Raw genomic sequence first — 72,089 nt, 5'->3', positions numbered from 1 at the left:
TAACTTTTATATCAAAGATGAATGGAAAATTTGTCTTATGCTTGGAAATTGTAGAAAGAGCAGTTACCTGACAGGAGAACATAAAAAGAACCGGAACAGTATAAGCATGTGTGTGATTCATATTGAAGTGCTGGTATTTGCTAGTTTTACTTAGAATATATCTTAATGCTCATGTTTTAACGAATAAAATTTAATCATTTTTTTCTAACCGTAAGTGAATTAATGTTTTTTGTACCAACGCTGATTTATTTCACCTCTATCAGGTAGTTCATAACATAAACAAGCAGTGCACCTTGGGCTCTCAAGGTCAATGGAATCTATAACAATTTTCTTTGGATCAAAGAACACAGTTTAGTGCTTGTATACTCATGTGCCCCTGGGTTTTTCTCTCCACACTCTGCCTCATGACATTTATGAGGTGATAATCAGAATACCTTAGCTGTACAGTTCCAGACTCTGACTTCTAAAACCTGCTTGCCTTTTATGAATATACACCATAGTGTTGTATTTATGGCCTATTCGTACCCAAATGCAACCCATGGCTTCTTGATTTACAAGATGTGAAAATAGAAACATAGTTAAAACATGGTAAAATTAGGAAAGAAAATTTCAGTAATTAAGGATGAAACTTTTATGAGCTTGGACTCAGTGAAATAATTTACATGAAAGATACAATGAGGACTTTGGGGCGGGGGAGAGGGAAGGAGAGATTTTCATATATTCACTCTGAAAGCTTTTATCTTTTTTCTTTTTTTAAATTTACATTTCTGACCATTTGTTGGAACAGGGTGGAACTCTGTCCAAACATTGTTTTGCATATCGGTACTGATGCTGTCAGTACCTGTATTAGGAGATTACTTGTTACATATGAAAGCCATCTTGAGAGTTCTGTCATGGGCGTTTTGATGTCAGGCAAATCAGACAAAACTATAGGTCCATCTTCAGTGAGGATCACACTGCAGTATTTTAGCGGCACCCAGATCAGTGTGGTATTAGGCCCTCTCGTTTATCTCCACACGTTCAGCAAACTTGTCACAAATCATTCTTCGTACCTCGTGTCTGTTACTGGACTAGTTTCTACCCCCAAGAATCTCTTGTGAGGTGAGCAGTTACCCCAACTCTTCAAGCGCTTTACCTTTACCTCTTCCACCTGCTATCATGTTTTTGCATTTAAAAATTTTTTAATTCTCTTGTTGTTATATACCTTTTTTATTTATTTTCTTGTATTCGATTTTTTTATTCCCTTTCCCCAATCACTCATGTTTTGCAACCATCAATTTGTTCTTTATATCTTTGGGTCTTTTTATGTTTTTTAAAATTTATTTTTTCTACTCTCGTTAACCCTTCCCTATAAAAGAAAAACCATTTTCTGTCTGATCCGTGAGACCCTTGTAAATCTTGCATTCAGAACATTCCCTCTAGAATAATAATCTTTCCTATATAGTCTCTTTATTTAAGTTCTGATTTGTAAAAAATTAACAGTGGTAAATATTATGTGTTCCATGTGTGCTTAAAAATGTACGGTTGTTGTTTTTGTGACTCAGATTAATTCACCAGGTCAGACTAGTTCCTCTGTTTTCAAATTTTTGAAGTCTTCAATAATTCTGACTTCTTTAATAATCTAATAATCTAATAATTTTCATCTGTAGTATAATGATATTACAGTGAGACACATTAAAAATTTCCAGCAATTGAGGAAATTCTCTTTTTCCTTGTAATTATGTTCGTTTTACTGCTTTGTGAATTTTACAAGAAACAAAACTCTACAAACAAAATAAATTTTTATATATATATATTGACGTATAATTGGATTTTCCCAAACTATTCTGAGTTTGATAAAAGGGTCCACAGGCCATGAATTTATTTGTTTGTGAACATGGGAGTCCACATTAAAATCTCTATCATGACAATTTGGCAGATTGGCAATGTTACATAATACCATATGATCTACATAAAACTATTATCCAAAGATTCCCAAATCTACATTTGATTCATTGTTTTTTTAAAGAAGTATATGGAGATAAATCTTAGTCTGTTGAACTTCTGCTTTTTTGTAAATGTCAAATTTTGAAATAAGTTTTGCTGACATCTCCTAACAAGGTCTTATTCTTTTATAAATATAAGGTAGTCTCAATTTTTTTGAAAAATATTGACCCTAGAAGTCATCACATTTAAAAATATTCCAAATTGATTTCTCTTTTAATAAATTGTTTTTATTTTAGATTATAATTTCTGCATTTTTTTCTACTCTTTATCATATGTTGAAACATCTATTTGCACTTAATAATGTTAAGCTGTTTCGGTGTGCACTTGGATGATCATAATGTCACCTGCGTTTGGGCTCCTCTATTCCCCAACATAGAAATAGAAGTGGAAGGAAACGTCAGAAAAAATTTCCAGAGAAATTTTATTAAGCTTATGCTCTAGTACAAGGAAGGCAGCACAGCGTTTCAAAAGGAAGGTCCTCGGAACTGACTCAGGGGCCGGCTCTACCTGGCTGCTTTTATAAGCTGGGGACACAGTGGGCTTGCATGAAACGGGCCCATTTTGAAAGTGGCGGGCCTGGTAATCGTATTCGCGCCTGCGCTGTGAGGTAAGGTGGCCCACGGCTCTTTATTGCCAGCCCAGAGAGGTCGTAAAGCGGGCAAACTGTGGAACTGGGCAGGTGGAATAATGGTTTCGACACCTGTATGGAAGTAAAAGGTTAGAAGGGAGATAATCAGCTACTTCTGCATTTCTGTGTAAGGAGTGGTGGTGTTCTTGTGGTCAGTTTCTCCGGAGTTTCTCCTGGCCATCCAGCATTCCCTTGGCCCCAGACTCAAGTCTCTGCGCCGTCACATTGTCAGAACATAGCTTCCTGAGTTAGGAAGCTGGGAGTTAGTGAGCTGGGAGCTACAAAGGAGCTGTTGCACTCAAGTCCCTCTTGTCTATGCTAAGAAAATGTTGAAGGAAGGAATGGATCAACCTGAAACTTGGTTCCTACACTGCCCATCCATTTATGGTGAAGTAATTTGGTCAGCATATTTCCACAGCTCACAGTTTTTCAAGGTTTTCAGCACCAAAATCTCTGTTCATTATTTTATATTTTGAAAATAATTCTCTTTGATTTCCTGGAAAAGAGGCAGGAAATCCACCCAGGGATCCTGGACTTCTAGTAGTTCCCACCCCACCCCTCACATCACCAGAGGTCTCAGGTGTGCCAATTTTGATACCTGTAGCCCAGTGCTACTGGAAAAGAGGTCTGGGGAGCAAGGTCAGCACCACCTGGGAGCACTTAAAAGATGCCATTTCATGAGCACCTTATAGATCTGCAGAGCCATAAAGTCTTAGAGTGGCCCCGGATCTCCCAGGAATCTGGTGCTCATTCAAGCTAAATGGTTCCCATCTGAGTTGCTACTAGATCATGTGAGGAGTTTTAAGACATAACATGCCTGCACCCAGCACCCCACAGATTGGACAACTGGTCTGGGTGGCACATCACTGTTTTAATGAGGTGTTCCAGGTGATTCTAAGGTGAGGCCAGAAGTTGTCAGGAGGGCTCCTGGACACATTTGTGAGAGATGACAGCAGGCTTTGGTCAATGGGAGGTAACAGGATTCCCTATTGGGTTGGGGTGGTGGGCAAGAGAACAGCCCTTATTCTCATTGCTGTGGGAATTTGTGGATATCCATGGGAGGGGAGAGGACAGGAAGACAGGAAAGAAAGACTCAGTTTGTTCTTCATATAGGAGCTCATTGTACCAGACTCTCTCCTGTGACAATGGACAGGAGAGAGTGGCCTTTTCAGCATTTCAGTGTCCTTTTGCCTGTGAGTGTGGGGGAAGCAGATGAAGATGAAGGGAGAAGCTGATGCCCATGAAGAAACATTCCAACATGCAGCCGTGATTCCTCACATAACATCAGCCAAGCAAATGACCCAGAACAGGAGGAGGATGAGGACGAAATGGCTGCTTCTCAGGCAAACGGTTCCGTCCCAGGTCAGAGGCTGTGTCCACTTTTTCTCCTAAAATCGGTAGATTTATGATTTGAGACCTTTGATTTCCTACTTCTCATGTTCTTGCCTAGCGAGGTTGTTTTCAACTACTTGTTTTCTTTCTTTCTCCTTAAGAGAGTCAAGGTCAGCTCTTGAGATTACTTCTGTCCCTGTCCAGAGCCTTCTCTGCATTTCATCCGTCCAGGCTCCCTAAGGGCATGAAGAATTCTCATTGGGAGTTAATGATCCGCAGCTATTGAAAACATCCAACTTGTGACAGACCAACTCAGGAAGGCATCCATGTCCAGAATCCCTAAGGAGCGGGTCAGATGCTCAGGTAACATGAAGAAGAGAAGTGTAGTTTTTAGTGCTATAGAACGAGATTAGGAAAGTGCAGGGTTGACCATGATGGTATTAGTGGTCAGAGTAGCTCAAAGTGTTCTGAAAAAAAGTAATCAAAAGATACTTGCTGACTAGATTGGTAAGACTTACTATTTCAATGCACGCTTGGAGTTACAGAACCCAAGAGCTACGTGTGGATTGAAATTTACATAAAAGTAATGTTATTTTATGATCAGATTCAGATAATAATATTTTTATTAATTTATTTTTGCCAGTATTATCACAGCAGTGATGGTGGGTCCTTTCATGTGCTTTGGTCACCTGTTCCATTTATTTTATACTACCCGATTTTCACTTGGTTGATGTTCCTCTTCACCGTAAATATTTTTCATTTTATCATTAATAGGGATCTTGGAGAGATTTATTGAAAGATGTGTAAAAACTATCACATTTCATTTGGAAACTCCCTTTTTATCATAGTTTCTCTTGCTTTAGAAAAAGAAGGCGTTCACCTTTCATAGAGATAATTGCTCCTTTAAAAAAGAAAACGGACTATTGCTTAGCAATAAAAAGTATTTAAACATGTAAATTCTACATAATTTATTGTGAGGTGATTAATGTTAAATAAATTTACTTTTGTCATTCGATTCAATTCATGTTTTCTTGACCAAATCTTCATTTTTCCTTCAAAATGTTACATGCCACGGTTTTAAGGCAATGAAGGATTTTTAGACACCGTGGCTAAGGATTTGAACCTTCATCTGCAGCTACCTATGTGCTCGTTGGATGCAGTCATTCTCCTAGTGGTTTTAGTCATCCTCTATGATAAGTGTTCGAAAACTTTCATTGTGACAACTTTCATTCATCTTCAACTAATGGGCCCTGTTGTACATAAAGAATCCAGGCTACTGGCTCACAGCCGCTGCAGCCCAGGCCATATGATCCACGTGACTCACCTGGCCAATGACGTCTCTCGCACCTTCCTCCCTCTGCTGCCGGACAAAAATAAAGTGAGATCATTGGCTTCCAAAGTGGAAGCTTTAATCGATCGGCCTTGTTCCTGTAAACTTTATTACATTGCACACTTGTCACAGACATATCCTACTTCACTTTTTGTACTTTCGAGAATGTTTACAAGAATCATATTAATAATGTATGTTCAAGTATATTAAATGTCTATTGGGTAGCTCAGCACAAATGAAATGCAAAGTTTTTCAAAGAAATGAAAGGCCAAGAAATGATAGCTCTGATTTTATATTATTTTGTGTGTTCCTCTCCCTCTCGTGTTTATAAAATACAAAAAGTATCATCCGCAATAGATTTATGAGATTTACAGAATTGCAAAATAATCTTGATTTCATGGCTGTGATCATTCTTTTCTGTATCACTTTTCATGTGTATTTAGTTTTGATATGTCTGTCTGTGCATAAGATGTTAACATTGTTGGAGCTAGTCTTGCTTAAGTTATCACTATTCTTTTTAGTTACAGAAACTACTATGAGCGTCTGTGAAGGTTGTCTATGTGTATCAGTCTGTATTTTTTTTTTGAAAGGAAAACCCCAGATTTATCATTTACTGGATGTTTCAGAAAATATTTTCATTAAAGAGGAGGAACATTAATGTCCTCATGTTACTTATATGCATTATACATTAATATATAAAAAACTGTTAAAACATTATCCAGGATATAGTAAATTTTCAAGAGATTGGCGTCACTGAGTGAAAGTGAGCTAGTTAAAAATGTGGAAATGGTGGCTCCATTCCAGAACTCCTCAATCGGAATCTCCATGTTTTGATTTTCATTGTTATGAATGTTAAAATTTTAAAGTACTTTACACTTCTAAGTTGTCATGACTTTTCCAGTTGAGAAATGTACACAATGCATTCTGTATGATACAAAGACAATAGTCGAAAATCCATATGCTTTTTTGAATGCCTTAACTTTAGTATTCACCTTTCAGGCAAGCAAAGTCTCTTCAGTGGTTCAGTGAATTATACATCATTCTTTATTCTCAGAGTTAGAAAATATGCTAGAACATTGATCTTACTGTTTAATTCTGGATACTCTCTTAGGTCAAAAGTAGTTCTCTTAACTCTGTTTTCACATTGGGTCACAATATCAACTCTGCCCGATACCACTTGGTAAATGTCCTTTCTTTCAGGGATGGTTGACATTCACACATGTGGCCATAGGTTTCTCTCTCGAGGAATGGGATTGCCTGGATCCAGCTCAGTGGAAACTGTACATGGATGTGATGCTGGCGGCCTATAGGAACCTGGTCTCCCTGAGTAAGAAAGACTTCCTTCCAGAACTCCTACCCTACCTGCAAGGATTTTTTTCCTTCATCAGTACAGCATCTCCTGGGAGCTTCTGCTTTTTTTGGTAGAGTTTCAGATCCCGGCTGCTCTCAATAAACTAATCGGGGGTTTGCTGGTGTAGAAAAAAAGTCTTTATTATGTAGTTGGAAATGGAACTCAGAGTCTGAAACTTTATGTGTTGTCTAGTAGAGTTAAGGTGCTGTTAGAAAAAGTATTTTAGGGAATTATTTTCTAGAATATTTTAACATTCTGCAACATCCTCTGTTCTCACCTGAGCACATACTGGATTGTAAATTGGAGAATCTATCAAAACTCATGTTTCTTTTTCTACTCAAGAGTTCTTGCTGTCTCTAAGCCAATCCTGGTCACATTTTTTAAGCACATGAAAGAGGCCTGGGATGTGGAGAGAAGAAAGACAATGTCCACATACCCAGGCAGGTAGGAATAAAGGAAGTAGATGACACAGGTGAGAGGGCCAAAGGTCTCGGAGGAAGCCAGATCTTTAAATATTATTTGGGAAGCTCTGCTTCAGTGGAAAGAATCTGAGAAGCCTGGGTTTCTTTGTGTCACTGTCACAGAGGGACAGGTCTCTCCAATATGTCCTGTGCTTATATCCTCTAGGGACTCTCCACCCGCCCCGTCATCTCCATCACATTTGCAGTGGGACCAACATTTTGCCCTTGGCCCGTGGGCACTGGCAGGGTCTGCCTGGTCTTCCATTGCCTTGGGGACTGTGAGAGTCTGTGTACATACTGAGGAATCCTACGAGAAGCCATTTTTTAAGTTCTGTTCTTGCCTCATGTGAGGACTTTGTGAAGGTAGTCATGGAAATCCTGGAATTTGGTGCAGAAATCCCAGGGGCACTGGGGACAGATGGCACATGTTTTCTACTTTATAATTTCTAATCCTAAGGAGCCTTCAAACATGGCCCTACAAAGGTCAGACTCAGTAATTTCATCGCAGCCCGAGGCACATCCTAAAATGAGAAAACCTCATTCTGTGTTTCACTTCGAAATGTTCTTTTGCTTTTTATCAACAAACATAAGAAATTTCAATTCCGTGTTTCCTCAATCCATCTATGTTACAATATGTTAAGATATCTGTTTCCCTCGCCTCATTTGTCAAGAACTTAATGCCATAGAAGAGCTTAGAACATTGCCTACCAAAGAGGAAAGTCTCCACTGTTACCTGGTTTCTTAAAACTATTGTTTCATCATTCTGTCTTGTTCTGTCCAGGCTGCCTGGTATGTGTCTTGTACGTTTTCGCTTTCTGATTAGATCTGTGTCAAATTTGTACTTTTAGATTCAGAAATGCTGATGTAATATTCTCAAATGTACTCCTTTGGAAAAGAGTTACAGAGTTTTTAGACTCTCACATTTAGGAAAATGTCCTCAATTTCAGTTTACTTGAGGCAAAAAGTAATCATTGAGTTTTTTATCTGCCCTGCTCAGCATGTTTCTTATTCATGGTGTACTTTAATCTCAAATGCTGATTTTATAAATCAGTAATCCTCATCACATTTGTATCATTTTTCCACAACTTTGTTCATGACATATCTTGTTATTTCTTTTGTTAGTTAATGGTCAGAGTTTTTTTTTTTTTTTATGCTGTGAAGTTGTCATTATGGAAATAGTCTTAATTTCATGCATATTTACTGATGCTTTTAAATTCTCTTTGTGAAACACTTTTTTGAAATGAAAATAATATTTGAAAAGTTTTAGAATTCCATGTCTATTACATATAATTTATTTTTAATTGTGGTTAAAAACAAAAACAAACAAAAAAAAAACCACGTCACCAAAAATCTAAGATCTCACCATCTGTAACTGTCTATTCCAGTCGCATTGAGCATATTCACATTGTTGAGCAATGATCTCTGGAAATTTCTATCTTGCAAAATTGTCTCAATGTTTATTAAACCCCTACTTCGTCATTTCTTTTTACTCCAAAACCCTGGCTACTATCATTTTACTTTAATTTTCCAATAGGTGGACTACCTTAGAAGACTCACATAAGTGGAATCATAGTATGTATCTCTTCATGACTTGTATGTTTCCCTTAAGAAAATGTCCTCAGGGTCTGTCTGTGTTGTACTAGGTGAGAAGATACGATTCTATTTCTAGGCTGGGTAATATTTTTTTGTATGTTTTATGCTATGTTTTCTTTATTTGTTCATCTGTCCATGGACTTTTGGGTTGCCTCCACGTGTTACAGGCTTTTGTAAATAATGCTACAATGTACATGATGGGAAATGTCTCTTGTAGACCATTTTTAGATGTTTCTTGGATATGAGCCAAGAAGTGGGGTGGCAGCATCGTGGCATAATTTTATTTTTAATTTTTGAGAAACCTTCATACTGGTTTTCATAATGTTTGAACCAATTTGTATTTCATCCCACTGTACATAAGGATCCAATTTCTTCTCAATTTTGCCAACAGTTGGTATTTTTGGTTTCATTGATAGTGGTCATTTTAATTATATGTGAGGTGATATCTTATTGAGGTTTTTTTTTTTTTGTTAAATAGTGGATACAAACATTTATGTTCTTGGGTGAGCATAAAGAACCTCTAGAAAGACACATGGACCTGAGAACAGATATTTCAGAGAAGCAGGAGTCTAGGATGACACTTTCTATAAGAGCAGTTTGAGGTTCAGAGCAAAACTGAGTAAAAATAAAGTAGATATAGAGTGTTCCCACATGCGTTCTGCCCCCATGTGCATAGCATCCCCTTTCTCCACATCCCCCACCAGAATGGTACATTTGTTACATAAGTGAAGCTGCATTGACACATCATTATCCCTCAAAGTTCACAAAGTTACCTTAGGGTTTGCTGTTGAGTTATCCATTCTGTGGGTATGGACAAATTTATGGTGACATGTATCCACCATTATAGTTTCATACAGACTAGTTTCTTGGGTCTGAACATTCTCTGTGTTTGTTTGTTCATCCTTCTTCTAAACCCCTAGCCACTAGTGATCTTTTTACCGTCTCCATCATTTTGCCTTTTCTAGAATGTCATATAGTTGGAATCATACAGTAGGTAGCCTTTTCAGATTGCCTTCTTTCACTTAATAATATGAGATAATTCATACTGGAGAAAAGCCTTACAAATGTGAAAAATGTGGCAAAGCCTTTAATTGGCATTCACACTTTACTAAACATGAGAGAACGCATACTACAGAGAAGTCTTACAAATGTAGAAATTGTGGTAAAGTCTTTTTCTGGCGATTATGTCTTACTAAACATCAGAGAATTCATACGGGAGCGACACCTTACAAATGTAAAGAATGTGGAAAAGATGTTAATCGGTTTTTAAATCTTACTGGACATGAGAGAATTCATACTGCAGAGAGGCCTTACAAATGTAATGAATGTGGAAAAGATGTTAATTGGCTTTTAAATCTTACCAAACATGAGAGAATTCATAATGGAGAGAAACCTTAAGACTGTGAAGAATGTGAGAAACCTTGTATCTGGACTTACAGCCTCACTTCATATTCAAGAGAATGCTTACTGGGGAGAAATTCTACATTTCTAATATGTGGTGAAAGGTCTTTGTCCAAAATATACACTTCAGAAAACCCCACAGAATTCATGCTGCTAAGTAACTTTAAAGATGTAAAGAAACGTTGGGAAGTATTTAATGAAAAATCAAATCTGAAATATCAGACAATTCATATTAGAAAACAGTAAGTCGAGAACACTTCAGTTATCACTCTAAATTGGAATCCTTGTAAAGAATAAGCAGAAGTTTAAAAACGTAGAAAATGTACTTGTTAATATGTTTGAAAGTATTAAGGGAATGGCTGCTTGGACAGGTATAATTACTTACAGTGTGTCTTTATATATTGACAGTACTTGAGGTTTATTGAAAAGAAAATATGTGATTCCACTATCAGATCACTTGATGCTATGTTTTTACTCCTAGTGTGTATGTAAATTGTGGGGTTGATTATTGATGTCAGGATCTGAGAGCTCTTGTATATTAGGTGGGATTCATTCTGAACAACTTTTCCCTTGAAGACTGAAGACACTGTATTGTATGATGTATGAAGAAAATCGAAGTGGAGATGCAGTTTGTGCTAGGCTTAGAACGTTGATGTAAGAAGCCAGGCCCCACCTCAGATCTTCTGAATCAGAAGCCCCGTTTTAATAGGACCTCCAATTCATTGTTGTGCCCATTAGAATTTGGAAAATACACTTCAAACTCACCATGAATTTCCCACAGGGATATACACACTCAAATATGTATATGCCTGTGTTGATGCCTTAATTACATATTTTATCTTCCCTAACGTGTAGTATTTATAGTGGGTTTTTACATCAGTGTCATTCACTTTCTTTTTTCAATTAGAGAAAATATTGGAGAATATTATCATGTTGAAAGTAATCTAATTTTATACTACCAAATCTAATTCACTTAAGTCATAACAGTATTTGGGGAAATAATTTTCTGTATCCTTCTATAATATATTCTCTACTGAGCCCAATACTGGGTTGGAAATTGTAGAGTCCCCAGCAAAGGTCATGTTCCTTTTTCTAATAATTAGATCTTGTTGTCTGTAAGCCAAATCTGATCTTCCTTTGAAGAAAGGAAAAAAGTCCTGGGATGCAAGGAAGAGGAACAATAGTTATACAGCCAGGTAGGTGGGAATGAACAAAGCAGATGACACAGTGAGAGGTCCAAAGATCAAGGAGGACGCCTGACCTTAAAATGCGGACTGGGAAAATCTGCTTCAGTGGAGGTGACTTTGGGGAGCCCAGGTTTCTTGCTCTTGTCACAGAGCAACCTATCCTGTACCGTCTGATCATGCTCCTACATCTTCTAAGATTCTCCCGCACTCCTGTGATCTCCATTACACTCCCTGTGAGAGCCAAAGGCCTCCCCATGGCCAGTGAGGGCCTGCATGGTGTCACTGTACTTCCATTGCTTTAGAGGCCTGAGACAATCTGCACATCTGGATATCCTGTATGGAGGCCAAATGTGAGTGTACCCTCCCCTATCTTTGGGTGCCTTTGCCTCCTAGGAACTCCTACGAATTTGCTGCCACCTAGGGAATGTGGAATAGACTGAATCTCTTCTATCAGATCTTAGGCAGAGCAGGCCATCCATGGGGGCTTCTCTCTGGTCCAGACCTGTAACCAGTCCTCAGAAGTGTCTCTGGGATCCTCCCAGTGTTTAGCCCTGGTGTCATGGTAGAATACCCTGGGCCACTCCACGATGACATCATTGGTGCCACAGACTCCTGATGGAATCCCTGGGGGAGGGAAACAGGAGATGGTAGTTCTACAACCTCACAAGGCATTCCAATGGGAAGTCAAGGCTGAGGACTTTGTTGACCATTGCTCATCAAACTTTCATGTCCTTACACATCGCTTGAGGATCCTATGAAGAACAGGACCTAGGACTCACACTCCAACACTCTACCTGCCCAGGTCTGAGGTGAGGCCCCTTCATTTGCCTTTTTAACAACAGGGGAGGTTGCTGCCCCTAGACTCCATTTCCAGCAGCACTCAGTCTGAGAAAGCAAGACCATTTGAGTGCCTTACAGCTGGCTCTTCTATATCAGCACAGATACTTCTTGTTCCCAGGGAAGATCACCCAGCAGCTTCTCCAGAGATGGCATTTTCTGGTCACTATGTACTTACTAATTGAGAGGAGACGGAGAAGGCAATGGTGTCTGAGAGAGGCTGGGGATGGGAAATAACATTAATCTGTTCACGAAAGCAGTGTTACTTGAGGAAGACTTCCCCTGAGAACTCCTAAGAAATACACTTACTTCCCACAGATCTTTCCATTTCAGTAGACTTTCCCAACAGCCATGGAGCGGGTTACTCTTTGTTCATGGGAGCTCCTACTTCTGTTCACGTCTCGATTCATTCCCTCCTGTCTGGATTTTCCTCTATTTTCCCTTCACTTTCCAGGTCCACGGCTCTTTCTCTTGTTGCAAAGTGGAGATCATATTTAGCTCAAATGACATTTCAAAATATAAAGAAAAACAAACCATGACATGCTATGGTTTTCCAGAACACATTCCCAGCTCTTGTTTAGTTAAGAAGAGAGGATATGATAGATGGGTCCAGGAAAGCATTTCAAACCTTAGTCAATTGACTGCCTCCTCCTGAAAGCTGAGGAATTCTTTTGAGTATGCAGAGAGCTAGGTGTATTCCAATGACTACTGAATCAAAAGCACAAGGGTAAAAACCACAGAACAAGGTTTTCCATAAGGTTTTCTGCCAACTAATTTGCTGCATCCAGCACTAATCAGGCACAAAATGTGCAGAAGTCACAAAGAGAGGGGAGGTCCATATACCACATGAGGAAGCCTTTGCTCCCAAATTAGAAAAGCTTCAATCACTTTCTCAAGAACAGGGATTCTAAAGAGTGATTGTCCGGAGCTTCCATGAGGCTTAAAAGGGAAAATGCAGATATACAAATATACTCAGCAATTTTTAGAGAGAAGCAGGTTTCTCTGTGGGTCCCAGGTCTGGCTGTGATCCAGGCTTAAGGCTAGGGATAGGACTTCGGATTTAGAATGTTACATTAATGTAGTAGGGTGCCTGTGTCTAACTTTTGTAAGTATGAGTCAGCTTATTGTATCTTGCATGTGTGGCAGTATGCCACTATTGTTTTCTGACATATATAAAGCCCATGCAGAAGCGCACTCCCCGCAGTAAAGTTGGTGCCTGCCGTTTCATTCTCATGTCAGCTCCTCGTGTGTTCAACTGGGTGTCTCATCACGAAACCTTCCCTTCCTGATCAGCTCAGCGCTGACACTCTCCAACGTGACCTCCCTGTGCAAGGCCCTCTGACCTAGGTCTGGGCATTTCCACTCCTCCCGAGGGAATCGTTGGCCACAACCATGAATGTTAACTGTCCCTGAAAAAACAAAAAACAAGCAAACAAAAAACAACGCAGTTCACCCAGTGGACAGGGAGGCAGTTCTTATTTTGACACAATGTGGGAGAAGCAGAGATAGACAAAAATGAATTTGGCCAGCGGGTATTCCCACTAATCCATGTTAGATAATTTGGAGGAATTTATATCTCTGTATTCGTTTTTAAATTAAATTCAAATAATACAAGGTTGCCATGTAAAGTACAATCGGTGCCATTTAATACATTCAGAATGTTGTGCAAATATCACATCCAGTTCAAACACAATTTTATCAGCCAGCCGCAAAGGAAACTCTTTAGCTATGTATCAGTTGCTTCCATTTCACCTTCCCCCAGCTTTCTGGACACCACTAATAAGACTTTTGTCTCCATGGTTATACCTATCTGGTCATTGCATGTATGTGGAAGTGTGTGAAACGTCGAGTCTTGGCCTCTCTGGTGAATGGGGACTAGGGAAAAAAAATCTGATCCATTGGTGTCAGTATGAACTTGCCTATTTTACCCAGGGAGAGCTTTATATTTCACATTCTAGTTCGTTATCCCTACACAGACAACTGAGGTCTTGTTTAATTAAACTGCTTACATTAGTTCTAATAGCAGAAATGTTCCCAGGTCCCGCCCGTCCCCACATCCACCCCTTACCAACACCCAGTTCCCGCTGTTGCTGCAGTCCAACAAGAAGGACCTGCGTGCAACCAGCCCGCAAAAATAGCTTGTGATTTGAACCTCTTTCAACTTGTGAAGCGGAAAACATCTTAGTTTCCAACACAAATGGCTCATTAAGGCGAATGTTTTATCTTCAAACTGTTAGACATACTAACTTAAAGTGGGGAGACAGCTCCAACGGGAGCTAAAGACACCGGGGAAAGAAATCGTGGGAGTTAAATCCCAGAACGCTCAAGCCTCGCCGCCGACCCCGACCCGCCGGCCCTAAGCCGTTATTATTTCACTTCGTCGCGGACACTGCGCATGCCTAGCATCTCAAAACATTCCGCTTCAGGCCGCTGGACTTCCAATGCCGAATTTATTTCTTGTTCGTCGTGGCTGTGCAGGCGCGGTCTGTCCCCGGCCGCGCCCCGCTCACCGGTTTAGCTCGGCTCGGGTCCCGCCCCTAAGCCTGTTTCCTGCGCCCCCTTCAAGGACAGTGCGCTTGCCTGAACTCTCTCCAGGACCCGCCCCTGGTTTATCCTCGTCCCACTGTCATTTCCTCCTATACCAGGGGCTACTGCGCCGGCTTGACGCGCACCAGGCACCGCCCCCACCCCCACCCCCTTTTTCATTTAGCGTCATTTCTTGCAGAGGAAGGGTCCGGCACCCAGGAGCGGAAATCCCTCTGCCCAACGTGAGTTTCTCTCTTTCCTGCTGAAACTTGCATTTCACACACACACACCGCCCCCCTTCATATAGGGGTTTGGGGTCGCTGTGGACCTTGTCGTCCCCGCAGCCGCCCTTCCCTTTATAAGTTCCGGTGTCGCTGTAGGGGCTGCACGTCCTTTGGAGTGTGAAATGGCTCCGGGGCTGCTCCGCTTCTCTGTCTTCGGTCCACGTAGACCCGCCTTTCGCCTCGGTTTCCTGACCTCTTCGCCCGTCAGGCGCCCTCGCCGCATTCCGTGAGGTGGATTCGCCGCGCGGCCTCACCTCGCGATCCCTGAGGCAGCGCCGGCCATCCCAGCCCAGGAGACGCCGCGTCCTCTCCCTGGTACTGAGATTCTGGAGTCCTCCCCCCTCTCCTGAGACAGCCTCTCCGCCGTGTTCTCGTGTCCCCCTCAGGTCCCGTCCTTCTCCTCAGGCCTCCCGTTCGTAGCCCCGCTTCCTCTGACTCCGCCCTTGTGAGAATGAACTGGGCCTGCCCTGTGCTCTCCACTGGTCTTACGTCCCGCCTTCCACCCTACTGGGAAGTGCGCTCCTCCGGGAGGCAGGCATCTTATTCCATCCCGCTCCTTCCGTGCGGCCAGGGTGATCGAGAGAGAAACAGGGTCCCAGAGAGGGAAGTTGAGAAAGTGAGGGGAGAAGAGTGAGGAGAACATGCCAATGTGGAGGATGAATGAGGCCCTTGGACGAAGATAGTAAGAGTGAAAAGTGGGGAGGCGGAGGGGGGGTCGCTGGGGGTGGGGGCGGAGAATGGAAGTGTGGAGGCGGAGAATGGAAGTGTGGAGGAACAAGGGCTTCTGTACTGAATCAGGAATCCCTAACTGGGCAGTCATGGTGGGTAGTCACATCCCAGGCCTGTGACTTCTTTAAAGAAAGGTTTTGAAGGCAGTCTTGTCCATTATTCTTATGCATTCAGGTTAACATATCTTCGATGTGCCAGAAGTGTTATCCCTCCAGACTTGACCACCTTCAAGAGCATGTCATCTGGTTAGCTGTCCTGTAACCTATCCCTGCCTCCCTTAATTGCAAATGCATAAAAGAAACTGCAAATCTGTCATTCTAGGGAGTATTTGGGATCTTGCGCCCCAGTATGTATTTTCAGTTTGGCTCAAATAAACTCTTGAAACATCAGCAGGAGAGGGGAACAAAATGAGCAGAATTGCAGGAAAGAAAGAAAGATGGCATTAGATGTACAGAGGGAGGGAAGAAATTGCATAGTAGTGAAGAAAGGGGGGCTCCACTTCAGGGTACATATCCAATGGAAATGAAATCATATTTTGAAGAGATATCTATACTCCCATTAGTATTACTGAGTTATTCACAGCCAAGATGTGGAATCCACTAAACTTTTGACAGATGAATGGAGAACATAAATGTGATCCATACATGTATACACAATGCAGTATTATTCATCCCTAAAAATGAAAGAAGTAATGAACATGGTTGAAACAGGGGAACATTATGCTAAGTGAATAGAGCCAGACAGAGAAAGGCAAGTATTGTGTGGTCTTGCCACGTGTGCTATCTAAAAGTCAGAGTCATAGAACCAGAGAGAATGGTGGTTACCAGGGGCTGGGAGTGGAGAAAATGAGGAGACGGTGGTCAAACGGTACAAACTTTCAGGTGTAAAATGAATATGATATGGCTGTCTATTGCTTCGTGAGTACACTTAATCACGTTGTATTATATACTTGAAATTTGCTGAGATGTAAGTCCTAAGTGTTGTCACCACATGGACATAAAAAATAGTCATTGTGAATTGACTGATAAGTTAATTCAGTTGATTGCGATATTCACTTTGTATATGTAATTAAAATGTTCGTGTTGTATTCCTTAAACACCCATAATTTGTATTTGTCCGTTATGCCTCAATAAACCTGGGAAAGAAAAAGTAGGTGGGTGGTGTGCTAGTCTTGCCTCCTGGATGGTGCTAAGTCCCACTTCCCATTAGATTGCTGAGGGATTTAGCACCATCCAGGAGGGAATCTCAGCAATCTAATGGGAAGCGGGATTTAACACCATCCAGTGCTAAATCCTGCTTACAGTGACATCTTTTGTGTACCCTGTCTAAAAAGTGGCACTGAAATATTCGGAGTGGGCCCAGCCTCAATAACATTGAAAGTGCTTCAGGTGACTCTAGTGTGTATCTATCATTGAGCAGCAAGGCTCTGGGTCCTCCATTTCTGGGGGCGGAGATTTGGGGTGGGAGTGAAGGGGCTCTGCACAGGTTTTGATCAGGGCCGGGTCTGTGACTTGAAGAGGGGACTGTCAGGTCATCCGAGGTCCCTGCTGCTGCAGTGTATGTGAAGGTGTGACAAGGAGGGCAGTGTGATCTGAAGAAAAGAGAGGGGAACCTCACTTGGTCTCTGAGGAGCAGTTACTGTCCCTGAATGCATCCTGTGACAGGGGCAGCAGACATACCATCTTTCCAGGTGGTGGGGTCTTCCCTGTGTGTGGCACAGGAAGGGGGTATGTTGATAAACAGATTATTTTCAACTTTCCAGATGGACTCTTAGAGACTCGTTGCCTGAGGAGGAAGCCCAGAAGAGGAGGAGGAGGAAAGAAACGGGTTCAGTGATGGCTCTTTCTCAGGTAAAGTCATATTCCCTGTTAATTGTTGTGCCTTTCCTCTCTGAAATGCCCATTGACTTGCTGATCTTCTCTGACTCTGACTTGTCCTTCCTGATGTTTATTTGTTGACACTGAACCTGGGCCTTCCCACTCAGTTCCTCTCATCTCCAGTTAGATTTCATTTCACTGGTGATCCAGTGACATGGGACTTGTGAAGAGGCTCCAGTGGGCATCATCTTGGGCAAAGCTTCACACCCTTGGATTGGAGATAGGGTGTGGGCTTTGTGGCATCAGCGTCATTAGGGAATGGGAATTATTCAGCGGTCACATCTGGATGCAGTGTCGCTTCTCTGTCAACTAGGATAAAAGACGATGCACAGAGAAGTCACGGATTGTTAGGCACAAATACCTAAGTTCTGGAAAGGGAATCAATAGGAGAAATGTTTCTGACTGCTTTTACAATGCATTTGAAGTTAAATGAGTGAGTCTCTGACTTCAAAATCTTCATGATTGCAAGTGGAGTGGAAAGTTTACAGACAGACATTGGTGACAGAGGGTGTTTTATTCTATCAGGCATTTTAAATAGGAAGTCAATCATAATATCTGACAGTTGGAGATTCTTTAGATTCTTTTTCTCACATCCATTTCTCCTTGGTTGCATTTTCATTCTGTGGTTTGTATCCTTTGACACATAGAACTTTTTGTTTGATGAAGGTAATGTTCCAGCTTCATTCTTTTGCATGTAGATGTTCAGGTTATTTTGCACAGTTTGTTAAATGGATTGACTTTTGTCTCTGTTGTATAGTCTTGGCGTCCTTGTCGGAAATCGTCTGGCATATATACAGGGGTATTTTTCGGGGCATTCTCTTTTGTTCCTCTGGTTCATGTATCTGGATTCATGCCAGTGTCCCATCGACCTGTTTAATCTTGCTTTGTAATATGTTTTTCAATCTAAAAATGTGAAGCTCCAACTTGTCTTTTATTTCCAGAGTTTTGGTACTTCTGGATCTTTTTTGCTGGTTCCATATGAATTCTAGTGGTGTGTTTTTGTTTTTGTTTTCTTTCCTGTTCTGCCATCATTGCCTTTGGAATTTTGATAGAGATTCCATCGAAGCTGTAGAGCACTGGGTAGCCTGGGCATTTGAACAATGTTAAGTCGTACAATTTATGAGTAAGGGATATTTTCTATTTATATTTACCTCTTTTGATTCCTTTTAGTAATGTTTTGTAGTACTCGGTGTGTAAGTCTTTCACTTTCTTGACTACGTTTCTTTCTGTGTTTCATCTTTTGTGATGCTATCATAAATTTAAAAAAATTTTTTAATTAGAGTTATTGCAACTTTTACAAAATAGTTTTCCACTTGTAACACTTGTGTGTGTGTGTGTGTGTGTGTGTAAGTGTAATCACTATGGTTTTCTACATGTAAGCCCATTTAATGTGGAAAAGAGAGTATTTTACTTTCAAAATGGATGACTTTTTTTTTCTTGTCTAATTGATCTGGCTATGACTTCTAGTACTTTGTTGAATAGTAATGTTGAGTGCCGCGGTCCAGCCACGACAGGATCCAGGGGGTCCCGAAGGTGAGCAAGGCGTCGGCGCGGGAGACAGTCAACTACACAACTCAGAGGCGGTATGACACTGTTCCGTTTTATTGTGATTTGAGTACAACTTTTATACTTTTTATTTTGGCATTTGATTATACTTTGTAGTTAAGGTAGCAGGGAGTTAAATTTCTGTGGTTAGGCAAAGCAGAAAATCTTATAGAGTATATTATTATTAATGTTCATGATTAACTAATACATTTTTCTCTCAATCATTAGAACAGAACTACCTGATGGAAAAATCTCAACTTTTAATTCTTATATCTATTATGTAAGATACAGTTTGATTTAAGTAAAGGTGATAGATAGATGTATTCATAACAGCAAGCATTGGCTTGTGGGCAGACATTGTTCTTTTTCTGCCTGAAGAAATCTTTTAAATGCTATTTGATTTATGCTATATCTAAAGTTCAAGCTGAACCTTTCTCATAGCTGTTCAAAAGTTTCCTTGGTGCAGTAATGAGGAAAATATTTATAAAAATCGGTTTTACAAAGCTGCTTTCGTAAGCTAAGTTTTTGTTCCTTTGTTTTTTAAGCACTAAGGAGGTCCTGACCTAGCCAGCCTTTCTATGAAACTTAAACTACTATAAGGCACATGAATTCCATCTTTATTCACTATATGTATACTATCTTTATTATAAGCTCCTGTATAAGGCAAAGGAAGATCAGGTAATCTTTTCATACTATTAGCCCTCCTAGGTGGATACCAGAGTTTTCTATTTATCCACTAGGCCACAAAAGGAGGCCCTTCCATAGTAGGCACAGGCTTATGAGTAAATTTCTTATCCTTTACTAATTTTTCTACTAACTGCGTGGGAACAGGAGTATAAACTGGTTCTAGTAATTCAGCTTGTTATAATTTATTCATAATATCTTTAAGAGGCGCATGAAAAGGAATTTCCCTTAATAATTGTTCAAATAAAGGGTTTACGCATTCTGGATACGTCAGGGTGACTAGAGCTGATTCCATACGCGGGGAATTTACTATGTTTTCCTCAGAGCCAATTTTGAGGAAATCCATTTGTATAGCGTTTACACTTATTAGAATTTGTGCTACCCAAATTCCCCCTATTAATAGGATCATTTCTAAGAAACCAATTATCCCTAAACACATGCCACGTCTTCGTTCTTGACAATGCATTCCTTGAAGCCTCTGTCCCCATCTCCGGACCTTGTCACGCAGTAGGGTAGAAAGAGGACGCGGCAGTTGAGAGTGTGTGTCCTTGCTTTTTTCCTCACTTTAGAGCTAAAGCTTTCAGACATTCACCTGTCTGACAGTAGCTTTGTGCTTTTCATTTATGGCTTTTACCACGTTGAGGTACTTTATTAATAGTTTCTTTAAAGGTTGTTCAATTTAGTAGATGCCTTTTTTGCATCAATCGAGATCATGTGTTTTTTCCTTGTTGATTTTCTTAATGTGGGTTAATTGATTTTTGTATGTTGAAACATTCTTGCCTTAACAGGAATAAATTTCACCTGGTCATGATGTATAATTCTTTTAATGTGTGCTGAATTTCTTTTGTTAGTACTTGTTTTTGCATCAATACTGATCAGGGATATTTGTCTTTTTTTTTTTCCTTGTGCCTTTCTTGGGTTTGCTGTCATGAAGACTCTATAAAATGAGTTTGCAGGTGTTCATTCTTGAATATTTTAGAAGATGTTTATCAGGATTATTGTTATTTTTCTATCAATATTTGGTAGAATTTAGCAGTGAAGCCATCTGTTCTGGGTTTGTTTTTTGTTGTTGTTGCACAACTTTGGTTAGTGCTTGAACCTCTGTAGTTCTCATGTGGTTCACATTTTTTATGATTGGTTCTTATATGTTATTAGGAATTTACTCGTATATTTCTAAGTTACGTAATCTTTTTGTATGATATTTTTTATATTACTCTCTTCAAATTGTTTAAAAAAATTTCTGTGCCATCAGTTGCAGTGGTCCCTGTTTGATTTTTGATTTATTCGAATCTTCTCACTTTTCCTAGGATAGTCAGAGGTTTGTAAATTTGTTAATATAGTTTAAAAAAACAATTAGTGATTTCTGATTTGAGAGAGTTTCTTCTTTTTAAGTAATAACACTTAGCACCTCTTAGTGCTGCTATCATTGTATCTTGTAAACTTTTTGTCTGTTGTATTTTCATTGTTATTTTCATCTAGATTTTTTAAAAGTTCTCTTGTAATTTTGTTTGAACTATTGTTTGTTTAAGAAGACTTCTTTACTTTCCACATTTTGTGGATTTTTCTGTTTTTCTCCTGCTATTTGTTTCTAGTGACATTTCCTTGTGGTTAGAGAAGATACTTTTTAGAATTGCAATTTGCAAACAGTTTTCAAATTTGTTTTGTGGCTAACCTGTGGTCGGTTATGGAGAATGTTTTATGTGTGCTTGAGAAAAATGTGTTTTCTGGTGGTATTGGGTGGAGTGTTCTGTATGTCTGTTAGATTCCATAGCTCTATGGGGTTGTCAACAACAGTGTTCTAATTCCTCATAGATCTTGTGTTTGGTGGTTGTATCCATGACTAAAACTGAAATAGTGAGGTCTCATACAGATTACTGTGCTGGTGCTTATTTCTACCTGCATTTCTGTCAACATTCACCTCATATATATATTTGGAAGATCTAATGTTATGTGCATCTCTGTAATTGTTAGAACATTTTGGTGAATGGACCCTTGTACCATTATAATGTCCTTTGCCTGTTGTCAGTTTTGTGTTAAAGTCGGTTTTGTCTCATAGAATGTAGCCACCCTGGCTCTCTGTAGGATATGGTTTGCATGGAATGTCTTGTTTCCTCCTTTTATTATTCGCCAATCTCTATCCTTCGATTTGTGAATTTTCACAGTTGCAGCTCTTTGACTCAGTCTCATTCAGTCTATTTTTTCCTCCTTTTCTCTCTTCTTCTGATCTCTGCTGAGGCAGGAGCTCTGTTTAGCCTCCTTTCTCTACTGATTTTAGCGAAAATACATCCACTGTTTTCTGCTGTTCCAAGTATTTGGTGACATGTTCCTGGTTAATGAAAGATTTTTCTCCATTTCATTTTTGTGCTGAGTTTCAGTTATTTAAGAATTTTTTCAAGGACCCACTAATGTGATAATTTCTAAAATCTTATTTTATTAAATTAATGTGTAACACTAATAATTCCTACAGTCTTGAATCCTTGTTTTATCAGTGGAATCAACCACTACACTATTTGGCTTTTGTTAAAGCCTACATATCTAATGTAAATGGATAAAATTATATTTGTATGTGTCAATAAGTACTTTATAGGAATTGTAGTTTAAGTAGTCTTTATTTTCAGTTTGCATAATTTTTTAATAGTCTCCTTTAGTATTCAATCTTGAAAAATGAAAATAAGTATCACTGGTAGACTTCTATGGACCTAAGATGCTCAAATACAGATGAATAAAAATGGCAGTGTATAAAGTCATCCAAAAATATGTCAAGAGACAACTCTTTTCAGTTAATTGGTTTGTTTATATGTGTGTGCATGAACACATGAATGGTTTTATAAAAGGTCATGGTTTTTATAAAAGATATTAATATTTCATAAATAAGTTTTAATTTTTTTATCAGTTGTAATATCTTAAACATGGTCCATGATCTTAATTTTTTTCTACACACTCATGTTAATAATATCTCTACAGTAGAAAGTGTCATATTATGTACGTGTGTGCGCACGTGCAAAGGTAATAACCTTTCACGGAGTTCAGTGTCATTAACCTTGAACTTGTTTTAAGTTTTCTCAGAGAAAGCTTTGTGTACTTGTGAGGTTCTGACTGTTACATAACTGTTTGATTCCATAGGTTTAAATATAAACTTCAGCACCTGAGTCAATGTGTTTGCTGGGTCAAATCTTAGATTTTGACCTCAGGCAAGTTTCTCAGAGTGTCTGTCATGCCTGTTTCCTCTGTAAGACGGGAACAGGTTGTCTGTAGGGAGCTATTATGTTGATAACAAGTTAAAATATGTAAACATTTAGAGTAATGATCATAGGACATGTTCAAAAAATTTTAGTCAAGGCTGTTGTTATCCTCATCACAATTTAAGAATCTGATGCTGTGGTCTTTGTCATCTCTGAAGATACTGCTCATGCTCTTGCTCATCCAGACACTGAATAGCACTCCTTGTATAGAAGATAACATCTAACCCCTCTGTAGAGACAGCCTGGTGGTGAATTTTAATTGTAATTCCATATATTGTCCGAAAAATGAGAGACCCTTCCTGATGTACGGATGTGATAACCTTTTATGGGAAAGTAGTAGAAACCATGTTTATGGGCATATAACTTGCTCAGAAATATCCAACATGGTTGTGTCAGACCACACTAACTGAATCGATTTTACATCTCTTTGCCCTTCTCATTCTGTGTGAAGGTAAGTACTGTCACCATTTCCTCTTGCTGAAATATGTTTCCTTTCAGGGATAGTTGACACTCAGCGATGTGTTCATAGAATTCTCTCAGGAGGAGTGGGAATGCCTGACCCCAGCTCAGAGGGCCTTGTACAGGGAGGTGACGTTGGAGAGCTACCGGAAACTGCGCTTTCTGGGTGAGGATGACTTCCCTCCGGGGTCAGGATCTGCCCTGTGTGTCTCTTCATTTTCCCGTGGGTGCTTCTTGGGAGCCTCTGCCTGCATGACTGAGATCGAAGCTTCGTTTACTGGGACATGAAAAGGCTTCACGAGGTGGCATTAGGACTTTAACCTCGTCCTTTCTTCAGATGATCTATCTGCCCATGACATCAGGGGTCGTTCCAGAGCTAACATGTTTGTAACACCCTATGGCAAACTTAAAATATCGAACTCTTTGTTTTTTATCCCCATGTATTGATTGAGTAGCTTTTGGAAGAGAACTCAGTATCTGCATATGACACTGGTCCCTATGCACAGAAGGAGGCAAGGAGTCGATGGATTTGGGAACTATTTTTCTTGAGCCATCTGTACTATTCTCATTCCTCAGTTGACCAGAGGTTGGGGATTCTGGCAGAGCTACAGGTCTTCATGCTGCTTTCTTCTTATGTGCAGGAATTTCTGTTTCTGATCTGTATATTGTCTCCATTTTGGAACAAGGGAAAGCGCCCTGGATTCTGGAGAGTGAGTTGAAAATAGCACAAAAACCAAATCGGCAGAAATGTATCGAAGGGATGAAAACAGGTAAGATCTCAGGAAGGGAGAGAGGAAGCCAAAGCCTTCATCGTGTTTGCAAACCCACCCCAAGGGAGAATGTTCCGTGGGCAAACAGAATTTTTTTTGTGGAAACCTTCTAAGGTAACTTTTCTTCTTTCCAACTTTACAAAAATAAAAAAACATTATTTTTTCACCTTCAGTGGGACTGCAGTTCCAACAGAGACTAAGGCAGAGTCTTTATCCTGATCACAACACTGTTCTGTGTAGCACCTGTGACATCTTTGTTTCTTTGACTTGAGCGTGGTGTGGGCTATTTCAGTCGGTCTCTGTCCCTCTGGTCTTTCCTGAACTGGGTTCCATTGGATGCTCAGTTCTCAGTCCATAAAGAGCAGAGCTGAAGCCCTGCAGTTCTGGTTTTTGGACCCGTTCTGGTCCCATCCCCATTTCCTGTGGTTGGAAGGTCTGATCAGAAGAGAGGATGTACTGTCTTTCCGTCCATTCCTTCTGGCGCCCCAGGAACTGCATGGGGCTCTTCCCTGTCCTGTCTGCCTGTTCCCGTCCCTCAGCCATTTTTTCTGTATGCCTCTGCTTTACACTTCAGAGGTGTGTGTCACAGGGAGGTGGGTAGGATCTTTTGTAACTGTTATTACGAAATCTCTAGAGACAGTGGACAGAGAGAGCATCTCTTCGGTCCCCAGTCCTACAAGAGGGGAGCACATTTCAGTCTCCCAAGCTCATAGCATGGTGTCTGTGGTGGCGCGTATGGTCCCATCATGATCCTACAGTGTGTGACTACATTCCTTGTACTTGTCTCTCTCTCTGCACCACGCTACATCGTCTGGAATTATAGACTCTTCTGGATTTCATGTTCTCTGTAGTTTGCATGGTTTGCCTCTGAAACTTGCCCATGAACTACACATTGCTAAGGTCTGATAGTTCAAAGTCTTGCTGGTGTCATCCACCTTTAGGGGATGGATAACTCCTGGTGGGCTCTACTGTGGAGTGAGTGTCCTTGGTCACAGAAAATTCTTGATGGAGATACTTTGACTGGTATGTTGAAATATTATCCATCTATGCACAGAGCAGCACTTGGTGTGCCCGGTAGAGCGGTCAGCATGTCCCAGGACAGTGACATAGAAAGTGTCACGACAACCTGACTGATAAGTGTTTTCAATTTTCTTTCTCGTTTCCGGACTGTCAGTAAACATCTCTCCGGAACTCTGTGATCACGTGGATCATGTGCACACATGTACTAACCAGGATAGAATTTCTCCTGGTAGAACTGTCCAAATTCACAGCCTCCTACCCTTGAGGCTACTGACTATACTGTCTTTCATGCCACGGTTCTCATTCCCTGTGTGTGCCGTTATGCACAGTGCCTCAGCAGGTACATTATTGAAGCTTATTGAGGGAGGTTATGAAGTTGAATGGTGCCTCCCTCAGTGAAGTCACTGTCATTTGTTTTTGTTTAAGCCAGTGATCCTTTCATTTTACACAATCCCTAGTATTACAAATGAACTTGAGTTTTATTTATTTAGTCATTTGTTTTATATTTTCGGTGATTCTTTAGTGTTTTATATATGGTATGTTTTGGAGGGTGGAATTGGGGAATGGACGTTGTTTGATATATATGACAGTATTTCCTTCTTTAGTGTGGAAGGTATGGCTCACTAGCACTTTACCCTAAACCCTAAACTTAGTTTAGAATACTTGAAAAGATAGTCTCAATCAATTTTTCTATTTCTTTTCGCTTGATTTAAGACCTCATGTTGTTACTCTTCTGTCAACTGAATTCAGTTAAAGTCTTAAATTTGGAATTTTTAATAGCTTGAGACTATGTATATATTTTTCATGTCACAGTCTTAATTTCAGGCATAGCATTAAATTTGTCATAGTTGTGTATGATTCATCGGTGTTTCTATAGAACATTTTCTCTTTTCTATCTACAATTTGTTGCGTTTTTTTTCAAGTTTCACTCCATTTTTATTTTGGTATAACTATACTTTTCTAATAATACTTGCTGTATCTGGAACCATTGTGTCCACGTTCATATACTATATTAATCCTTAAGTATTCCATTGTATTTTACAGGAAGCTAAGCTGCTCTCTCATTTTAAAAACACCTCTCTCACTGTTTATAGCACCTGTAATTTCTGTAAAATTTTTAAAGTTCTGGAAATGGTATTTTCGAGCAAACCCATGAAGACAATTTTTTTTATCTTTGTTTGCAGCTGAACTCTGTTTAGCGTGTGCCTGGGCCCTGTTGTCCTCCCTCCAGGTTCTGTTGTTCTCTGGTTCTTATTTCCTTTGTATGTTGCTGACCACCTGTCTGCACATCAACCTCCTCTGTGGTGTCCATGTTACTTCTTGAAGATGTTTCTGCACGTAACTGCTGCGTTCTCCTTTCTATGCCAAGTAATTTGACAATTTTAGTACCTTTTATAAGTAGTCATATAGCATTTGTCTTATTTATGAGTGGTAATTTCACTTAGCATAATGTTCTCAGTTATCTACATTGTAGCAAATGACTGGATAAGTGCCTTATTTTGAATGCTGAATCATATTTGATTGTATCTATTTACCATGTTTTTGTGCAGTCATTTCTCAATGGCCATATGGGTTGTTTCTACCTCTGGACTATTGTGAATAATGCTACTGTGAACACGAGAATGCCAACATCTCTTTGATATTCTTTTGTTAGTTTTTTGTATATGTTCCCACAAATTGAGTTGCTGAGTCACAGGGTGTGTCCGTCTGTTCTCACTCCTATAATGGAGAACCCAAGTGGGTGGCCTATTAACAGCAGGAAATTATTTCTCCCAGTTCTGGGGCTGGAAGTCTGAGGTCGGGCCCAGCATGGTCAGATTGGGAGGAGAACCCTCCTCCCGATTGCAGTTGGCCGACTTCTCCTTGTCCCCTCGCAGGGCAGAAGGAAGGCTGGTTTCCGGTCTCTCGGGAGGGCACTGATACTCCTCATGAGGGATCTGCCCTCCTGACCCAGTTCCCTCCACAGGCTCCCTGTTGTCATTTGGAGGATTGCAGCATCGGAACTTTAAGGGACACCCATGTTCAGACTATAGTGGATGGTAATTCAATGTTTAATTTTCAGAGACCTGCCTCACTGTGTTTCATAGCAGCTACAGTATTTTACTTTCCTAACAGCAGTGTAGAATGCCCATATTTTCACATCCTCTTTGTCATTTGTTATTTTCATTTTTTTTTTTGACAGCAGCCATCATAATGGTGGGCGGTGATGTCATGGTTAAGATGTGTGTTTCCTGATGATCCATGATACTGAACATCTCTTCATGTGTTTTATGCATCATCCCTAGAGAAGTGTCTACTTACATCCTTCATCCTTCATTCTCATTTTGAGATGTGTGGAGTTGTTTACATTGAGTGTAGAAGGTTAAGATACTGTGATTTGTGATAAGAAATATGTATGCAGTCTTCACAACCATTTCTGACCTGGGCTCAAAGGCTTGGAATTCACTGAGTGATAACAGCAATGGGGTGGTCTCTTGTTATGACACGTGGCCTCTTGTCCTCAATTTCTGCAGTCTCTTCAGGACCTTAAAGGTGAAATGAGGGTCTTATTCATTGCCAGTTCTTTCAGTCACATCTCTGTATGTGATTGAGGTGACTTTTGGAAATCCTCAGTGACAAGAAAGCTAGTTGTCAGGGGAGCCAACCATACAGTTAAGAGAGTTGGAGCTACGGTCTCACCACCTGATCTCTTGAGAGGGGAGAAAGGCTAGAGATTGAGTTTCATTACCAATGGCCAGTGATTTAATTAGTCATTCCTACTGAATGAGACTTTCTAAGTCTCAAAAGGAGAGTGTTCCATGTTAGTGAACCAGTGGTGACTGGGGAGAGTAGAATGCTAGGAAGGACATGAGAGCTTCTGGCCCTTCCTCTGTAGGTTTCCCAATGCATGTCTTCTTCATCTGGCTGTCTTGCCTTTATCCTTTGTCAATAAATTGGTTATGTAGTCAGTAAAATGTTATCTGATGTTTATGGTTTCTGAGTATTTTCTCCTGTTCCACGTATTGTCTTTTACTCGGTTGAGTGTGTCCTTTGCTGCACAGTAGTTTGTAATTTTGACGTAGTTCAATTTATCTGTTTACTTTGGTGTCATCTCGTGAATTATTGTTGAATCCAATGTAAGTTATCCTCCTGTGTTTCTTTCTAGGACTTTTATAGTTTTCAGTCTTATGGTTTGGTGTCCATTTGATTTTTAGTTAATATTTGCTTATGTTGTAAGGATTTATTCCAGATTTATTCTTTTTTATATTTATATTTTGTTTCCTCAACATCTTTGGTTGAATAGCCTGGTGTTCTTTGTTTTGTTTTGTTTTTTTCCATTGAGTAGTCTTGATAACCCTGTGGAATATCATTTGATTATATATATCTCAGTTTATTTTTGACTCCTCTATTCTATTCTTTATTCCAGTACAACATATTTTGATTAGTTTAGCTTTGTAATCGATTCTGAAATATGGAATTGTGAGTCTTTGATTTTTATTTAAGTGTTTTTTTCAATTAGAGCGTTTTGACATTTCATTTGAACCTTAAGATGGATTTTTGTATTTCTTAAAAAAAAACGCTGTTTTAAATTTCCTAATAATTACATTGAATCTATTGATGGTTTTGGCTAGTGTTGACACTTTGACAATATTGTCTTCCAGTCCATAAATTTGGAATATCTTTGCATTTATTTGTGTCTTGTTTACTTTTTCCAGTATTGTTTTTCATTGAGTACACAAATCTTCCTCTCCTTGCATAAGGTTACACCTAGGATGTTATTTTATTTTTCTTATTTTATTATATTACTTTATTGTTTTTTAAATTAAATTAAATTAAGTTTAATTTAATTTATTATTATATTGCATTGTGGAATTAGTTAGAGGATTGTTCTTTCTTAATGTATAAAACCCAAATCAATTTTGGCATCTTGATTTCATATCTTTCAACTTTTATTTACTTTTCTTTCATTTTTGTTCTGGCGAGAACTTTCGGCACCATTTTTTTTTTTTTTTGATTAAAATTTTTATTATGGAGAATTTCAAACATTAAAAGTAAGGGAATAGTATAATAAATTCCTTCTCATCTCATAATTTTAATAGTTACCAACCCATGACCAGTCTCATTTAATTTATACTCCCCATATATACATTCCTCACCCTCACCCCCTTTCCTAGTGGATAATTTTTCTAAACTTATTTATTTTAATAGTTTCAAGTATACAGTACATTGATTAGACATCTATATAGTTCATAAAACGATCCCTCCAATTGCTCCGTCCCTCCCCTAACCCTCCACCTAGCCAACCTATATATGCTAATTGCATTCCATATGCCACGCTCCCCATCCCCGTGACCATCCATCAGCTACAATTTGTACTTCTTTAACCCTTCACCCCATTCTCCCAGCCCCCCAAACCCTCCTTCTAATTGTCCACTATTTTTCTGAGTTTGTTTTTGGTTAGTTTGCTTTTTTTATTCCTTAGATTCCATACATAAGTGAAATCATGTAGTCTTTATCTCTCTCTGTCTGACTTACATACCTTCTGGGTCCATCGAAGCAATATCTTTTTCCATCCCTTTCCTTTTAGTCTTTGTGTGTCTTTTAATCTGAAGTGTGTCTCTTATAGGCAACATGTAAGGGTCTTGTTTTCTTTTCCATTCATCCACTGTATCTTTTAGTTGGAACACTTAATTCTTTTCCATTTGAGGTACTTGTTGATAGGAATGTAGTTGTTACCATTCTTTATTCCTGTTTCTGATACATGTTTTTTCTTCTTAAAGCAGTCTCTCTAACATTTCTTGTAATACTGGCTTGGTGGTGATAAATTCCTTTAGCTTATTTTTGTCTGGGAAACTCTATCTGTCTTTCAACTCTGAATGAAAGCTTTGCTGCATAAATAATTCTTGGTTGTAGATCCTGGGTCTTCATCCTGTTGAATATTTTTTGCCAAGCCCTTGTGTCCTGCATAGTTTCTTTTGAGAAATCAGCTGCCAATCTTATGGGTTTTCCCTTATAAGTAACTATCTGTTTTTCTCTTGCTGCTTTTAAGGTTCTCTCTTTGTATTTAACCTTTGGCATTTTAATTATGACGTGTCTTGGTGTGGGCCTCTTTGGATCCCTGATTTTTGGATTCTCTGAGCTTCCTTGGGTTTTATGTCTATTTCCTTTACCAAGTTAGAGAAGTTTTCTGTCATTATTTCTTCAAACAGCTGTTCAGCATCTGGATTTTTTTCAGTTACACCAGTCAGATGGATATTTGGACCCTTAATAGTGTCCTGTATGCTGCTTAAATTATTTTTATAGTCTCAGCATCTTTTTTCTTGCCATTTTAATTGAGTGTCCTGATTGGCTTTCCCGTCTTCTAGATAGGGTATTTGATCCTTTTCTTTATTCACTTTGTTTATGCCTTTGTTTATTCCATTTACTATACTTCTGATCTCAGATAATGTGTTCTTCATTTCAGACTGGTTCCCTTTTATAATTTCCATTTCCATTTTTATCTCTTTGTTTAAGTTCTCACTGAATTTATTTACACTTCCCAAAAGTTCATTGAGCATCTTTGTAACCAGTGTTTTGAACTCTGCATCTGTTAGATTACTTGACTCTCTTATATCTGGATCTCTGTTCTGTTCTCTCATATGATTTCTGCTGCTTTGTCTTCCCATTTTGGCTGCCTTTCTGTGTCTGTTTCTATGTACTAAGCAAAGCTCCTAAGTCTTCTGGTCTTATTAGTGAGGCTTTGTGAAGTAGGTGTCCTGTGGCACAGTCCTAAGAGGGATTCAGCTGCAGGCCAAATTTAGCCCAGGCCTCTGCCCATCCGGGGCCACCTCTTAAAATTCAGCAAGCAATCCACAGATACTGTGCTTATAGGTGCCTCAAAAGGCCACACCAGAAACCGAGGCCAGCTGCCTCCAGTGTGAGTCTAGGCGCTGCTCAGCAAGGTGCATCTGACTCATTGAGGATACACCTGGATGTGGCTTGGGTGGAGCTGCAAGTTGGGAGAGGCAGGGTTTCAGGGAATCCTCTGAGCAGAACAACCGCTGTTATCCAGTTTGATGACACCTCCGCTATGGCGGCACTGTTTCCAGGCACTGGGAGGTGGGGAGGGCTCAACAGGGAACAATGGATACTGCCAGCACTTCTGTACTGTGCAAGTCTCACCTTGGTACTCACAAAATATCTTCCTGTAAGTCCCTGGTGCCCCCTGCGTACAGCCAAATTGGCACTGGTGCTCAGAGCAAGCAGATCCGTCACCGCGAAAATCCACTCATGGACCCCGGCCCCTTTAAGAGGCATCTGCCAGTTGCCGCAGCCACTGCCTCCATCTCACTCAGCCACTCGAAACCAGGCAGCCTCACATCCTCGCCCCTACCTTCTGCCATCACAGGGTGATTTCTTGGATTTCTCTCTAGTCGTATTTCTTGTTCATCTAGATCCCAGGCGAGTTTCTTTGTTGCTGCTCCTTGTTTCTGTCACAACTTTAATTTGGTCACCAGAGGGATGAATAGAGCCTCTATCATCTGTGCCATTTTTTTTCCTCTTTCAAGACTATTTTTAAAAGAAATATTGGGAATAGGCATCCCTGTCTTGTTCCTGATGTTAAAGGCTTTTAGTCTTTCACTCGTATGATGTTAGCTGTGGGCTTGTCATATATGTCCTCTTTTATGTTGAGGGACTTGGTTTTTCTTCTTAGTGCATTGAGGTTTTTTTAATCATGAAAGGCTAACTTGTCTCCAGTGCTTTTGCTGTGTCAGTTGAGGTGATCATGTCTTTTTTTCATTCTTTTCATGTGCAGTATTACATCGAATTATTTTTCTATTTGCAAACTACCTTGCATTCTCTGGTCATATCCCCCTTAGTTATGGTGGATAATCCTCTCAGTGTGTTACTTAACTTGGTTTATGCTTTTATTGATAATTTTTTCATCATTATTTATGAGAGATATTATTCTGTGGTATTCCTGTATTGTCTTTGTCTCACTTTGTCATTAGGGCAATTCTGGCCTCCTGGGATGAGTTTGAAAGAGTTCCTTCCTCTTCAGTTTTTTTGGGAGGCATTTGAAGAAGATTGGTGTTAGCTTTTTTCAGACGTGTGATAGAATTTTGTAGTGATGTTTTCTGTTATTTATTTCTTGAATGGTTTTTCATTAGTCATTTAATCTCCTTACAAGTTATAGGTGTGTTCAGATTTTTTAATTCTTCAAGAGTCATCCTTGGTAGGTGATGACTCAGAAACAATTTCCAGGACCGATGGCTGTGCAACACAATCATAGTGACACAGCTTAGCTGTCGTATGACCCCAGTCGTGTTTCTTTCTAAGCTTCTGGTATTTGTTATAAGCCTTTGTGATCTATACTGCCTGGGTGTGCAGTCCTGGTTCAGAACATATCATCTGAGTCTGTGGGTTCGAGTTCCAATTTTTTTTCTGTCACTTTTTTTTGTAAATGAGGGTTATGTCCATAAACCTTGTGAGTCAACTGCTGTTATTTGAGAGTTTCCTACAAGACTTTTTAAAACTTAGAATACTGCATATTTTCTACCAAAGACTCATAAGTTGTTTTTGTTCAATAAGGTATACCAACTTTCTGGAGTCTTTATTATGAGATATTCTGCCTGCATCGTTTTCTGAGTTTTTCTTTTCTAATATCTTCCTGCAATTAATCAATTTTCAAAGCACAGACTCTGTATTACATATATTTTGGGCCAATGTACTGGATGAGTAAATGGCCCTGTGTACACAGAGAATCACTCTATGGATCAGCTATTATATCCAGTCATAAAATCCCAATGGTGAATTTTGGCTCTTTCTAACATTCTTTTTTTATAATGTTGTGTCTTTTCCTGACCTGATGCTCACGTAGTTTTTAGTTCTCATATGTGTGCTCTTTCTAGAACAGAAGTTCTTTCTTCATTCCTAAAGGGGAATGTTTAGAGTTTGAGAGAGATTGCTTTCTGTAATATAGTTACCTGTTACTCACTGTTGTTTTTCTCCTGGGTTCTTAGAAACTTTTTTTTAAATTAACTTTTATTGCAATATACAGATGATGATCTTTTAGCATGTCTTAAACAATATAACTACCATGTACCAGTTGTCGATGTTCTCAAAAGACTGTTCTTTGTGGGTACGGATAGTTTATGACATATATTTTGAACAGTATTTTGTTTTTAAAAGTTTTATTGATATTTTAATTTTCTTAATGATATGTTTGTTGTATAATTTTAGACTGTTCTGTGTTTAGATTAATCTTTACAGATAACGTTGTTTTGGATTATTTACCATTATATTATATTGTCTATGCTTTAGTATTTATTTGTCTTCAGTAGGTATGTAAAAATATGTATAGTCTGTTTTTCCTCAGTTTGAGGTAGTGGTATTGTTATTGACAAGTGATACTTATTTTGGAGTCATGGTTGACAAATACCCTTTCCTTGAAAGCTAACATAAGTTTTCATGATGTGTTTTTATCATAGGGTGTTTGAAACTAGGCTACCCTTAAATTCATTTGATTTGCATGTGACCACTATTTTGTTGTAATGAATCCTGTTTCTTTATTTTAGAAGTTTGTGGGTCATGTTCAGGGAGTTTCATAACTGTGTTCAGTATAACTTTACTTTTGGTGCGATATTGGATCTCGACATGGAATATTTACTTAGAAATGAATCAGTAAGTAAAATATGTATTGTTAATTTCTTGTAGATATCTCTCCCTCATATGTGATTAAGAAATTAAAACCAACAAAATCCAGTAATACAGAAGGAGTATTCCAAACAGTGATGTTTGGAAGATATGAAAGCCATGTAATCGAAGATTTTTACTTCAGGGAAATCCAGGAAGATACACATGATTATGCTTGTCAGCAGAGAGGTGATGAAAAGAATCACAAAAGAATGCCTTTAAGTCCTAAAAAACATCTCACTGATAGAAGAGGTGAACTTTGTAGCAAGCATGCAGGAAATGAGCCTATTGAAAACAGGCTTGGACTAAGGTTTCAGTCACATCGGGCTGATATGGAGATATTTCAAAGTTAAGGGAACGTTCATCAATATAATCCAGCCAAGAAGTCTTTCAACAATGGTTCCTCCATCTGTCCACTTCAAAGAGATTTTCCTAGTGTCCAGTCCACCATTTGTACTATATATAGGAATGATTCTAGGCATCCCTCAATATTGACAAAAGATCTGAAAGCATGCAGGAAAAATTCTTATAAATGTAGTGAGTGTGGTAAAGACTTTAGTACACATTCAAGCCTAACTGTACATCAGAGAATTCATAGTGGAGAGAAACCTTACAAATGTAGTGAGTGTGATAAAGACTTTAGAGAACATTCAAGCTTAACGAAACATCAGAGAATTCATACAGGAGAGAAACCTTACAAATGTAGCGAGTGTGGCAAAGCCTATAGGGTACATGGAAGCCTAACTTACCATAAGTTAACTCATACTGGAGAGAAACCTTACAAATGTAGTGAGTGTGATAAAGACTTTAGAGAACATTCAAGCCTAACTAAACATCAGAGAATTCATACGGGAGAGAAACTTTACAAATGTAATGAGTGTGGAAAAGCCTTTAGGGTGAATGGAAGCCTAAGAAGTCATCAGAGAATTCATAGTGGAGAGAAACCATACAAATGTAATGAGTGTGGCAAAGACTTTAGTGCACATTCAAGCCTAACTACACATCAGAGAATTCATACTGGAGAGAAACCTTACAAATGTAGCGAGTGTGGCAAAGCCTATAGGGTGCATGGAAGCCTAACTTACCATAAGTTAACTCATAGTGGAGAGAAACCTTACAAATGTAATGAGTTTGGCAAAGATTATAGTAAGCATTCAAGCCTAACTACACATCAGCGAATCCATACTGGAGAGAAACCTTATAAATGCAGTGTGTGTGGGAAAGCCTTTATTGGGCATGCAAGGCTAACTAGTCATCAATTAATTCATAGTGGAGAGAAATTATACAAATGTAATGAGTGTGGCAAAGCCTTTAATGTGCATGCAAGGCTAACTAGTCATCAGATAATTCACAGTGGAGAGGAACCTTACAAATGTAGTGATTGTGGCAAAGCCTTTAGGGTGCGTTGTAACCTCACTTCCCATCAGTCTGTCCATACTGGAAAGAAACCTTACAAATGTAATCAGTGTGACAAAGCCTTTAAGGTTCGTAGAAGCCTAATTTACCATCAGTTAACTCACAGTGGAGAGAAACCTTTCAAATGTAATGAGTGTGGCAAAGTTTTTATTGTACATTCAATGCTAACTACACATCAGAGAATTCATACTGGAGAGAAACCTTACAAATGTACTGAATGTGGCAAAACCTTTGGTTTGCATTCAGGCCTAACTGTTCATCAAACAATCCATACTGGAGAGAAACCTTACAAGTGTAATGAGTGTGGCAAAGCTTTTAGGTTGCGTTCCTGCTTCAGTTATCATCAGTCAGTCCATACTGATAAGAGACTTTACAAATGTAATGAGTGTGGCAAAGCCTTTATTGTGTATTCAGGTTTAATTAGACATCAGAAAATTCATACTGGACTGAAATCTCACAGATGCAATGAGTGTGGCAAAGCCTATACTGTGTGTTCAAGCCTTACTAGACATCAGCGAATCCATACTAGAGAAAAAACCTTACGAATGTAACAAATGTGGCAATGTCTTCAGTTTGTGTGCACACATGACCAGGTATCAGGTTGTCCATAGTGGAGTGAAACCTTACAAATGTGATGACTGGCAAGGTTTTTTTTTTGGTAACAAATTCCACCTTTTGAGTAGCCAGAGAAACTATACTGGATAGAAACATTAAAATGTACTGAGTGTGGCAAAACCTTTAGTGTCTCTTCAAGCCTAACTCATTATTAGATACTTCATAGTGGTGAGAGGTTTTAGAAAAGTGATGGATATAGCATGGCTTTTAGGTGTTGCTTTAAACTAAAGATTTACCAAAAAGTTCATACTTGCAAATTTTAAGTTAGAACTCCCTCTTTACTAGCTATCAGAATATACAGAAATTACTGTGTGGCGCAGTGTTTATCCAAAGTTCAACAACTGGAAAACATTGGAGCAATTTTTTTTACAATTGCAATGAGTGTGGCAAAGACATCAGAGTTCAAGTATTATGCAAGAACAAACTCCACAGTGAGGAGAAATTATGTAAATATGTGTCAACCTTTATCCTGGCCACCCAAGTCACTAGACAACAGAGTTTGAGAAACCTTGCAAAAGTAATGTACGTGTTAATGCTTTTACTCAAAGATCAAAACTGGGACATCAGAGGATCATATTTTCGAGAGTATACTTAAAGATGTAGTGAATGTCATTAAGGCTTTTCATCAAATATCTACATGGTTGGGTAATGACAGAATTAAGTGAGGACAGAAACTATACAAATATACTGAACATGGAAATACTAAGCAATAGTGTGTCTTCAGGATTCACCTGTGTTAAAACTCTGGATGTGTTATATATCATATATCATAGGAATAATGACATGTACAAATAGCTCATTATCTTTAGTGTTTACAGTATTTAGTTTCATTTTCTTGAAAAGAGTACATGACTATGAGTTTTAACCTGAAGTCCAAAGTCTGTTGAACTTATGCCTTTCTTGCAGGCCTTTCATGCTGGGCTCTAGGAAGCAGTCCATATGATGAAAGGGCCTACTTCATTGGGCATGGTTCATTTATATCCATGCCCCCTGGAAAAACAAGGACACTGATTATCTAATTCATTATCGTATGAATTAGCATCAGGGAAAGCATAGAATAATGGAAAACTATGTTCTCAGTCTTCATATTTACTAGGTGCAGGGTGACAGTCCCTGTACAGGCCACGGTTGCTCATAGGAAAGAAGACTTCACCAACTGAGTATGTGACATGAAAGTCCTAGGCTTTTCACGGGAGGAGAGTGATAGGTAACTAGGGGGTGATTACTGGTAGAAATGCAGAAGTGATGACTTTCTCCATAAAATGGCAATAACTGTTGTATATCGAAGATACATGGAAAATTTGTCTTACTGGAAATAGAGAGAGCTGGTACCTGAGAGGGGAGCTTAATCAAAAGAACCAGAATAGAATGTGTGTGCATGTGGTTGTGATTGAAGTGCTGGCATTACCTTTTGCTGGGTTCATTGACACTATGTGCTAGAGTTCTTGTCTTACTGAATAAAATTTATTTATTTTTTAAATTAAAAAAAAATTTTTTTTTACAACCCTGAGTGAATCGTGTTTCTTATACCAACACAGTTTCATCTCACCTCTTTAGGGTACTTCATAACATAAATGAGCAATAGGCCATTGGGCTCTCAAGGTCAAAGGTATCTATAACAATTTTCTTTCATGATGGTATCAAACAACATACAAGTTAGCATTTATATACTCACTGTGTGCTCCTGGGTTATTCTCTCCACTCTCTGCCCTATGACATACAGGAGGCTATAATCAAAATATCTTACCCAGAAGTCAGATGGCTGCATCATAGGATAATTCTACTTTCAATTTTTGAGAATCACCATATGGTTTTTCATGTGGTTTGTCCCAATTTACATTTCATCTGACTACATAAGGGTTTAATGTCTCAACATTGGTTCAACACTTGAGTTATTATTGATAGTGGTCTTCCTATTTGGTATGAAATGCTCTTATTGTGTGTGTGTTTTTAAGTAGCAGATATAAACATATTTTTGGATGAGCATAAAGAACCACTGGAAAGACACATGGACCTGAGAACAGATATTTTAGAAGCAGAAGTCTGGGCATGACTTCGTCTTTAAGAGCAGTTTGAGGTTCACAAGAAAATTGAATGGAAGTTACAGAGTGTTCCCATATGCCTTCTCTCCCTGTGGATAGCCTCCCCCTCTTTCCCATCCCCGACTAGAGTGGTACATTTGTTACATAGATGAAGTTACATTGACACAGCATTACCTCCAAAGTTTATAATTTATCTTAGAATTCGAGTAGGGTTCATTCTGTGGGTATGGACAAATTGATGGTGACATTATCCAACATTATAATATAATATAGATTAGTATCACAGCCCTGAATATCCTTTGTACTCTGCTTATTCATTCTTCTAAACCCTAGCAACCATATACCTTTTCACTATATTCTTTCCTCTTCTAGAAAGTCATATAGTCAGAGCATACAGTATGTAGCCTTTTCAGATTGGCTCCTTTCACTTAATGATATAATTCATACTGGACAGAAGCCTAACAAATGTGAAAAATGTGGCAAAGCCTTTAATTGGCTTTTACAGCTTACTCAACGTGAGAGAAAACATAGTATAGAGAAGACATCTTTGTGGAGATTTTGGTAAAGATATTTTTTAGTGTTCATGTCTTAATACACAGAATTCATACTGGAGCAAAGCCTTACAAATGTAAAGGATGTGGTGAATAATTAAATCGGTGTTCAAGTATACTGAGCATGAGAGAATTCATAGTGGAGAGAAACCTTAAGACTGAAGAATGTCAGGAATTCTACATCTGGACCTACAGCCTCACGGCATATTAGAATGCCTACTGGGGAGAAATTGTACATTCCTAATACATGATGAAAGAACTTTGTCCAAACACTTCAGAAGACCCGACAATTCATTCTGCGAAGGACTAAAGATCTACCAAAAAAAAAAAAAAATGCAGGGAAGTATTTAATCAAAAATCACATCTGAAGTATTGCAGAATTGACATTATAAAGTAGTAAACCAAGAACATTTTTCAGAGACCACTCTAAACCAGAATACTTGTAGAGAAAAAGCAAAATGTACTTGTTAATAAGCTAGGACAGGTATAATTACTTATATGTCTTTATATATTGACAGTACTTGAGGTTTATTGAAAAGGATATATGTGTTTCCACTATCAAATCACTTGATCCTATGTTTTTACTCAGTGTGTATGGGTATCCTTGGGTTGGTTGGTGAATACTTAGGAGCTGAATGCCCTTGTATATTAGGTGAGATTCACTCCCAAGTGCTTTTCCCTTGATGACTGAAGGCGCTGTAGTATATGATGTATGAAAAAAATCGAAGTGGAGATGGCCTTCATGCTCAACTTAGAATGTTGATGGAAGTCACTATGACGTAGGTATTCAGGTCATCAATTTTTGCATTAATATAAGATAGAGGAGCATTCTTATTTTAACTAGTTTTACCAATTGCTCTCTTAAGAAGAATAAGGTGATGGTTCATTAAAGTTCTAATATGTTTTTGTAGTATCCATGGTTGGAGTTGAGTAGTAAGTGATGTGGATGAATTAAAGAAGTCTTTAGAGATAACAGAAGCTATAGACAAGTCATTTTAAGTGCATAAAATTATTGTACTAATTTTTACTAAATCTTTTTACTAAAACAATGAGCCTCAGTCTGAAAATGATAGAAAACACTATACTCAGAATATACCAGAAGAACCTGAATGCTGCTTGACTGGTTGCAATTTGTGAGTTGCAAAAGCTCATATATTGTTTTTATCATGCTTCACTTAGACTATATGTGAACTTAATATATTTTCATTAATAAAGCTAAATAAATTTGAATCTGTTCACACTGATGTGTAATGAATGAAGTGTTATGCTATTTGGTAATACATTTGAATCACTTCATTAGCACTTTTCATTATTTATATAGGTTTGTTTTTATTGTACCTACTGGAATATTATAATCATTAACATGAGATGATATGGGAGTAATTTTGAGAGTTTAGCTAAACTATTGCTGCCTGTGCATTATTTATTTAAAATGCATTATTTTCATGAAATGCACAATATTTCACGCATTAGATTTCCATTTTGCATAACAATCTTAAAATATAAGACAAATCTTAACATTGTTCCAATTGTTTTACTTTATGCACATATTAATAAATTGATGAGTATGTGATTTGAAATTAGTAATATTTTTTCCCTCTACATAATTTTATTACATATTAGTGATTCACATCCTAGTTTATAGCACACTGTAATATTTAACAATTCCTGTAATAAATGATGTTAAATTTTGTTCCTGGTACAAAAGCAAATCAAGCCTTTTGTTGCCATGCGATACTTGAGCCATTCTTGTGTTTATTAAATACAAGTTGGTCAGCTGGTTACATTCAGTAATATTGCATTCAGAGCATCTACATTTTTTTAAGACCTGTTAAATTTTATGCATCCTTTATATTGGCTTAAGAAATAAATTTTTACACAAAGTGGAAACTTGTTACAACTCAAAATTATAAATAATTTCTCACCAGCTTGAAATATATAGGCAAGTTATATGAAGAGCTGTCTATTTATCTAGACTTTTGGAAGGGCATAGCTAAGTAGATATCTCTGTGTATCACAGTCATGAAATAAATGTGTTTGGTTTGTTATCAACCCAGCAAGGTTGAAGTCCCATCCTGCCTGTACCTAGGGTATGAATTGAGTCAAATCACATATGCCCCAACCCATGCCTAAATTCTTTTATTTTAATAGTTCCTGGCTTATGGATCTGAGAAGAATAAAGAAATTCCCCAGTACATAAATGATCTTTATAGCAGTGATTTGTTCATTATAACTGCGCTTTCAAATGTTGATATATTTGTTCACTGGAAAGCTTTTAGTGAAAGAAAAACATTAACTATTTCTCACTAGAAACCAATGACGAATGGGAATATTGGATTTAAGAGGATATGATACATATGATACATGTAGCCCATGTCTCATAGCCCATGCAGGAAACTCTAGCTCAGAAGGAAAATACTCCCAGAAAACTGACTAGATGTCAGGCAGGGATTTGGCTGACTATCTTTTTTCTTTATGTATTCACATATGTATTTATTTATCCATTCTTCCTGGACAGCAGGGAAACAATAGTGAGATGCTACTTCCTAGTTTCTAGAATGGCAAAATTAAAATATTTTGAGGATGCAGAGGATCCTCCAGTGATCCTCCATTGCCGATGGGAGTGTGAAAAGTACATGCAATTAGGAAACGTATTTGGCATTGACTTATAAACTTAAACATTTATCCTATTACAGAACAAGTAAATGTAAACAACAATGGAAACAGTATTAACTTAAATCCACCCTCTTTTCTGTATCCCTCTCTCCTTATTTCTCTCCTATTGTATACACTCACTGTTAAATATCACTGATGGGGAACAGAAGGAGAGAAAGGGCCCGGGATCTACATGCTCACGGTTATTATGGGACACATAATGCCACCCCTGGGCGTCATGAGGATTAACTCATAATGGGGAAAGGTTGCTAACCCCATGAGCATAATCTGCTTGTGAGCACAGTAGATGCTCAACAGACCTGCATTAATGAACGTGTACACGTTGTTTTCCGAACAGACTTGCTCAGCCCTTACCGCCTGTATGAGTTTTCTGTAAACTCGGAAGTGTCAGCACAGCCTGTGATCCTCCAGGACGATGGCTGTGGTCTTTACTGGGAGATGACGATAAGCAGTCAGCTCTTTGCTAGGAACTCGACAGAAGTTGGTGCATTGAAATGATGGTTAGTATGGGGGGCTCAGGTGTGTTGCGTCTGCTTCCTTTAACACTCTGCTCCTAAAAATGGCTCGGGGTCAATGTCTGCAGTGTCAGGGAGCCTGTTAAAGAGGCTGGTCCCTGATCACCCTCCTCCGCCTCCCTCATGCCCTCTATAGACCAGGACAATCACAGTTCCTTCCAGTGGGGCCGGGAACAGCCGCTGATTCACACACACATTAAACAGAAGCAAAGTGTCTGTGTGCACTTGTCAGCCTAGGTTTGCAAAAGATCACGTGGCAAATTTGCAGGACAACCATCAAACCATCAGTGTCGGGCACAAGGGCTCAGTAGATGAGTGAGTCTCTGGTCAGGAGGAGGTGATGTCAGCTGTGCCTGCACTTGTAAGGGGCAGAAGAGCAGCAGTACTGCCTGCACTGTGATAGAGTCAGCGGACAACTGTCTGAGGACAAGAAGGGAGGACCACACAGTTTGGTCCCCCATGTAGGAGTTCACTGTTCATAACTCTTCTGGGATAAAGAAGAAGGGAGGGTGGCCTCCAGCATTTCCAGGTCCTTCTGCCTGTGAGTGTGGGGGAAGCAGATGAAGGGGCTGTGCCAACGCATTTGAAGACACATTCTCACCATGAAGCTGTGACACCTCACATAATGTCACCAGAGCAAACGACCTAGAGCAGGAGGAGGATAAGGACGAAATGACTGCTTCTCAGGTAAACATGGTATCAAGGTCAGAGGTTGTGTCTACTTTTCTTACTAAAATACCATGTATTTAGAAGCTTCAAACCTTGCCGTCTCTATGTCTGGTGGTCCTGTAAACAAAGTAGTATTCAACTACTTTGTGTCCCTTCTGATGAAAGTCTAGGTCCGCTCTTTTGGGTGTTCCTCTTGTCCCCCAGACCCTGTCTTTGAACTGTCCCTTCTGGCTTTTTCTCTGGCATGAAGGAGTCTCACCACGAACTACTAACCTGCACCTGCTGAAAATGTTCCCTTGTGACGGATCCACACAGGAATGTGTTGGTACCAAGGTTCCCACTGCGGGTGGGGTCAGGTTCTGTGGTGTCAGAGATGAAGGAGAACATTTCATATTTAGGTCCCATCTGGATGCGACACCTGTCTGTGTAGACCAGGATTAGGAAAATGCACAAATAACGATTATTATGTGGCCCAGAATGATGAGAGAGAGAGAGAGAGAGAGAGAGAGAGAGAGAGAGAGAGAGAGAGAGAGAAAGGAGGGAGGGAGGAAAAGAGAAGGAGAGAGAGTGAGAGAGATCACAAGAGCACGAGCTCAAGCACAGTATTGCTCCCTAGACTGCCACAGAGAAAACTGATTTAAAATACATTGGAACCTAGTGTGTGGGAGCTATCTGGAGCTCGAAATTTGTGTGAAACTTTTTTAAATATCATGATTACATTCACATTATTTAGGCTTTTGGATTTTTGCAAACATCCCAGCAACGATGAGCACATCAGACAGCTGATAATCAGGTTGTCCCACCCCAGCTGATGTGAACTTTGTTCCTTTGGTTCAGGGGCTCTCTGCCACTTTCCTCTTCTATGAAGTCAATATTTTCCCTGTTATCATTCATCACGGTCTTGTAGGGATTTACCGAGAGAGGTGAATAAGCCATCACATTTCATCCGAAGACTCCTCCTTTTTAGTTCCTCTCTGCTTGTAGTTTGTTTTGGAAAATGGAGGCTCTCACCTTTCTTCAGTGGAGATGATTGCTTTTGCTAGTGAGGTTCTCAGTCAGACCTGGGGCCTGTACATTTCCGTTGTATTCCACAATCATGACCAGACAGCTCTTGTATTTTCATCAAAGAAAACACCAATCATATAATTAATATACGTTCAGATATCTTCAAATTCTATCATAGAACTCACCACAAATGATAAAATTCAAGGGAATAATTAGGGATTTTTTGGTGTAAAGAAGAATGATGCAGGGTGTTTCATTTTAACCTTCATTTTCCTTTCCTTGAAGTGATCTGCATCCCTCAGTCTAGATTAGTGAAAATCAGTAGAATTCTGAAATATTGTTGCCACATTTAAAAATTATATCTCCACTTCTGATTTTTGATTCAGTAGTACTTGAAGGTGAACTTAAGGACCTAGAAATTGAAAATAATTTTTAAGTATTCTCAAGAAGCCGTCAGGCAGGTGTTTGTGGAAGTCATTTTGTATACCATCTGTAATGACCTCTCTATTGAACAAAGTCTTGGGTTGAAAATTGTAGAAACCTCACAAGAGTCATGAGTCTAGAGGTGAGATTGATGGGCACCTTATGTGTCTGTATTACACACAGTGATTCTGAGTGACCAGTCCCTGATCCTCAGTCCTCTCTGGGGTCATGTGCATTGTTGGAGGAGCTCTATTTAGGTCCTTGGTTGGGGTTCCCAGTGTGTGCATGGGTGAGGGGATGGCAAAGGAAAAGGCAGAAATGAGAGACAGCATAAAAAACCCTGCGAGTAACTATGCCGGTTGGTGGGAGGTCTGGTCTGTGCTGCAGGTTTTGGGCCCAGCTCCCAGAATTTGGTCTCTGGCATGTACACCTGCTTGAGATGGGATTTGATGCTGATGGCCTAAAGATAAGGGCTGGGAAAAAGGGAGCACGAGACTGCAGGTTTTGGCCCTGAGAGGGGCGTGTGGGCCAAAAGTCCTCATGTGTGCATGTGTGCATGTGCAGCATTTGGCGGGGGAACTCTTAACAGCACAGGCGCGGTGGTGAGTGATGACCAAGGATGAATGCTGGTCAAGTGAGGTCAGAGTATGCTGGTGTCATGTGGGTATGAAAGGGGAGGAACGAAGTCTCTCTCTGTCCATAGGCCACGCTGTGCCTGGGGAAGACATGAAGGAGCCAGATAACAAAGATATTCCAAAAATGAAATGTGGAACTTGTGGAAACACGGTGGAATTTTAGGCTTTATGTTTATTTGCAAGGACCGTTTTGAAAATTTTCACCTACACTGGCAATGTTCAATTATGATGGGGCACAATCTCATACCCCAGAAGCACCCAGGTAATCTACCTATGCACAAAGGAACAATCCACATTCTGTGATGTGTATGATAATGAGAGATAGACACCTTCAACTCTGGAAATGTATAATATGATGATTCAATAAGGTGTTTTATGCATAATGACCATCCAGTTTGTGTTTTAGCAAATGCAGTAGATCTATTTCTAGTGATATAAACACATGGTCTTTATTAGCATTGATATACAAAAGCATTTTGATTGATAGTAAGTCTGATATTTGTGTGAATATTGAACCAAGTACACAACATTTTAATAATCACGTGGTTGAAAAACTTCTCCTTTACTCTCTTTTTGTCTCTGACTGGGCCTAAGAACTAAGCTGATATAAGACAAATATAAGTAAAATTTTTGTGTACATGGAAGTCTTGACCAGAGGATGAAGACCCAAAAAAGTGACCAGACGGGAATCTTCTACACCATTTAGATGAACAGTAAATTTGTGAAGAATTTACAAGATAATAAAGGAGTATGGAGTTGGGGTAGATAGGTCATCCTCGAAGTAAAGGTTAGTTTAACAGATTGTGTTTGCAGATTCCTCTGGTGCCATCTCTGGGATGATATGAGTCTGTCTCCAGGAAAAGGAAAATTTATTTCCTCTCTTTAGGCAGAAAAGGGAGAGCAATTTTGCTTATTGCTTTTGCCTTCATCTCAATATAATTTCTATGTCAAAGAGGCATATTTTGAGGTGATATAGTCCACTTTTTGCACGTGTGTATGTATGTGTATAGATATTATAAAACTTCAATTTCAATCTCAGATATTTGATTCCTCTTTAGACTTGTTTTCTATCCCTGCTGTAACACATCATTTTACAGCTTACCCCAACAATTTACAATTCAAACGTTAGAAGTCAAGGAGGCTTGGTGGGATCTTTTTTCTTTCAGGATTTCACAAGGCCGAAATCTAATTTCAGCAGACATGGGCTCTTATCCACTGCTTGTAAGTGAAAATTCACTTCCAGGACCATTGGGGTTGTTGGCGGAATTTATATTCTCATGGGTTCTATGTGATTCCATGGTCATACCTTGGAACTCGTACCCCTAAGGAAGAGAGTAAATTTGTAGCTCATTGTTTACTAAAATTTTATCTATATTCTTCTACTGTATGTTCAAATAAAGAGACCGACTGGGGTATTTTTTGTAAGTGCGGGTATTTCTTCATGTGATGAAATTCAAAACTTCTCTAAATTAAACTGTGAATGAATGGGAAAACAAATTAGTGAGTTTGCCTCCTGTAACCTCCATTTGCCCACTTTCGTTTCTTCCCTTCTTCAATTCCCTATTGTGACCTCAATCTCCCTACCCCAGTGACCTTTGGCCATTCCCTAGGCCTCACTCTCACCTCCAAACATCTGCTCTAGACTTCTGTATTGCTCTCATTCTTCCATCCTCTGCACTTGAGACCTCGATCCTTATGAAACACCTATCCCCCCACCTCCAGAGCCCTCAGCCCAACCCATTTTACGTCCATCGCCTCCAAAGACTCCATTGTCCATACATTTCTTTCCCTTGACCTCGATCCTCCCGCAACCCATTCCAGCGACTCAGACCATTTCCTGTGTCCTCCATGTCTAACCACCCTCAAGTGCACTCATCATATCAGGTGTCCACAGCTTCCCCATTACCCTGAAGCCATTATCCCAAGCCCTACAGTCCCTGACACTTTCTCCTAGGCCTGTTATTTCACCAATGCCACTATCTTCCCGAGCTCCTCATATCCCTCCAACCTACTATGTCTTTCTAGGTCCATTATGTCCCATTCTTTATTTCTACTTAGAACACTAAACACCCCTAGCACTTCATTCACCACCAAGTATCCCCCTTCCATCTCTGTGTTCTCTAAACCTTTATAGGTTTCTGTGTCTTTTACCCACCTTGCCTTGTACCCTCCTTTACCAGTTACTGCCAGTCTCTATTACCATCTTCTTTCCCTTGACCTCTGTCACTCCATTTTCCCCTCAACACTATATCCCTTATATTCTTAACTTTCTTGCACACTCTTACCTTTTGTACCTTTACACTGTTTCCTTTCATTTTGTATCAATTAACATTAGGAATTTCAAGTGAATATGCCTCAATTCCTTAATGTTAGAATGGGTTAACGTATGTATTTACTTCCTAGAAATCTTAAATAAGTTAATGTCGTAGGGGAGCTTAGAACAGTGCCCACCATACAAGAAAGTCCATTGTTACCCGATATCTTAATAACTGTCATTTTATAGTTCTGTCTTGTTCAGTCCAAAGTTCCTGGGACTGTCCTATATGTTTTCACTTTCTGATTAGATCTATGTCTCTGCCTCAGACTCTGTCAGTCTGTTACTGAGTCTGTATTAGATTCTCTGTCAGGCTCTACCTGTGTCTCAGTCTCTGTCAGTGACTCTGTTTCTATGACTCTCAGTCTGTGACTCTATCAGTCTCTGAATCTGACTCTGTCTCTGTCCCTCTCTGTTAGTCTGTCATTCTTTCTCTCTTACTCTGTCTCTCACACATACTCTCTGTGTCTCTGTTAAATTTGTACTGTCAGGTTCTGACCTGCTGGTACAACATGCTCAGATGTACTTTTTTTGGGAAAGTGTGAGTTATAGAATTGTAGGCATCTGATATTTAGGAAAATGTTTGCTTCCTCAATTTCAGTTTGCTTCGGGCAAAAAGTGATCATTAGGTTTTTCATCTGCTTGCCTCAGCATGTCTCTTAATCATGGTATATGTTGTCCCAAATGTTTATTTTATAGGCCAGTGATTCTCATATTTTTCAACTTTCTTTTTGTTCCTTTATTCAGAAATGAAATGTTATTTTCTCTATAGGATGGATTACAGCCTATACATTTTGTGTAAGAATAGCATAAACATGTTAATAACAATAAATTTTCCATTTCCATTTAGTTATTAAAATTTTGATTAGAGGTACTTGTGAATAATTCTGATGCATTTTCTGTGACATTTTCCTCTTGTACAACACATGCCAATTTGTTTCCTTTTTTTTTTTTGGTACATTCATTAAATTTAATTAACAGCATTTTTGTTTTTTTAAATATATCATGGAGGTGAATGGCAGTTTTTAAGCACTACACTAAAGACAATGTCAGGTTTATTCAAATACTGAACAAGCCATATGTCTATTGCCATTAAATTTTTGTGTATATTTGTATAATTCCCTCCCCGCCCCCTGTTTTCTTCATGACTTATCTTGTTTGTTTCTTTCATTAGTTAATGGTGAGGGTTTTTTTTTAAATCCTGTGTAGTTAAGTAGTTACTGCAATTGTCTCAATTTCACGTCATCTATTTACTGATGATTTTATGTTCTCTTTGTAAGAGAAACACTTTTTTGAATTTTTGAAGTTTTATAACTTAACATATAATTTAAAAATTTTTAATTGTGAAAATCACATGACTAAATCTATCATCTCAACTATCTATTACTGTATAGTCATGTTAAGTATGTTCACACATCGTGCAACTGATCTCAGGAAATTTCCATCTTGCAAAACTGTCTCAATATCCATTAAACTCCCACTTTCTCATTTCCCTTTACCTCGAGCCCTTGGGAACTAACTTTTTTTTTCATTGATGTTGACTACATTAGATGACTCACTTAAGTGCAATCATATAGTATCTGCCTCTTTGTGACTTGTGTGCTTTACTTTAAAAAATGTCCTAAAGGTTTGGCCATGTGAGAGGATCTTTTCTATTTCAAGACTGAATAATATTCCGTTGTAGGTATATGCTACATTTTTTTTTTCATTCATCTGTCCATGAATATTTGGGTTGCTTCCACCTTCTATAGGCTTTTTGAATAATACTACAATGTACATGAGTGTGCAAATGTCTTTTGTAGATCCTCCTTTGAAGTCTCTTGGATATATACCCAAAAGTGGGATGACTACATCACAGCATAACTGTATTTTTAGTTTTTTGAGAAATACCATACTGTTTGCACCAATCTGTATTTCATACAACCATGCATAAGTATCCAATTTCTCCACGTTTTGCCAACACTTGATATTTGTTGTTTCTTTGATAATGATCATCCTAATTGGGGTGAGGTGATATCTTGTTGTGTTTCTTTTTTTAAATAGAGGATACAAACATTTACTTCTCAGATGTGCATAAAAGACTACTGGAAAGACACATGGACCTAAGAAAAGAGATTTCAGAGAAGCAGGTCTGAGGATGACCTTTTACTTTAATGACAGTGTTATATATAAATTATGCTGACATCTTTTAATTCAGTTCTAATTGTATAGCACCATCATAAAGATTTTTTGTCCAAAAATAATTTTGGTGTTTATTTCCATTATAAAAGTAATACAAGATTATAGTAAAAATGGAAACAGTAGAAAGATTATCAAAATTTTCTTTGTGGTCAAATATGGGATCAACTATTTATTTTCTCTTGTGAAAGTATAATTGACATGCATTATGTTAGTTTTAGGTGGACAACATAGTGATTTTTCCTTTATAGACCTTCCAAAGTGATCACCGCACTTAGTCAAGTAACCATCTGTCACCTTTCAAAGATACCGCAATATCATTGCTTACATTCCCTGTGCTGTTCATTACATCTGCGAGCTTCATTCATTTTATAACTTGTTGTTTACAACTCTCAATGCCCTTCACCCTTTTCTTCATTCCCCCAAATCCCTCTTCTCTGGCAACCATCAGTTCTTTGTATCTATGAGTCTTTTTCTGATTTGTTTGTTCTTGTTCGAATTCCACATATCAGTGAAACGCTATGATATTTGTCTATCTTTGTCTAACTTATTTCACTTAGCATAAAATCCTCCAGGTCCATGCATGTTGTTGCCAGTGTCAAAATTTCCTTCTTTCTCCTGGCTGAAAAATACTCTATTATATACATTTATCACATTTTTTTAACCCATTGATCAATTGATGGATGGACACCTAGGTTGCTTTCATGTCTTGTCTATTATAAATGCTGCTGTATTGGATGTAGAGGTCCATGTATCTTTTCGAATGAGTGTTTTCATATTCTTTGGATAAGTGCTCCAAAGTAGAATTGCTGGACTGTATAGAAGTTCTGTTAGTAATTTGAGGATATTTTGGATGCAATATTTTATAATCTCACCAACAGTGCATGTGGGTTCCCATTTCCCTGCACCCTCACCAATACTCATTATTGGTTGCCTTTTTGTTAATAGCCATACTGACAGGTGTGAGGTGACATTTCATCATGGTATTGATTTGCATTTCCCTGATGATGAGTGATTTGAGCATCTCTTTATGTGTCTGTTGATCATCCTGATGTCTACTTCAGAGACATGTCTATTTAGGTCATCCACCCATTTTTTAGTCAGATTTTTTGTGTTTTTGATGTGGAATCATGCATTTTTTATATATCTTGGATATTAACCTCTTACTGGATCTATCATTTGGGAATATCTTCTCCCATTCAGTAGGTTGTCTTTTTGTTTTGTTGATGGCTTCCTTTGCTATGCAAAAGCTGTAGTCTGATATGGTCCCATTTGTTTATTTTTGCTTTTGTTGCCCTTGCCTTAGGAGACATAACAAAAAAATAATTACTAAGACCCATCTCAAAGATTTTTCTGGCTATGATTTTTTCTAGGAGTTTTTGTTTTTAGGCCTTACATTAGTCTTTAATACATTTTGAGTTTATTTTTATATATGGTGTTAGAAAGTGGTCAAGCCTCATTTTTTTCCATGTACCATCCTGTTTACCCAATATCATTTATTTAAGAGACTGTCTCCCTACATCTTCACACTATATTTTCTTGCCTCCTTTACCATAGATTTATTTACAATATAAGTGTAGATTTGTTTCTGTTCCCTTGGTGTATGTGTCTATTTTTCATGTGTTTCAGTACCCTACTCTTTTGTTTACTGTAGCTTTGTAGTGTTGTTTGAAATTAGGGCTCATGACACCTCCAACATTGTACTTCTTTCTCAAGACTGTTTTGGTTGGCTTTTTGTTGTTGTTGTTGTTTGTTGCTCCATACAAATCTTAGGTTTGTATGTTCTAGTTCTATGAAAAATGGGTATTACGTTGAACTTTAAATTGCTTTGAGTATTATAAACATTTTAATGACATTAAATCTTCCCATCTATGAACATGGTATACCCTTGCATTTATCTGTGTCTTCATTTTCTTTCATCATTATCTCTTATTGATATCAGAATGGAGTCCTTTCATTCCCTTGGTTAAATTTATTGCCAGAACTCATTTTACTTCTTCCTTTTCAATTTAAATACTTTTTACCTTTTTTCCTGCCCAATTAGTCTTGCTAGGACATCCAGTACAATGGCAAATCAAAGTGGTAAGGCTAGGCATTCTTGCCCTTTCCCTGATTGTAGAGAAAAGATTTCAGTCTTCCACTATAAGGCATGATGTTAGCTCACTGCTTTTGATATATGACATTTATTACATTCAGGTAGTTTCCTTAGATTCCTAGTTTGGTGAGTGTTTTTATCATGAAATGGTGTTGAATATCATCAGCTTTTTTTTTTTTTTTGCAGCATTTAATAATGATCTTGTGGTTTGACCTTCATTCTGTTAATGTGCTCTTACATGGTCTGATTTCCATATGTTGAAACACCCTTGAATTCCACTTGTTCTTGGTCTATAATTCTTTTAATGTGAATTTGAATGTAGGTTTCTTGCATTTTATTTAGAACTTGTACATCAGTATTCATTGCAGATTTTTGTTTGTAGGTTTATTTGTAGTACCTTTGTTTGGCTTTGATATTGGGTAATGCTGGCCTCATAGGAAATGTTTTGATAATTTCTTTACTTTTTTAATCTTTGGTAGTATTGTTGGAAAATTAATGTTAATGTTCTTTAAATGTTGCTAGAATTACCTAGTGAATTCTTGTCCAGTGCACAGTTCATTGAAAATTTTTAAATAATTAATACTGTTTTGATCTAATTCTTAGTTGTAGGTCGCCTGTGGCTTTTTTTATTATTATTATTTCTTTCTGTAAAGACTAGGTAGATTGTATTTTTGTAGAAATTGATGATTTATCCTAGACATCCAATTTGTTGTCATATAATTGTTCATAGTAGCCTCTTACAATTATTTCTATGGCTTTATTTAGGACATCTCTGCTTTAATTTCTGCTTTTAGTTTTCTTCTCTCTATAATTCTTAATTAGGTAAGTGTCAATTCTGGTTATCTTTTTTAGAGACATGAATCTTCCTTTCATTGATATTTTTCTATTTTTGCCATTATTTATTTTGTTTATTTTTGTTCACCTTTTAAATTTTCTTACTTTACTTTTGCTAACTTTGGGCTTAGATTGTTCTTTTACTTCTTCCTTGAGTATAATGTTATATTGTTCATTTTAAATCTCTCTTATTTTTGATGTAAGAGCTTATTTCTATGAACTTGTCTCTTAGTACTACTTTCTCTCAATCTGAGAAGTGTTGGTATATTTTGTTTCATTTCACCTGTTTCAAGGTATTTTCTGATTTCCTTTTGATTCCTTTTTGATCCACTAGTTATTCAAGAGTGTGTTGGTCAATATCCAACTATTTGTGGAATTCCCAAGTTTCCACCTGCTATTGATTCTTGGTTTCATTCCTGTGTGGTCAGAAATGATATGTAGATGATTTACATCTTATTAAATTTGTCGAGACTTATTTTGTGGACTAACAGGTTGTCTGTACTGGGGAACATTTCATGTGTGATTGAGAAGACTGTACATTCTAGTTCGGTGAAGTGGACTGTATCTGTCTGTTATATCTAATTAGTGTATAGTGTTGTTCAGTACTCTCCATATTGATCTTGTTTTTCTGTTTTTATCTAGTTGAAATTGGGGTATTCACATGTCCTACTATTCCATGACTTTCTATTTCTTTTTTTGTTTGCATTTTTATTTTTCATTTATAGTTGACATTCAATATTATTTTATATTAGTCTTCTCCTTGTGGAATCTATTTAATATGAATATTGGTCTACTCGTTGGTGTCCCATGAGTCCCTTATGCTGTTTCCCTTTACATTTTTTTGCTTCTCTAAATTGATATTTTAAAATGAACTGTGTTTGAGTTGTCTGAATCTTTCTTCTCCTTCACCAAGTCTATTGTTGAAGATTCTAGTGTATTTTTCTATTCAGGCACTGTATTCTTCAGTTCCCAATTTCTGTTTGGTTCTTTTTTATACTTTGTCTCTTTGCATTTTAATTTTGGTCATGCATAGTTATCCCAATCTTATTTCGTTGTTTTCTCTTTTCTATTCAGTACCTTTAAGGTGGTTATTTTGAATTCTTTGTCAGGAAACTAATAGATCTCCACTGATTTAGGGCCAATTTCTTTAGGTTTATTTTGTTCCTCCGATTGGATCAAGTTTTTCTATTTCATTGTAAGCCTTGTGATTTGTCGTTGAGGTTTGTAATAAGAAACAGCCACCATTCCAGGTTTTGTGAACTTGCCTTGTACAGGAGAGCACAAATAACAGGCAGATGTGCAAAAAGTTCTAAAGCCTGTCAATCAGTTCTGGGGATGTGTAGTGTGTGTGTGTGTGTGTGTGTGTGTGTGTGTGTGTGTGTGTGTGTGTGTAAATTCCCAGATTAAAATGTTTTTGTTTCCTTATTGGAGCTCATGATATTTTCTTCTACCTCATGTCTGTCGTTAGTACTATAGTCTCCCTGGTGGCTGCCAGGACCCAGGGCTTGTATGCACGTTGCAACAGTCATTGCCTGTGTGAAAAGGAGGCAGCCAGAGCCTGAGATAGGGGTGGTGATCCTGTAACCTCACCTCCCTTCTGAAATGCTGTTATTATTTCACCTCAAGTAGCAATGACGGTGCAGGTTTGGGGAACTGGGGATGTTTATGAGGAAAATAAATCCCAGATTGTAACAACTAAAAACAATTAGAACTTTCTAGTAAGCATGTCCAAGAGACCATTGCCGTATTTAGGACAGGCTCACCCTTTCTCATGGTCCTTGGAGGCAGGCAGGGTGTCAGAGGAAGCAGGAAATACTGAGCCCTGACAGGTAATGGATTGACTCATTGTTTTGCTGGATTCTCTGCCTCACTGAGTTGCTCTGCATAAAAATAAATACTGTTTTGCAGATCATGAAGAAACACCATCTCTTAATTTATGAGCAGATATGTGGAGTCTGACAAAATGTTTCGTTAAGTATATTCCACGAGACAAATAAAAGGAAGATCATGAAACCACTAAGTACATTAGAAACTATTGGACTCGTTTGTAAAACTGAAGCCAATGAATTGAAAGGTAGATGGTATTGGATTTTTGTAGGAAAAATATAGTTGAGCAATACTGACCCGAATATGATAGGAAGTCTAAACAAAACAGGAGCCACAGAAGACAGAGATTCGTAAAGAAATAAACCAGTGGCAGCACCATCATCAGATGGTTTAACAGGTGGTGTCTACCCTTTTTAAAATATCCAACAATTCTATTCTTTTAACTCAGCTTAAGAGCATTGAAGAATTATCAAAGTTCTCTATACTTGTCGCTGTTTCTGAATTTTATACAAAGGGTACTTATCACTTTTGCAACAAATGAAGAAACATAAAACATGAGTTCATTTCCAATGAACAATTCCAGAGTTTGATCCTGGTTCACATTTGTTACCCTGGATTTCTAGGTTAGGAATAAGAGCTGTAAAAGTGGTCCAATCATAGTTATATCACACACACACAGAGAAACATTCATGTGCATGCACACTCACACAATCCAATGTGATCCCCCCACACACCCATAAACTTCTCTATCACAAGTACCACCATCTACATACTTACCACCAACCTGACTCACATTCACACTGATGACAACACACATGAACTCATACAGTCCCACTCACATTCACAGGTGCACGCTCCACAACCACAATGCAAGCATGTTATTATATGGAAGAGTAGTGTTGCCTCCAACCTCGGGATGACTGAAACACAGGGCCTGTGCCTCTTTTATGCTCCTTCTAGACCAGGAAGGTGTGTGCAACATGCATCAATTAAAAAGTGCTGTGAGCATTGCCTCTTTAGGGCGAGGGGTGTGGCAGGAAGCTGGAGGATTTGTGGGGCAACAATGTGGGTATGAGATAGGTGAGCAGAGTGAGAAAGAGCACAGGGAAAGGGGAACATAGGCATGATATGGGGTACAGGGAGCATGGGGACATAGGGATGCAAGAGGAGGGGGCATGTGCTTAAAAGCACAGGGGTTAAAGGTCATAGAATGATACAGACAGACAGACTGCAGGACAGAGTATCAGAGTCAGAGCAAGAGACAGGGGAAGTGTGAGAGAGCAAGGGTGCCAGATGCTGTCTCCCCGGGTAGGTTAATGGTGCCAGCTTTGTCTTTAGTGACCATGCGCCGAAGAGTCAATGATGCCACTGCATCTAAGAATCAGTGTGAACCTGCTGGGCTGACAGGGCAGCCTGGTCCCTGCGGCTCTGTCCCAGCATAGCAAGGAGAGCTCTGGAGGAGGTGATCAGACATAGCTCTCCAGAGGACTCATATGACTGCTCTTGGCATTTGACTGTGGGAGTGAATGCAGCAGGGATCTGGGCCCACTACTGCTCCGAGCATGCACAGGGGGTTTACCTGTGGCTCCAATAGCAGGGATACAGGTGGGGGTCCTGGGTCCTGCTGCCAAAGGGGGAACAGCAGCATGGGCCTGGGCTCGTGCTGCCGCAAGTATGTGCAAGGATTTATCTGTACCTTGAGCAAAAGAGTGAGACAGACAGAGATTGAGAGATATAGTAAAGAAGGCTAGTTTTCTTCAGGGAAAAACTACCTTGGAGTCTCACACTGTAGGGCATGCAGGCCAGGGTACCTGATGTGATTGAGGCTGGCCGGCCCAGTGCTCCATTCTGAGTGATTGGGCCATCTTGAGATTGCTCCAGCTTTGTGGAGCCAATCAAGAAATGAAGACAGGGGAGAGAAAAAATGGCGTAGATGATAGAGGCTCTGTTCATCCCTCTGGCGACCAAATCAAAGTTGTGACAGAAACAAGGAGCAAATAGCAAGGAAAATTGCCTGAGATCTAGAAGAAAAAGCCCTACAACTAGGGAGAGAATTAAGAAATCACCCTGCAATGGGAGGAGGTAGGACGGGGCGAGGACACGAGGCTGCCCAGTCCCAAGCCACTGAGTGAGACAGAGGCCATAGCAGCAGCAACAGGCAGCTATAGATACCTCTAAAAGGGGCCGTGTCCACAAGCAGACTTTCACGGTGCCAGACCTGCTATCTCTGAGTAACAGCACCCAGTCGGCTACGCAAGTGGCACCAGGGACTTAGAGGGAGACATTGAGTTGTCGGAGGGCCAGAGGAGAGACTCTCTCTATACAGAAGTATTGGCGGTATTGTCAGCACTGAGCTGATCAAGAAGGGAAGGCTTCAGTGGTGAGATGCCCAGTTGAAAGAATGCACAAGGAGCCGACATGAGAATGAAATGACAGGCACCAACTTTATTGTGGGGAGCATGCACTTCTGCGCTAGGGGACCTCATAGGCTTTATATATGTCATAAAACAATAGTGGTATTGTGCCACACATACATAATAAACAATATATGCATAAGTTAGGCACAGGTGCCTTACTACATTAATGTAACATTTTAAATCCGGAGTCCTATCCCTAGCTGCGAGCCTGGATCACAGCCAGACCTGGGACTCACAGGTATGCATTGTTCCTCTGTTGAACCCTTCCCTTTCCCAGTGTGCAGACTTAGCACCAACATAGCTGAGACATAATCAAACTGGATAGCAGAGGTCTCCACTCAGACGATTCCCTAAAACTCTGCCTCACCCAACTCATGACCCCACCCAAGCCACATCCAAATGTTTCCTCGGAGAGTTAGGTGCCCCTTGCTTAGCAGCACCTAGACTCACACTAGTGGCAGTTGACTGCAGTTTCTGGCATTGCCTCTTGAGGAAACTATAAGCACAGCATCTGTGGATTGCTCGTTGAATCTTAACAGTTGGCCCCAAAGGGGCACAGGCTGGGGCTAAATCTGGCCTGCAGCTGAAACCCTCTCAGGACGGTGCCACTGGACACCTACTTCACAAAGCTGCACTAATAAGACCAGAAGACTTGGGAATTTTGCTTAGTACATAGAAACACACAGAAATGCAGCCAAAATGGGAAGACAAAGAAGCCGAAACCATATGAGAGAACAGAACAAAGATCCAGGAATAATGGAGTCAAGCGATCTAACAGATGCAGAGTTCAAAACATTGTTTATAAAGATGCTTAATGAACTTAGGGGAAGTGTAGATGAATTCATTGGGAACTTTAACAAAGAGATAGAAAACATAAAAATAGAAATGGAAATTATAAAAGGGAACTGGTAAGATATGAAGAACACAATATCTGAGATGAAGAGTGTATTAGATGGAATCAACGGAGTGGATAAAGAAGAAGATTGAACCACTGATATAGAGGATGGGGAAGCCAAGGACACTTAATCAGAACGGCAAGAAAAAAGAAGCCAAGACTATAAATAATTTAATAAGCCTATGGGACACTATTAAATATAAAAATATCCATGTCATAGGGGTACGTGAAGAGGGAGAACAAGAAGTTGAATATATATTTGAAGAAATAATGACAAAAAACTTCCCTCACCTGTGAAGGAATAGACCTACAACCCCGGGAAGCTCTAAGAGTCCCAAAGACCAGGAACCCAAAGAGGCCCACACCAAGACACATCATAATTAAAATGCCAAAGGTTAAATACAAAGAGAGAATCTTAAAAGCAGCAAGAGAAAAGCAGTTAGTTACCTAAAAGGGAGCACCCATAAGACTGGCAGCTGATTTCTCTAAAGAAACCATGCAGGACGAAGGACTTGGCACAAAATATTTGATGTGATGAAAATCCAGGATCTAAAATAAAGAATACTTTATACAACAACAACAAGAATACTTTATCCAGCAAAGCTAGCATTTAGAGTCGAAGGACAGATAAAGAGATTCGCAGACAAAAACAAGCTAAGGGAATTTATCAACACCAAGTCAGTATTACAAGAAATGTTGGAGGGACCTCTTTTAGAAGAAAAACATGTATCAAAAACAGGAAGAAAGAATAATAATAACTACATTCCTATCAACAAGTATCTCAAATGGAAAAGAATTAAGTGTTCCAACCAAAAGATAGAGTGGCTGAATGGATAAGAAGGCAAGACCCTCTACATATGCTGCCTACAAGAGATTCACTTCAGATTAAAAGGCACACATGCGTGCACACGCGCACACACACACACACACACACACACACACACACACACTAAAAGGAAGGGGATGGAAAAAGATATTGCCTTGATGGACCTAGAGGGTATTGCACTGAATGAAATGGGTCAGATAGAGAAAGACAAATATCACATGATATCACATATATGTGGAATCTAAAGAACAAAATAAATAACAACAACAAAAGTGGAAATAAACCCATAGAGAGTATTTTGAGGGCTACTAGATGGAAGGGGGTTGGGGAGGATGGCAAAAAGAGGCAAAAGGATTAAGAGGTACAAATGGATAGTTGCAGAATAGACATGGAGATATAGAATGTAGCATGGGGATGGTGGTTAATAATGTAATAAATATGTAAGGGGGATAATGGGTACTAGATTTAGTTGGGTGACTGCTTTGCGAGTTATGTGTCCCTCTCTATGCTCTACAACTGAAACTGGTATATTATTGTATGCCAACTATAATTGAAAAAAAATTATTGAATTGTACAATGTAAATACAAGCAACTAATTGTCTATTATATTTCAATAAATCCAGGAGGGTGGGGAAAGAAAGAAATGAGGACATGAAAGACGGGATGAATTAGGAGAATTCAGTGGAGCTGCTACCATGGACTCGCCTCCTCCCCGTTAGAGTTCCCTCTGGAGAGGAAGGGAAGCAGAAAAAGGCTAGGGAGAAAGATGGAGTAAGCCTTCCGTAGCCCACTGCTTCCCCAGTTGCAAGCCCCCAGTGAAAGTGAAAACAAGGGGCCAAGAGGAAGGAACAGAAGACTCCCTGGGGGCTTACCCATACTGTTGTGGCCAAAAGATTCTGTGCAGTCTTTTAATTTGAAGTTTGGACGGAGGTCTTTTCCAATTCCAATGTGATGCCAAGTCAGGGAAATTAGAGAAAGAAAAGTAAGAAAAGTAGATAGGACGGGGGGACTTCCATTAATTTAGAGAACAAGTCTCTTACCAGCCCCCTAGAAATGGCATCAACCATTTGCCCAAAGCCAATGGATCTGCACAGAGGCATTAGGCAAGACCCCAGCCACTCTCAGCTGAGAGGAGCCATGAACTTGGGAGGGATGAGTTTATGTCCTTTGATCCCTTCGTAGTTGCCAGAAAACATGATGCAGGGCAGGGCAAATTTCCCTGAGTTGGGTCAAACCAAGCCCTGCACTGAGAGAAGAGGGTCCTTTGGCGCAGAGCGTAGAAGAATTCATCACATAACAAAGTTAGAGTCAAACAAACTTTAATAGACAGAGTGTGGTTTCCTCTAAGAGGCAGAGAGTGAGGGACCAAGAGAGACGTGGACAGTGAGAGGGACTGAGAAAAAGAGACTGTGAGTAAAAGCAGTGAGAGGGACCTCATGTTCAGGGAATTCAGTGTATATATCATTCTTTAGTTTCTGTGAGTTATGGTTTAAGGACTTTGTTTACCCATTCCCTTCAATATGGACATACAATGAGGAAGGGGAAGGGGAAGAGTATATAGCATGAAAGGCCTGCTGGCACTTCCCAGCCTTCAATCCATAGTTTCCCCATGGTTTTAGCCATAGGGAATGAATGATTTTTTTATGTAGGGTAGCCACTTAAAGATTATTTTTCCTGTTTCACCTTCACAGGTGTGGGAAATGGGTTGTTAGCAATCCTAGCAGACATCTTCCTTTGTACTGAAGATGTCCTCCTGGCCTGCCTGCAGAGCTGATTTGCATATTGCAGTCTCCGAATATAGCTTGATTTAACATTTTAATTCTCTTGCCTCCTCCCTACATTAGTTTGACTGTGGGTTAAGTTGTGGTTTGTCTACATAGGCTACAAGACATTAGAGATACCTCAGGCCCGCTCATTAATTACTTCAGTGGTGGAGACAGTGCCAGTGTCATATTAGGTTTTCATTCATTTGCATGAGCAGTTGTGCATCCAAGGTCAGAATGCACAGTCATGATGGTGCAACATCTCATGTCCTACACCACCCAGATGATTGACATGTGCACAAACCAAAGACTCACTTTCCATGATATGTGTGATAGCAGGAGAAAGACACATTCAGCCAAGTAAATGTATAAACAGGGAGTATGTTGGTAAAGGCGTTCATTCATAATTACCATGGAATATGATGTTATGATTTAGGGAATATAGTGGATCTGTTTCTATTGGTGTGAAAAACTCACCTTAATGTTTCATTGGTTAAGGAAAGCAATCTGACAGTTCTTTATGACAATATTTATATAAATGTTGAACCATATACAAAAACTTTTAATGTTCGGTCTGTGTTATGCAAACTCAGATACACTCTGACGTTGTTTAAAAGGATATACCTCAAGCTGATTAAAAATGTTACACATGGAGATCGAACTATTATTGATTGAGAGATAATTAATGGAGATCTTAGCTTTATTTTGTGTAAATGTTTTATAAATTTATATTTTATAATTTTTATTATTTTGGAAATAAATGTGTTCCTATGTGTAGAAGTTTTCTATCACTGTCATAACAAATTACCATGCATTTAGCAGCTACTACATACCATTCTACAATTCATGCATCAGAATCCCAGGGGGTTTGCCTAGGCTCTGCTTAGTGTCTCAGAAAGTCAAAATTGAGGTTTCATCAGGAATGGGCTTCTATCTGCAGCCACTAGGGGAGGATCCACTTCCAGGCCCACTCAGGCTGTTGGCAGAATTTATTTCCTTCTCTAAGTTTCCACATGACCCCTCCATGGTTGTATATTTCTCCAAAAAAGAGAAAAATTTTTATCCCATTTTTCACTCAAACTTTTCTCCTGACCCTTTATTATATATTCATTTAAGGGCTTATCAGGGGTGTTCTATATAAATAAGGTTTTTGCCTCATGGGCTCAAATTAGGAACTATTCACAATTACCATGTGAATGGAATATTAGGGAATTAATGAAGAGAAGAGTGCATTAGTGACCTCCATTCCACCCCTGCAATCTCCATCGCCCCACCTGGAAGATACTCAGGAGGCAGGTGGTGCTCGTAGAGACAGCCCTGCCCATGCTGCAGCCATGGAAGACAAGTATACATCCAAGTCATCAAGGAAATGTCTCAACCCAAAGCCTGCCATTGTCCAGGGGACTCCTATAGACAGAGTAACTGAGGAGTTGGATGTGGTCAGGTGTTTCATAATCAAATCCATGTACTCAACCTGCACTCAGTGACCAATGGGAAGACATAACAGTGAAGAAGAGAGAAGTTCCCCAGGACTCTTAAGATAGTCTGGAAAATAAACACCATCCCTACTGTGCAGTGTCTGGAGGCCATTGTGGTACATTCCAGATGACTGACATTCACCTTCAGGCCCAGAGTCCTGCATGGACACATGTGGCAGAGTTACATGCAGCACGGCAACTGAAGGCCAGTATTTTGCATTGACTACTAGTTCTTCTTCAAAAATATTTATTACAATTAAGGGTTTCTTTGTTTAAGAGGCTCCCGATCTTTGAGCATATTAACCTTTAAATAATAATTTGTATGTATCACTAGAATGAATACTGTACATAGTTTTTAAATCTTCACAACTTTGTGACATAGGCACTTATGTGAATTTTATTTTTCAGAGGAAAATAAATTAGGCACAGAATGTTAGTCATTTGTCAATATTGCACACAGTGCTTGGAGCAGAACAGCTGGGCATGTAGCAGAGACAGTTTTCCTAACCACTTTGCTACAATCGAAAGTGCTGGATTTTCAAATAACTCAAATCTAGGTTCAGTTTGCTTCTTATACCTCGCCATTATATTTTAGATGGATAGCATTTTATTATGATTTTTGTTTTCACAAGTTTCTTTTTCTGTATAAATGTTCATAGGTCAACATCAACTATGAAGAAAGATTTAGAGTTCCTGATAAATTAGGTGAACTACAGTAGGGTAATAGTATAGAGATCTGTCCCATGGCCGACTTGGAGTAATGACCACAAGACTGACTCAATATTGGGAAAGACTCATTTGCTTTCATGCCAGGATCACAAGTGCAGGATAACAGTAAATGAAAGTAATTTCCCATTATGAAACAGTCTGTCATAACCTGAGATCCAGTCCCATATCTACTGATTCACACCTGACTTGGGCAAGACTATGAACAACAAGGTGATATTTGTGAAATCTTGTCCATGGGATGACGTCGTAGAGAAATGTGTGCGGAGCTTGGGCTTAATATTAACATATTTTCAAACCAGAGAAAATAGCACAGGATGAGTTTGAGCCTGAGAGTTACTGTCTGAAACACAAAAATACAATGCTGCCTTTCTGTGAACGCTCTTTTCCTCACTTCAAGAGGGAAAACCGTGTCACCTTAGTCATAAGGCCATGGATGTTCCCAGTAGAGATGCCATTAATGTCACCTTTATGGTCATCATAAGTAACCCATAGTTAGAGGAAAAACACTTCTTTTCCTGAAACTGTCTTTCAGACACACTGTTTTTGAAAAGCATCATGTGATTCCAGTGGACCCACCCTCCTCTTTGTTACCAGCAGGGATGTATGACAAGCTCCCCTCCGATAACCCTGAAAAAGTTCATCTGTGATTTCTCTGAGACATACTGAAGACTATAAAAATGGGTTGATGAATCTTAAAATCAGGTTTCATGACCACTTGAATTAAACACCAACAAACGCTATCCGTAAGGTCCACAGTAAGTGACGCGAAGCACCATCAGTATCTCTGTAGGTCTAGAAGGCCCATTTCTCTTCAACAAGCTCATAGCTCATAGCTCCAGAATTTTCTCCATTCCTGTGCAGCACCACTGAAGATTCCTTTTACTGACGTGGCCACTTACCCAGACTCTGATATGCCTCCTTCCCTTGTAGATGCCCTGAGACTGAAACAGAAACTATGGGAATGCATTTCTGCCGTGGGGATGGAGGACTATGAGTGCGGGTTGCAACCACCATTGCCTGTGTGAAAGGGAGGCAGCCAGAGCCTGAAATCTGGATAGTGGTCCTGTGACCTCACCTCCTTTCTGAAGTGCAATTGTCATTTCACATCTAGTGGCAATGCCGGTGCAGGCTTGGGGTCCTGGAGACATTTATGTGGAAAAACCTCCCAGTTGGTAACAACTAAAAACATTTAGAACCTTCTTGTCAGCATCTCCCAAGAGACCAAAGATCAAGTTTAGGACAGGCTTGTCCTTTCCCATGATCCTTGGAGGCAGTCAGGGTCTCAGAGGAAACCGGAAACGCTGAGGCCTGAAAGGTGATAGACTGGCTCATTTTCTCAGTGGATTGATTCTCTGCCTCACTGAGTTGTTACTCTGCCTAAAAACAAATTCTTCGGTAACCTGCAGTCCACGGAGAGGCAACATCTATCTTTATTTCTTTTTAACTCTTCATTTGTTGGCTTCCTGCTAGACGGCAGCGTCTAACAGTGAATTATATACACAATCTCATCTGTTACCGTTATTATGATTCACCTTTATTCCTCAACTTAAAATAGTAAGTTTTCAATTTTTTTCTTACAAACCACATTTTTTTTAAAAAAAAGTTCAAACAAGAGTTAAATTTAGTAAATAAGAAAAAAACCAGATGGACAATCATGTTATTCATATACGTTATGTTAAGTATTCCTTATGCTGACATTCCTAACCATATTTAAATGCTTTCAAAAGTTGTATAATAGCTGATTTCAGTAAGAAATGCAATACTTGAGACGTTGCCTTGGTTTGACTCAGACTGTTTGTCTGCTGTGCCCGTTCTTTTTGCCCGGTCGCTGCACCTCGGTGCTGCCCGCCTGTCAGCAGGATGGCCTACAAACAGATCTACTACTCAGACAAGTACTGTGATGAGCAATATGAGTACTGGCATGTCATGTTACCCAGAGAACTTTCCAGACAAGTACCCCAAACCCATCTGATGTCTGAAGAGGAATGGAGGAGACTTGATGTCCAACAGAATCTAGGCTGGGTTCATTACATGATTCATGAGCCAGAACCACATATTCTTCTCTTTAGACAACCTCTTCCAAAAGATCAACAAAAATAAAGTGTATCTGGGGATCATCAGTTAAATCTTTTTCAAATTTAATGTATATGTGTTTATAAGGTAGTATTCACGGAATACTTGAAAAATGTACGAATTGTTCATCCATATCTGTGCATGAGCTCTATTCTTCACAGCAACAGTTAAATGCAGCTGCAAGTAGGTTACTGTGAGGTGTTTAAGATAAAATTTTGTCTAGTCAACTTTTCTCTTAATGTAAGTGCCTATTTGAGTTTACCTGTTACTTTCGTTAAATAAAGTTTGTATGTTGCAATTTAAAAGAAAGAAAGGGACAGAGAGAGAGAGAGAGAGAAAGGATAGAAAAGAAAGAAATGCCATACTTAATTCGATTACCAGTATTCTACAATAAACATTTATTATAGTGTTCCTGAACATGGGGTTTTAAAAATTAACTTTACTTTTTCACATCTTTTTAAAGATTTTTACTAAAATATAGCTAAAATATACTATTATATTAGTTTTAGGAGTACACTATATTTATTCAACATTTATATACCTAAAGAAGTGATCATCATGATAAGTCTAGCAACCATCTGACACCATACAGTGCTACCACAGTATTATTGACTATATTCCCTACGCTGTACGTGAGTGACTTTTGTTTTACACACAAAGGTCTTAACCTCATTCCCCTTCACCTTTCCTCCACTTAAGAAATTTTTTTAATTACAGTTGACATTCAATATTTTATATTAGTTTCAGGTGTACAGCGGATAGACATGTATATAACTTACAAGGTGATCCCCCTCACTGGTACGCACCTGGCACCATACAGAGTTATTACCATATCATTGACTATATTCCCCATGATGTACTTTACATCCCATTGACTATTTTGTAACTTCCAATTTGTACTTCTGAGTCCCCACCCCCAACTGCCTCCCATCTTGCAACCAACGGCTTGTCCCCTGCATCTATGTGTCAGTTTCTGTTTTCTTTTTTTACTTTGTTCTACAAAGTCCACATATAAATGAGGTCATATGATATTTGTCTTTCTCCATCTGACTTACTTTACTTAGCATAATATCTTCCAGGTCCATTCATGTTATCGCAAATGATAAGGTTTCATTCTATTTAATTGTTATTTACAATGTTTTTGGGGGGGGTATTTCTTTGAGAATAAAATTTGAGTTCTCAAAAGTTAATGTTGAATTACTAAAAAAGAGAATGGAGATCAAGTAATCCTAAATATGTTACATAGTCAGAGGTATCATTTTTAATTTATGAGCAGAGATGTGGAATGTGACAAAGTACTTGATTAAAAATATTCCATGAATCACAAGTAAAAGGAAGACCATGAAGCCACTATTGCGCATTAGAAACTATTGGATTCATTTGCACAACTCAATGTCAAGAAATTTGAAAGTCAGATGATATGCAAAAACGTATTGAGCAATATTGACTCAAGTATGATAGAAAGTCTAAACAGAACAGGAGCCATCGAAGAGAGAGATTTATAAAGAAATAAACCAATGAAGCACCGTTATTAGAGAGTTTAACAGGTCATGACTACCTTATTCTAAATATTATATAATTCAGTTCTCCTTACTCAGTTCAAGAGCATTGTGGAATTACCACTGTGTGCATGTGTGTGTGTGTGTGTGTGTGTGTGTGTGAAATGTTTTTGATTCATTCGACCACTGATGGGCACTTAGGTTGATTTCATATCTTGGCAATGTGAATAATGTTGCAATGGTCATTGGAGTGCATATATATTTTATTGAGTTGGTGTTTTTGCTTTCTTTGGATAAATACCCAGAAATGGAATGGCTGGATCATATCATATATCTATCTATAATTTCTTGAGGAAACCCCATACCGTTTTTCATAATGGCTACACTAATTAAATCTCTACCAACAGTGCACAAGAGTTCACTTTTTTCCACATCCACACCAACATGTATTACCTCTTGTGTTGATGACAGCCATTCTAACAGTTGTGAAGTGGTATCTCCTTGTGGTTTTGATTTGCATTTCCCTGATAATGTGTGACATGAGTGCCTTTTCAGGTACCTCGTGGCCATCATCTGTATGTCTTATTTGGAATAATGTCTATTTCTTCATTTTTAATCAGATTGTTTTGGGATTTTATTGAGTTATATGAGTTCCTTATGTATTTTAAATTTTAATTCCTTATCCAATATATGATTTGCAAGTTTTCTCCATTCTATAAGTTGTCTTTTCTTTTTGTTGATTATTTGTTATACAAAGCTATTAAATCTGATGTCACATTTGTTAATTTTTGCTTTTGTTGTTTGTGCTTTTGGTGTCGTGTCCAAAAAATTTATTGCCAAGACCACAGCTGAGGAATTTGTTCCTTATGTTTCTTCCAGGAGTTTTACGATATGAGTTCTTTTGTTCAAGTGTTCGATTCATTTTCAGTCATTTTTTTGTCAGTCGTGTGAGATAGGGGTCCAATTTCCTTTTTCTCCATGTGTTTATTCTTCACGTGCTTATTCGGGTTTAACCAGTCATTAAAGAGGCTATCCTTTCCACATGGTTGTTCTTGGCTCTCTTGTCAAATATTAGTTGACTGTTTATGTGGGCATTTAATTCTGGGCTCTCTATTTTGTTCCATTTGTCTGTGTCTATTTTGATGCCATACTGTTTTGATTACTGTAGCTTTGTAGTATAGTTTGAAATCAAGAAGTGTTATACCTCCAGTTTTGTTCTTTCTAAGTATAACGTTGGCTATTTAGGTCTTTTGTGGTTTCATACAAATTTTAGGATTTTTTCCTATTTCTGTGGAGACTGCCATTAGATTTTTCATAAGCATTACCTTGAATCTACAGATGGCATTGAGTAGCAAGACATTTAAACAATATTATTTTTCCAAGCTATGACTACAGGATGTCTTTCCATTTGTTTATGTCTTCAGTTTCTTTCATCAATGGACTGTAGCAGTCGACGTACATATTTTCACCTTCTTGGTTAAATTTATACCTATTTTATTGGTTTTAATGCTATTGTGAATGGGATAATTTTTTTCCAGATGTTTTACTGAGTGTATAAAATGCAAGTGATTTTTTAATGTTTCTTTTATATCTTGACTTTATCTAATTTGATGATGAGTTACACCAGCTTATTGGTTGAGTCCTTTGTATTTTCTATATGCAAAACTGTATTATCTGTGAATAATGACAGTTTTACGTTGTCTGATTTGGGTGACTGTCCATTTTTCTTCTTGCCTCATTGCTCAATGCAATATCTGATGGTGGGGCAAAGGTGTAATGGCCACCATAACAAGAAAGTATCTTAAGATGGACAAATGAAGCAGGCAGTTCCATAGAATACAACAGAATTTATTATGAGGTAGTTTACTCATGAAAAAGTTTGATTGAAGCAGAAGAGACGACCTAGCAATCCTGTGCAGATTATTCTCTGCAAAAGACTCTAGTTACTGTACTGTTTGTATAATATAACAGGTACAAATGATTGTCAAGACAAAGGGACAAAAAATGCAGTAGCACCAGAGGCCATACATCCTGGTGGTCGGTACTGTCACAGTTTGATATTCATCTTGGTTGTCTTCCTAGCCATTACTAATAAAAGTATTGAGGTTACACTATAAGGAACAGAGATCATCAGCAACTAGAAGGCTTTGCTGTGCTAAGGACAGTGAGGTGGGTCAAAGGTCATAGGATGAAAGGACAGAAAGGTGGAGACGGTATTGTTCACATTGATGCCTATACACTCCACCTCCGACATCTTGGTGGCCCATATGATCTTATCTGCCTATTGTCCACAGGTTCCCTGGGGCCAGACATTAGGAGGTGGCCTGTGTGAAAATGGCAGTAACAGCAGCAACTAGAGCAGAGGGAGCCACCAGCCGTAAGATAACCCCAACATGGCTGAAACTCATTTCCCAGGAGGAGAAGCAATCTGACACTTAAGCAAATCAGCAAAAGAATCTGACCACCTTCACTTATAGCGATTTTCCATATGGGGTAGGAGGTCAGTAATGTGAGTCATACGAAGGAGTATAAGTGCCATATTCTTGTTTAGTGAGGGCACAGGTCCCACCTTCTGTTTCAATGAGAATATTTGAAGACATCTAATTTTGAGAAGCCTCTTTTCTTACTGAAGCAGTTTCTTGGTTCAGCAAAATAAACGGTTTGTCTGGAATCACCACTGAAGGCAGTTACTGTGAACTTAGCCACAGCTTGGATTTCTAGCCTGGCACTGACCTGGCCCACTTGGGTGGGAAGATGGGACCAGGCCATTCCCACCAGACAGACTGTGAGTCCACCTGGACTTTGGAGCAAGTAAGGTGGGAGGGCTTCCTGGTAAGGTCTCATGAATTTCATTTGTAAGGTAGGAAAGTCCAGTGTATAGTGGCCAGTCCGTCCACAAGGGAGATATGGCCAAAACTTTTGCCACGTACCCAGATTCCTTCTTTGGGGGCAGCAAGGCATCAATCTTTAAAGATTTGTTCTCTGCCTGTCCAATCAGTGTCTGCAGACTTATGAATTATTCCATAGTAGTGGAGGAAGCTACACCATGGAAGTCTACGCCTACTTCTGGTGTGGCTCATCCACTCTGCCAAACATAGCAAATACGGCCAATCTTGGGTAATCAGCACTCACCCATCCTAGGGCACCTCAAATGTGACACGAAGTGGGGAACTCAGAAGATACACTGTTATGTCATAAACGTAGTTTTCAGTCAGTTCAAAATTAAAGATGAATTATTCTCCCTGGTCCTGGGGGTGAATATCCACAGTTCTCATTGGAAGATATTGAGGGGCTGCCATGACCAAGGCGCTCCTTCCCTGCTGGGCCTGGGCCACAAATGGTGAGCCAGCAGGCATACTTGTTTTGTGATTGTGCCTAAATTTCAGTCCCTGGGGTAAAGGTGTCCCAACACACATGGATACTGGTTCTCAGAAGAAGTTACCTAAGGCAAGGAACACCAATGTTCAGCAATCATTTGGTGGGGGAAGTGCTTCTGGAGTCACCACAACAAAATGAGTTTCATGCTTATTATAAAATAGTAGGCACCCTGTGGATCTGGAAGGAGGTACATGTCAGGCACATGGACTCAGAGTGAGGAAGATGCACAAATGATGAGCAATATAAGAATGACAACAAGGACCTGGCCAGAAAGCTCACTACAAAGCTGTTTACTACAGGCTGTGTCTGTTGTCCACACACAATGGGATTGGGTTCGGGCTCCAGAACTGACAAGACTTTACCTAAAAAAAAATCTACACTCAATGAAAAGTATGCTACATAACCTGGGGATTGGAGAGAGAAAGTAAGATATCTCACTGCAAACCGCACACCTAATTTACTACAAAGCTAGTCACTGGCCTCGGTGACTACAACAGTTAGGTTTCTACTTAGGAAGTTAGTACCCTGCCTGCCTCACTAACCACACTTAGGTTTCTACTTAGGTAGTGAGTAGTCTGCCTGCCTCCCTGCCTGCCCACAATTAGGTTTCACTCAGATAGTTGCCTGCCTGTCTCTCTGCCTGCCCACCATTTGGTTTCTACTTAGGTAGTAAGTCCTGCTAGACTAATGCCTGCCCTTACTTAGGTTTCCATATAGTAGTTAGTAGCCTCCTTTCTTCCTCAGGAAGCTGGCTTGTATAACTGTTTCTCAACCTGTCACTTTTGGAGATGTTCTGATTTAACATAGGTGGTAAGGGTCAGCTTGAGGCTGGCTCTCATGTCGCTGGGGACATGATAAGTTTACCTGAAAAGGACAATGACAGGGGTGAGACAAGTTAGTGCTCTCAGAGGCTAAGTTCCTTTGTTTTAGCCCCTTTCTCTCCCGGGGCTCAGCACTTCATAACACAGATGACGATGGCAACATATGACAACTTAGGTATCAAGCACTGTTCTTGGTACTTCATGTAATATCTCTGTTATTCTTAGTTTAACTGTGTGTGGTTTGAGAGAAGGAAACTGAGGCATGACCAGATCAAGTCACCTACTCAAATGTACAAAACTCATAAATGGTAGAGCAGGGATTGAAACTCCCTCGTTTTGTACAGACAGCTGCCTGTGATGTGTTCTCCCATTTTGCCTGCTCGCCCTTGTGGGTGGCAGATAAGCCTGGCTCTGCTGTTTCTTCTGGCTTTACTGCAGGAGTGGGCCTGGTGGCCTGCCTGGACGAGGACACTGGTATGGAGAGGAACTGGTATCCTGACAGCCATGGTGCACTCTCAATGCTCCAGGCTGGATTCCCGAGGCAGCCTCAGAGTCCCGTGTAGAAAATGGGACAGCTGTTGACACTGATGTGTAAAGACTCTCTGACATTCCCTCCAGAGGTCTCTCTGATAGGCCTCTGGTCCACAGTCCTGGGATAATAACTAGGAAACAAGGCACATGGTCTTGTAAGAACTTCTTTCTCTCTTCTCTCCTTTCGTTATATTTTTCCCTCCCTCACTGACAGCTCTTGCCCTGGGTGGGACTCTGTAATTACTATGTGAGTCTAATGAGAGCTTCTGATAATATAAGGGACTGTGGAAGTCTATTTGTCTCATATTTGAAGCTGAATTTTACAGTAAAATTTATTTTAATTTCTTTCTTCACATGAGCAGTCATTGGAGTCCTCTGGGGAGTGATATCTGATCATCTCCCCCAAGGCTCCTGGCTACGCTGGGTCAGAGCCACAAGGACTGGCTGCCCTGTTAGTCCAGCAGAGTCATACTGATTCTTAGATGTAGTGGGCATCATCGACTTCTTGGCACATGGTCACTAGGGACAAAGCTGGCGCCATTAATCTATCCAGGGAGACAATGTCTGGTACCCTTGTTCTTGCCTCTCCCTTCTGTCTCTTGCTCTGACTCTGACACTCTGTCCTGCAGTCTCAGTCTGTCTCTATTACTCTATGACCTTTAACCCCTGTGCATTTAAGCATCTGCCCTCTCCCCTTGCATCCCCAATCTCTCCATGTCCCCATGCCCCCTGCACTCCATATTGTGTTTATACTTCCTTTTCCCTGTGCTTTCACACAGAGAAAAAGCAGTTTGTGGAGTGCCCCACAAACACTCCACAGCTTCCTGCCATACCCCTCACCCTACAAAGGCAATGTTCACAGCACTTTTTAAATAACTCCTGGTGCACTCACCATCTTGATTTGGAAGGAACATAAAAGGAGCACAAGGTCCCGTGTTTCAGTCATCCTGAGGTTGGAGGCACTGCTATTCGTCCATATAAGAACATGTTTGCATTATAGTTGTGAAGTGTGCTCCTATGAACGTGAGTGGGACTGTGTGAGTTCGTATGTGTTGCCATCAGTGTGAATGTGAGTTGAATTGGTAGTAAGTGTGTAGATGGGGGTACTTGTGATAGAGAAGTTTGAGTGTGGGGGGATGTGTGTGCTTGTATGAGTGTGCATGCATACGAGTGTTCATGTGTGTATGTGACATAAGTATGATTGGTCCACCATTACAGCTCTGATCCCTGACCTAGAAATCCAGGAAAACTAGATGGTGAAGCAGGATCAAACTCTGGAATTGTTCATGGAAATATCAAGAACTGGTTTGTTCACATATTTTATATTTCTTCATTTATGCAATAGTAATGAGTGCTCAATCGATAAAAAAAAAATTCGAAGAATTATAGAGGATTCTGGTAATTCTTCAATGTTCTTAAACTCAGTAAAAAATAGAATTATCAAATATTTAGAAAAGGGTGGACACCACCTATTAAAACTTCTAATGATGGTGTTTCATTGATTTCTTTATAATCTGTCTTCTATAGTTCCTGTTCTGTTTAGACTTCCTATCACACTCAGATCAATATTGCTAAATTATATTTTCCTACAAAAATTCCACATCATTTTCCATTGGCTTGAGTTGTGCAAATGAATCCAATAGTTTCTAATGCACATTAGTGGCTTTATGGTCTTCCTTTTATTTGTGTCTCATGGACTATCTTTAACCAAATACTTCATCAGATTCCATGTCTGCTTGTAAATTAAGAGGTGGTGCCTCTCTGTGGTCTGCACATTCGTGAAGAATTCATTCTTAGGCATAAGAACAACTCAGTGAGGCAGAGAAATCAGTGAGAAAATGAGCCAGTCTATCACCTGTCGGGCCTCAGTGTTTCCTGCTTCTTCTGAGATCCTGCCTGCCTCCAAGGATCATGGGAAAGGATGAGCCTGTCCTAAATTGGCAAAGATCTCTTGGGAGATGCCAATGAGGAGGTTCTAACTGTATTC

The 72,089-nt window shown here is 39.2% G+C and overlaps 2 protein-coding genes and 1 pseudogene across 2 annotated transcripts in view; all 3 read left to right on the top strand.

Annotated features, from left to right (window-relative positions):
* LOC105310210 (zinc finger protein 665-like) overlaps positions 1 to 161 on the top strand; it is a 26,941-nt gene extending 26,780 nt beyond the window's left edge. Inside the window, 1 exon segment of the mRNA XM_023526619.1 lies at positions 1 to 161. This exon segment is cut by the window's left edge and continues 1,463 nt beyond it. The gene's annotated coding sequence lies outside the window, so the exon portion shown is untranslated.
* A 14,699-nt stretch (positions 162 to 14,860) lies between these two features.
* On the top strand, positions 14,861 to 41,695 carry LOC105310209 (zinc finger protein 665-like). Its single transcript, XM_023526622.1, is given in 8 exon segments — positions 14,861 to 14,874; positions 17,408 to 17,495; positions 23,492 to 23,618; positions 24,094 to 24,222; positions 33,919 to 35,846; positions 35,848 to 36,022; positions 36,025 to 36,096; positions 41,535 to 41,695. Coding segments are annotated over 7 exon segments (2,607 nt in total). The 5' UTR covers positions 14,861 to 14,874; positions 17,408 to 17,480.
* A 21,956-nt stretch (positions 41,696 to 63,651) lies between these two features.
* On the top strand, positions 63,652 to 63,929 carry LOC105310206 (annotated as a pseudogene).
* Positions 63,930 to 72,089: the final 8,160 nt, after the last annotated feature.

The sequence above is a fragment of the Pteropus vampyrus genome, unplaced genomic scaffold, assembly GCF_000151845.1.
Source record: "Pteropus vampyrus isolate Shadow unplaced genomic scaffold, Pvam_2.0 Scaffold1423, whole genome shotgun sequence".
Classification (NCBI taxonomy): Eukaryota; Metazoa; Chordata; class Mammalia; order Chiroptera; family Pteropodidae; genus Pteropus; species Pteropus vampyrus.
Note: the sequence above shows the minus strand (reverse complement) of the source record. Positions and strands in the feature narration are given on the sequence as shown.